At 40.0% G+C, this 72089-nt stretch overlaps 1 protein-coding gene across 1 annotated transcript; it reads right to left on the bottom strand.

Annotated features, from left to right (window-relative positions):
- Positions 1–30138: 30138 nt before the first annotated feature.
- Positions 30139–68059, bottom strand: MACC1 (MET transcriptional regulator MACC1). Its single transcript, XM_052800451.1, has 5 exons — positions 67939–68059; positions 43550–43664; positions 39155–41193; positions 36639–36827; positions 30139–31029 (listed from the first exon to the last, which is right to left on the bottom strand). Exons 1-5 carry the CDS (start codon positions 67939–67941, stop codon positions 30814–30816), a joined length of 2562 nt encoding a protein of 853 aa, XP_052656411.1. The 5' UTR covers positions 67942–68059; the 3' UTR covers positions 30139–30813.
- Positions 68060–72089: the final 4030 nt, after the last annotated feature.

Here is a 72089-nt window from a genome sequence, read left to right as displayed (position 1 = left end):
TGAGTCCTCAGAAAGCCTAGCTTACAGCAGAGGTAGTGGCACAGGAAGGGAAGGGGAAGTTTGTAGCCTATGGTTTATAGTGCTCTAGCTTGGCATGAATAAGGTAGGTGTCTTGCACAGAAATGCTTCAAAAGTCTTCTGGTTACAGTGACTGTGGAATTACTGGTTTTAAGCACATAGTTTCAATCCCCCCATTTTTAAATAATCTAACTATGCTGTTGCAAAAACAATAACTCTGGAGGGCTGTTTGGTGTAGGGGGTCCTAAGCCAGCAATAGCTTTCAGGTTGCTTCCCCACCTCCCACTGAGGCAGTGGCTGATCCCCCCCACTGCCCACAACCCGCTGCTGCCCAGGGCCACCCCGGGATGGGCTACACCAGCACCACATCACCCAACCTGGAGCTCCCCTTGGAAGGGCACATTTCCAAGTGAATTAGTGTTCTAGGACAGGTTTTTAATGAGTGGCATTTCTTTGTAACTGATGCTGGCTGACACTGCGTGGTCTGTAGAAGCTCTGCTTATGGTAGAGGCTGTTGTACAGGAATGAGGTGCCAGTGTCAAGTCCTGTGGTATTTACCCTGTCATGGGTTTCTGTTAGCCCAGGCTGATATGAGCTAGTGATATATTTGCTTATTTTTGACCTCTCACAAACAATACAAGAAGTCCTTTTTCTGCAGGACTTCCAGGTCCTTTCTTCTACCTCCAGGCTGCTTTTCTCCATGGGTTAGTGCTGGAGCATGCCCGTTGTTCATTTAACAGTGAGACGGTGCCTGAGGAATGGGACGACCACTTCTGCATCCCTTGACTCTGGAGCTTTTCCCTTAGTCTGCTATGCTAAGATATTAACATAGCATGCAGTCTGTCTGACTATCTTTGAATAATGTTTGCAAGCAACATGTGTAGGAACAGCTCTTGTGCAGTGAAGCAGGTTTGGATCAGGAAAGTCACAATATGAATACACAGCTTGTTTTCCAGAACTTACCTCCTTCTTGTAGTGAAAGCCCTTTGCAGAACAGCCAGGCTTGCACTTAGCCGCTAGAAAAAAATTTGTACCATTGCATGCTTGGGTTTTCACTTTTTTTAAAAAAGAAGGTTTATGTTTACCCTGACAGAAGCTGGCTAACGGTGTGGGTTGCAAGCCCTGTGGCCCCACAGCAGCTGGGCTGGGAGGCCAGTGGGATGGCAAAGCAAGGGCTCCCTGCCCCAGCTCCGTGGGTGCCTGGGCCCCAGCTCATGCCCAGGCACCTGGGAGTCTCACACTAATCCTTCAGAGTCAGGGCGTGGGATTAAATTTATTTCTGTAACTCTGCATTCAAACCTGCAGCTACTGAAGTTAATCACTATAAATTTCATAAAGGTTCACAGAAATTTTCTAGGTGAAGTATTGACATTCATGGAGGCATTGCATTAAAAAGCAAAGAATTGACTATTTAGACTTCCTTGATTGGTAATACTTAACCAAAACACTGTTTGGAGAGTGAGATAATTAAAGCAAGTCAGATCTTACAGAATACAGTGACAGTATGTGAAAGGTTAACATCAGGTAGTGAGACTGTTTCAGAAACATCTCAGCCAGAAGTGACAATTTTATAGCCTCCTAGAACATTTACCTTTACTTTGTTCAGCAGCACTTCAGAGCCTTCATATATCAATTGGCCCAGAAAGAAAATGTGAACATTATTGTTTTGTCTAAACAAAAAAAGTCTGTTCCAATAAATTTTGTGGCCAAAATTAATGACACTAAAATAACATGTCAAAATCAATGCATGCTTAATATCATTGTGATGTTCACTTGTTTTCCTTTGGGTCTATACCATGGCAAACATTTATAGGATGTGGAGTCCTTGTGAAGTTCCACGGTTCTGGAGCCTATAGATAAACTCAGTAATATAAAAATACATGTGATTAATGACAGGTAGTTGAGATAATACTTCAGAAGTATTGGTAAACGTCAAATTCTTATATGCCCCTATCCCATCTTGTTTTCTATGGAAAATGTCGGTATATGTGGCTGAAGTCCCGGTGTGGTATATATGGGTCCACTTATGTCATTGCACATATCTTTGAAACTTTTCACTGACCAAGTCATTTTTCTGGAGGTAACTGTGGTTTATGAGGAAGCTATGCCAATTCCAACCAACAGATATTAAGTTCAACAGAGTGCAAGCACTTTCTTTTGCATTACAGCTAAAATCTCATAACCACCTCTAGCCAAAAGAAATATGAGCTTTTAAGAACTTTGAGGTGAAACTCATAATAATAACTTTTTTATATAGCATTTTTCATTTCAGGATTGCACAAAGCACTTTGATTCATGGAATTGCTTTTAAGCCAAGAGAAATCATGATTTTGGTCTCCTGCAAAGCACAGACCTGGAGTGCTTCTACAGTACCTTGTAACTTGTGGCCACTGTAGTAACTTTGGGAGACCCCCATCAGGCAGGTTGTATCAGGCTTATTTTGCAAATAGGGAAATTATTATAATCAGTTAACTGGCTGACTCTCAGAACACACAGCAAGAAATACAATGCTCAAAATAAATTGAGATTAATCTAGGAATTAATTGTTTTACCAGCTGCAAAATGCCTAGATATTTTCAGCCATGCATTTGACGGAGGAAAAACAAGCTTCTGAGTACAGTCCCTTCTTTAAGTCTCAAGGACTTCTATGAACAGAATTAAGTATCTTTAATTGAAACTCTAAGAGCAGTGATAGACACTGGCTGTTAATCATTTTGGGGTTTCGTTACAGTATTTGGAGTCACTATGTAGCATTGAGGAGGAGGAGAAAGTTTAGTTTCTTTTCCTCACATGCCATTAACAAGCTGGTGGTGATGAAAACAAGTCATAAGGAGTGCTTTGTGGAGATTTTATTACTTTTCATTGCCATGATAAAATAATGAAATAGTAATAAAAGAGAGGCAAATGAAAGAGCAGCAAAAGAAAATGGAGATTCAACATTGTTTATGTTCCATGCTAAAAAAGGGCAACTCACTTTTGTGTTCGTGATGCACTAATGAGCAGAGTTGTGTGGATAAATATGTAGTAACTCACACAGAATGGCAGGTACAAAGCAGCTGTCCCTTTAAAACTATTTCTAATGGAAATGATAAAATTATAAAGTTTCTTTTCATCTACAATGGTGACTTTTTGAGATGCAGTGCAAGATATGCTGTTCAACATTAGGATCAATGAAACACATTTAACAGATCCAGCTTATGGCTAAACTAAACAGTTACTGTATGGTTCACTATCTATAGAAAAAATCATATTATCAACTCAAGTTGCATTTAAGGTTTTAGCCTTGGGTTTAGAGGTTATTGCTAATAGCTATATAAAATACATAATAACCCCAACTCTGCCAAGTTCTTATTGTAAGGCTTCATTTACAAATTTCCTTACAGTCTTTCTAAAAGAGTTGCATGGATGGGTTTTTCGGTGAGATTTTTTCATCTACTTTTCTTTGGTAAAGCTTATTTTTGCTGTTGCTACTTTATCAAATCACAGGATTCAAAATACCTGAATCCAGAGAAAAGTTTAGGGTTTGTAGAGAACATCATTCCCTATAGAAAAGTTTCCACTGTTTTGGGAGAACTGTTGTTTTATTTATTTGTTTGTGTTTGGTTTTTTTCTTTAAATCAGTACCAAAATGATCCATTTAATTATGCAAGATAATAATTTCTTTCTCTAGGAGTACAATATAGCCTTGTATTTAGACTTCTGAGAATTGTTTTTATTCTTTGAGTCAGGTCCTGGGTACTGACAGAAAGACTCTACTGTGTTAAAGGCTGTCTTTCATTGTAGCACTAAGCAGATGAAAGGAGTGTTCATACAGGGTCACCTTGTTTATCTGGTTTCTCATCATTCCTGAAGAGACAGACTTTTCCAACTTTGCTGAAAAAGCCAAGGAAGCAAAATGAGGAAATAAAATTACCTGTTTCTTCACTTTGCATACTTACAGACACTTGAGATCAGTCTGCTGTCTTTTATCATGGCAATATATATTGCTGCATACTCCACCACAGGAGTTTGTTAGGATTTTTCCACCTGAGTGGTAGAAATAATTAATAACTGTCTTTTCATATTACTGACATTCCTTTCAAGATGATTATATGCTATTGTTCAAGCTAAAGTACCGCATCATAGATTTTTTAAGTACAAAGATGTTCCTGATTTCCCACAGATTCAATTATGTTAGCATATCTGGGAAAATTGTAGTTTATTCTGATTTGTTTTTCAGAGTTTAGATGTTCAAATTTTGCTTAGTTAGCACTGTATTGATTTTAGCTGCTAAGTGACCTATGATTATGGGCTTACATTCTAACATTTGAATGTACATGGAAAAGGGGAAATTACTTTCTTTGTATCAATTTTCTTTTTTGCTGTAATGTCTAGGAAGCCATGAAAATTTGAGATAAGCTGTGTTGGTGTGATTTCAGGGGCGAAATGTTGGCTTCAAAGCGTTCAGCTTATTTCTGAGCATGAGATGCAACATAGTAACGTGACTTCGAACTAGTGAAGTCTTTCATCTAGAGTCTGCATTCATGGCTAGTACTCTCAAAAACCAAGCTACATGCTAAAAGCGATGAAGGCTTTAGTTTCAGCACTGCAGAAACACTACACTGGAAGCAATTTAGTCCAGGTAACATAGTAAATTGTACATCGAGCACCTCAAAGGAAGAAAATAATTTGAAGTACACCTTTGTGGTTTACTGTGATTATGAAATGACAAATTTAATAAACTACAGCATGGGCAGAGAACAACTTCTATATGTAGTTGAAGAGCTATCATTAATGTGTTGCAGGATCCGTTATAATCATATATTGCTTTATGCAGTGTCTTTGGTAATCTAGCTGGAAAGAATATCTACCATAGCCAGCAAACCTGAAGAACACAGATGAATTTGGCATTTTGCACAAAAACGCAGGAGAATTGTTGCTATTATGTAGTATGCCAGAGGCCATCAATTGCTCTGCAGCATACTGCAAATGCTGCAGTTAGGGTTTTCATTAAAAACTCTTGTCCAGCCTCTTCAGTATCATGCAGCAGTGAGCTGGTCCATCATCCAGATCTGAATTTTGCACTGCCAAGTTGTTCGTGTTCCCATCCTTGCTTTTTCTCCTGCTACTGATAAAATGCTGTTCCTGCCTTATAGAATTGCATGATGGTTCTAAAAAATGTACTGATCAGCAACAGGATGAACCCAAAACCTTCCTAAGGTTTCTCTCCCACTTCTGAAATACTGGATTATGAGATCTAGCCCAGAGTACCAAGGACTTTGGTTGTAAGGAAACTCAGGTTACACATGGGTCATGAAGGCATGGAACAGCCAATATAACTCAGATTTCCTGGTCTGAATTATGACACCTCTGGCTTTGAACTCAAGGTTTCTTGCTTCTCACCTGAATGTCCAAACTACAAGACAAATAGTATCTTTCTGTCATAGTTCAGTTGTTTTGACCAAAAAAAGTTTTCTGCAACTTAAGAAACCTTTCCTAAGGAAAGTTGCACTGAGATGGTACATGAAGTCTTAATATTAAGTAACATAATAACTGCAGCTTGTTCTTCTGTTTCATTGTCTCTGCATGGGAAGACTTGAATGCTATAGACATTCAAAAACATTGTCAAAACAATAGGTTTTGACAGATTTTTTTTTTTCTGTATTTATTTTAGGGGGATTGGGGGAGTGTGGTTGGGGTTTTGGGGGGTTTTTTAGGTTCAGGTTTTATTTTATTTTATTTTTGGTCTTATTATGCATAGGCACTCTGGAAAAGGTAGAACTATCCCATAAATCTGTGTCTCTTGCACAGATAGACTCTTCCATTGACAACGATGGAAGATGTCCATTATGTTGGAGAAACAAGCTGTTTACTGTAGTCCTCAGACCTCAGCTTTGGTCTGTCCTCCAGAGCGCCATGGTAGTCTGTTCAGACCAGTATGAAGAATAAGCATAATGTGTCTTCAGGAACTTGGGCTCCTGGGGAATGCAACTTTCGGTACTCATTTCATGTCTACGTGGGACTGCCAAGAACTAACTTATGCATGTATAATTGAGACTAGCTCACCATCTTCCAGTGACAAGAAGCCAACTAATTAATCAGAAATGGTAGGAAGCTACATATATGATAAATCTTACATGAGAGCAAAATGTCAAAGAATGCAATTGAGCTTTTAAAGTGTAAAATGCTTGTCTGTCCATGCCAGTTCTAGTCACAACCCACCCCATAACTGTACCATGACGTGATAGCACTGTTAAAGGAGATTCACTGCATAAAGATTATCTGTTCTATAATAAGATGAAGAAAGATAGGTAATAAAATGATCAAAGAAGAGCCTAAATATGAAAATTAGGCACAGATTAGGAAACTTGCTTAAAATGTGCAAACTTCACTTAATTATCATCTGCATTACTGAAGAACTAGACTTCCTTGTATCTTATCATTGCTGTTCTTTGTGTTGCTGTAGCATCTAGGAAATACAGGCAATCAAATACTGCACTAGATATTTCATGTTTATAACAGAAGGTTATTCTTGTTTCAGAGGAGCTAGCAATGTAGTATTTAGACATCTGAGAGACAGCAGATGTATGGGTATAGAGAGGGTAGTCCAAGGGAACAGTTAGATGTAACCTTTCACTCTTCAAAAATACCAGCCAATGTGCTAGCAAAAAGACCATATTATGAAACCTGATTCCTTTTTCTTAATATTTGATCTGGAAAACCAGAAGAACAAACTGCTATAAAGTTCTTTTGAAATGATGTTACAGAAATAATTTTTCCACTCCCCTGTCTAAACTACTGCTTCTCTTTTCAGTTAGCTGGGAAAGTGCTTTGGATCTCAGCCTTTTCCGAACGACTCAGTTGCGTGCTCATGTGATGAATACAGATGGGATAGTTTTGGAAAACAAAAATTTAGTTCTTGGATTAGAGGCAAGTGTCTGTTCAGCCCAGAGTGTCTTTGCTCATTTTAGAATCTAAAAGGCCAGTCACTACATTTTACAGATTCATATGTCAAGAAACAGGGTTGTTGGAAAAACAGAATTAGAAGAGATCTGAAGAGGTCATCTGCCCCATTCATCTGCTCCAGGGTGGGACCAGCCAGGTTTGTGACATTTTAAAAAAGGAGATTGCACAGTCTCCTCAGCAGTGGGTTCATGCTTATTGGTAGGTTGCTCCTGATAACAAACTCGCACATTTTCTCCTGCAAGTCAAGTTCACCCAGGTGTTCTGACTGCTCCTGCCATGGTAATATATTCCAACACACTGTATTACAATATAACTGAGCAATTATCAGTAGGAGATGCATCAACTTTTGAATTATGTTCCCTTTTAACACAGTTGAATATTTTGCTGGTAGGAACACTGATGCAAGTAGAAAGTGAGGAGACTGACAGTATCCTTTAAATTAACTTATTTTTTTAACTGAGGTGCAACTGAAAAATAGATCAGGGGAAAAAGAAAATGTAGTACTTAATGGTTTCTGCTGCTACTGTGATGCTTAGGATAATTGCAGTACTCTAATTGCATGCTTTTTAAGCAATCAAGCAGAAGTAAAGTCTTCCAAAATAAGTGTTATTGGCAATAGTCGTTTCTTCCCTAAAAACAGTACCTTCAATATCTACTTATCCAATTAGAATCATATCAAATCAAACTAGACAGAATCCTTTTTTCATATTTTTTGACAACTGCTCTACAAAATTTTGTGTAGAGTAAAGGCTGAAAAGCTTAATGGAACATACTAGTTTGACAACTAGTGGCTTTTATCAGGCAAAATGGCTTTTATATAATGCCTAGATATTTTATTTGTGATTCTTTTTCTGAACCCAATATAAATGCATCTGCAAGAATCGGTTATTTACATGTTCATTTTAGTGTTACGAATTAATTTTGTATTAAATAAAATGTTTAGAAACATGACAATTTAAGGTTGATATACAGTACTATATAAATACTTCACCATCGCAGTGAATACTACAGATGTGATGGTAAAGGCGCAATTTAGCAAAGCATTTTACGGATGAGCATGAAATGTTTGATTTCAGTGGAAGTTAAGATGAATTTCACTCTGAATCTTCTTAACACACTTGTAATTTGGTTAATACCCATTTTGCAGTGAGGAAAATAAAACCTGCCATTTAGCCTAACTCACAGAGTTTGTCAAGAGCAAAGGTAAATAGTTTGTCTCTCCTGCATCTTTCTACCATTACTATGGTACTTCTCTAGAATAAAAGAAAAAGTTGCCAAAGGGGAAAAAAATCCGCTACATCCTAACTATCAAACGCTAGGTATTCAGTCTGTATGCCTAGTAACTGTTGAAATAATGAAACAGTGCCCTTCTCTTTCCAGTACTGTAAGAGCAGAATAGGGAAATGGAGGCTCTCCCTGGCTTAGGCTGACAGGGAAATGGGAGAAACAACTTCAGTGCACTCTTCTGCGCCAGGCTTCCTATTTGGCCTCAGCTAAATCAGTTTTCCAGCTGTAAAATAAGAATAAATCTAACTCCCCATTCCTTGAAGTGTTGTGAAAAGGTGTACTATTGTATCAGATGCTCAAGAACAAGGATACTAGTGATCTAAAAGTTTTCAAAAAGATGGTCAGTATGATGCCTTCTAGAAACTTAATACTGGGTGATAATTTAACCTATCTGAAAACATTCTTAAAACTCTTTATTGGTTAGATGTTTAAGAGAAGGAATATGTTAAAACTTCAAAGAACAGTAGTTAGATTTTCATTGTATCTTAAGCCACTGAAGAACAGTAAATGACTTCATGTCACCAATGTAATGTTATCAGAGTGGCCCAAACCATCGATCCTGATCAAGCTTTTTAACAGATTACAGACTTAAATTGCGCACTTTTAAAAGAACATTTTCTGAAACACAATCCTTTAAATTTGTCTCAAATTGGTGATTCAAAACCAGCTAGTTCAAGTCATTAGTCCATCTTGAAAATCTCGGTCTTCAGTTTAGAATGGATCACCGTATTTTGATGAATCCATTGCATTCAAAGAGCTCTATATAAACTCTCCTTCAGAAGTGTGGGATGTGGTAGTTAATGTGAGCAATTTCTACAGCATAAGTCATGGGGGTAGGTTTCAGCTTAGAAATTCTGGTACAGTTAAAGATCTGAAAAATGAGTACAGAACAGAAGGGCTGGCTCAGTGTTAACCTTGTGCAGTTAAATCAATACTGTAATACAGACCCTCGAGCTGAGACAGCATCACCCTTCCTGATCACCCCCACTTACTGCATGCTGCAGTGCATTGTATAAACGCTTACCATTACAGGAAAGGATTTAAAAATAGAAACGAGGTGCAGTGGTTACCTTGGGGTTGGCTTTTGGAAAGGGAGTATGTTACAGACATTAGAGAAAAATCTTATCCTTTCCTTCTAAATGCATTGGGTGAAAGAGAGATCTTGCATTAGCTATGCAAGCTGTATTCTGACACTGCACTGGTAAACCTCTCATTTTTGCAATCTCCTGGCAAGTTTAAAAGCCCCAGAGTAAGACCAGACCCGCATACTTGATGCAGAATGCAATAGACTGCCTTCTGGCTCTGGGATCCCAGAATTTTTCCAGCGAAGTTGTACAAATCATTCTGTGGTTGGTTTATTGTGGTTCAGTGACTGATCAAATAGAATCATCAGGTAAACTCAAAATACTTTTTTCCTAGCTAAAACTAATCACTTAAAAAAAAAAAAAAAAACAGACAAAACCTGCATTTCATTTTCACTTATTTTTCACTTTTGAAAGTCATGTTTCTCTAATGAATGTCTAAATTAGCCAATCTGTTTCTGTTTAGAAAATGTCAAAAAATATTCCACTACTTCAGGAGGTTTTTTCTTAACCAGCATTGGTTTTTTTCCTAAATTTGTCCTAACTTTTTCCTAGTTTTGTCCTAAAATTTTGAATAATTGGGAGAGGGGAAGATTTCTCTGTAAAAGGGTTTTTATTAAATCATCCATCTTAAAGCTGTGCCTAGCTCTATTCAATGGTCTATTTAAAATGCATGTGTGTTCTTACTCCAGTCTTTAGCATTATAATCAGCTTAACATCACTGTTAAGCAAAAAAATCACTGTCAAAACTGATTCCATTATTGGTAGTCTTGCCGAGCAGCTCAAAGACTGAATGGACTGTGGGGCTAATTTGGCATCTGGAATGGGCTCACTTCTTATCTGTAAAGCTTGGCTCATCAGAAGGAGACTGGGGAGGATGAAGGGTGCTAAAGAAGAGCTTTTTCTTTTGTCACATGAGCCTACTGTGTTATTTTCCATTTCATTTCATTAAAACATAGAAATGTATTGCATGATGATTTTAATTGTCACAATGAAACTATAACAAGATGATCCGTGATTTTAAATATTTGAATCAAAATTCTGAGAACTATGGAAATCATTATACTGATTTCCAATTTACTCAGAATTATTTTTCTAAAGGTAACTAAAACTTAATATAATGTAAACAAATATTTTAAAATATTATTAAGGAAATAGTATTGGTCTAATAAAACAATATCAATAAAAATTAAGACAACATATTTTAAATCACTGTAACCATAGAAGAAAGCAAAAATAATTAACTTCAGTAGATCTTGCAATTTTTTTTAAATGTTATTGTCACTTCTGAGAATTCCTCCCATGGGCACCTTTAATATGGGTTTAGGATTCTAAAATTAAGTTTCTATTTTTGCTCAGATGTATCATTCTCTCATCTGTCTTTAATCTTATTAAAGAAAATTTTCCTGTTATTATAAGGATTAGTTTATTAAAACTCTTCATCTCTCTGCTTATACATTCCCTTCTGCTGCTTGAACTGATACACCCCAGTAATTCAACGTTGAATTCAAATCTATCTTTCTACATAGCTGCCAAAGTGGCTGCTTTTATTAGATACAAATCTCTCATTTGCAGTTATATTCTGATTTATCAGACAGCATTCTTGTGTCTCAAAACTTTTTTTTAAATTCTTGTGGTGATTAATAGTCTCCACTTGAGAAGTTATTTTCAATGTCTTCTAGGCAAGTGTCACCCATGTTGCTTCACCAATTCTAAAAATGTGTCTGAAAGTTCACCAAAATTATTTAACACTTATGTGGCTTTTTCATTATCTTTTCTCAGCATGCAGCACAAACATAAGATATTTAAGAGGACATCAGAATTGTCAAGTCTTGTCTATACTAACACTTGTCTATCACAAGAGTTTCATAATTGTAAGACAAACCTCAGAAAAAGATGAGATTATCTGGAAAAAAACAGGTTGTAAAATACATTTTAAATACTTTATATTTACCCTCTGGCTTCTGAGCTTTTACATATGCACTTCAGATATATTTTGTACCCTTTCCTTTGCAACCACTTGAACAGAAATTCCTAAAAGAAAATGTAAACTGAGATTTCTTAATCATAAACTTTTAGAAACTGGAGGCTTAAAGAAGATAAGAATGTAAGAGTTGATAATTGTGCCTTAGGGTCTCCCAAGTTAATATGGAAAGCAACTGTTTCTGCCAAGATCTGACTATAAGCCTTTAGATTGGAGACTTGAGAAGTAACTGATTTAGATGGTTATGATGCTTATTAATTAACACACCACTAAGAAACTATTAATTCCTTAATTGTCTCAAAAAAACCATCTATGTTAACTAGGAGTATTAAGTCACAATTGCACTGCTGTGGAGAACCGTTGCAAGTCACGCACAAGCACTTTTCTTTTCCCTTCCCCGTTTAGTATTAGGGTGCAAGTCTGCTCCTCCTTACTCCACCCTGTCATGCTAAATCTTTGGGGCATATGCTGGATGGGGAGCCCAGTGGGTTGTCTGGGGGGTTCTCCTCAGCATCGCATGGGACTTGGGTGTGCAGGTCATCTTCACCACCACCAGTCATCTGCTCTCCCACTGTCAGAAGATACCACCCCTCTCTACTCAAGTCTACAACTTATTCCTTTTTATTGTTGTCTTTCACCACCCTACCTACCCTCCTGCTCCAATGTTTTCCTCATTGGTCCCAGTTCTGCTGCATGCGCACCTAAATACAATGTTTCCAACACCTTTACTTAGGCAAACTCAGCCTGTTCTGGTATTACTGATGCAATTACTCAGGTACAAGTGGCCTTGCATCCCCAAACTACCTCTCAATTATGCTGTTCATGCTGGTTAGACTTAATTGACCTGTTCTGCTCTCCAGACATTGTAATTCTACTTTCGCCTTGACTCCCACATATAACTCTAATGAAGCACGTGCAGTGCCTTACCTTAAGCACTTACAGTTTGTATACTAGAGCAACTGAATATGTTTTTGTGCTCACACAGTATCTTTGCCATTGAATAGTTTGCATGGTCCTCCTGGTTCCCTTGGATGCCTTAGCTGATTGTGTGACCTACTGTTCCAGCGGTATCTTTGGCTCACAGTAATATTATTACATTATTCAACACACAGTGCAATGAGTCTCATTAGTCATCTGTTTGTTTTCCTGCAGCACAAAAAGCAGATTTGAGAGTGAGGGTACTCAGATGGTAGTACTGTCAGAAACTTAGTCGGTGCTATTCTCCAGCAGATGACATGAAGATGGTGTTACCTGTGTGCAATGTCTTGTTTGAGTGTCTGCCCTTTGCCAACTGTTAGCCAAAAAAGAATGATGCTGCTAAAAGTCGGTGTGGGACAAAAAAAAGTCATGTTTTCACCTGGTGCTGGTTTTTGCTGGGGTAGAGTTAATTTTCTTCACAGTAGCTGGTATGGGGCTATGTTTTGGATTTGTGCTGGAAACAGTGTTGATAACACAGGGATGTTTTAGTTACTGCTGAGCAGTGCTTACACAGAGCCAAGGCCTTTTCTGCTTCTCACCCCACCCCACCAGCGAGGAGGCTGGGGGGGCACAAGAATTTGGGAGGGGATACAGCCGGGACAGCTGACCCCAAGTGACCACAGGGATATCCCAGACCATATGAGGTCACACTCAGCATATAAAGCTGGGGGAAAAAGAAGGAAGAGGAGGGAACACGTTCGGAGTGATGGCGTTTGTCTCCCCAGGTAATCATTATACATGATGGAGCCCTGCTTTCCTGGAGATGGCTGAACACCTGCCTGCCGATGGGAAGTGGTGAATGAATTCCTTGTTTTGCTTTGCTTGTGTGGGGGGCTTTACCTATTAAACTGTCTTATCTCAACCCATGAGTTTTCTCAGTTTTACTCTTCTGATTCTCTCCCCCATCCCCCAGGGCGGGGGAAGTGAGCGAGTGGCTGTGTGGTGCTTAGTTGCCGGCTGGGGTTAAACCACAACAGCACCATACAGTTGTGAAAATAAAGATTAATGACTGTGGTTGCTTGCTGGCACGTGGCCACTGTAATCCCTGCCACACATGCACGTGGTGTCAGGCAAATCACATAGAGTACAGGGGGGTCACCTGTGTCCCTCTCCTCCTGCCTCTTCTTGGGACGTAACTCTCACTCTCCCAGTGTCTCTGTTCAGAGATGGCACCAAAGCTAATGGAGAAGGCAGCAAATTCATCACATTGGTTAGTGTGTTCAAGAGCTGCTGTTGGTCTGAACTTACTCGCAGTGTAAAACAAAGCAAGACCTTCTGGCTTTATGTTTCTATAGTAGCCTGGGGGTGAGGATGCTCCAAAGCCATGGCTCCCTTGTTGACAATTATTAAAAAATCTTTGGGGTTTCTTAAAGAAGAAAAGAAAAAAAATCCTATGAGATTTGCTCCTTGCTTATTGAGAGTCAACATAGATTCTTTGAAATCAGAAGGGTTGATCCATAGTTTATAGCAGCATTATAACTACCTTAAATTCTGGCTTTTGCTAAGCACTTGGGCCCCCTGTGTCTTATACACTGGGAATGTCTCTTTTTCATTTGCTTTTGTTATAGGAAGTACTTCTCCATACTTTAAGAAGCAGATTGTTGTTGCAGAAACATATAAAATGTTTTTCTGGTGGTGGTTCCAATGAGTCTAATCCAAACTATAAGCTCTTTTTCAATACCTGTTTGGGGGTAATTTATTCAGTAACATTCAACTTATATATGCACACATACACATATATGTACATTGAATATGAGGCATTGATTAGTCCTCTAAATATCACGTGTCATCCAGACTTCTCTATCACAACAAATGCTGCAAGCTATATTGAAATAGATACATAGAAAGCTTTCAAAGTATTTTCCTTTGAAGTACTGTCTTATTTGAAATTATAGATTTTTCTTATCAAAAGCAAAACATTCTGGAGTGAATTTAATCATGTAGAGTTGTATATAAGAAATAAAGTGTTCAATATATCTAATTCATTGCAGAAGCTGCATTTATTACTTTCTAATTTATTTCCTCTGAAATAAGAAGCTGATGAGGAGAGCAGCACAAAGTGGACACACTGAGCAGCGGGACTTAGCTTTTTGTCTTTGATGGTGCCAGAAGTGTATGCTTTCATTTCAACATGAATAGACAAAAGATATTCTCCACTGTCTCCTTTTTGAGAGGTCCCATAAAACATCTGTGGCTCAGTGCACTTAGGAGGTTATGATTGTAGTTTGAATGTATTTTATGCCACAAAAAGAAGGCAAGGCTCCTTGCACTTGGGGAGCTGACCACACAGTAATAAGCTAGGCTTTGCTTTCAGATGCAGCAAAATATCATGGCTAGTACCAAATTTGTGTTATTACTTAACATCCTAATGCTGACTGTTCAGTTCAGTGAGTCTGACAAAGTGCCATACGACTACAAATCATATGTAGCTTGTAACCTGTACTTGCAGCTCATCAGCCAGATAAAAACTCCATGACAACACAATGCAAAGATCTTAAAAGAATAAGCAAGTTACTGAATGAACCATCATTGAAAAACATGATATTCAAGTCCATCAGTTCTGAAATGCATTTCAGTCACCTCTGCTGCTCTCATTTAATCTCTCCAGAGCCTACCAGCCATATTTTAAAACCATTGTACACGTATTCAGGCACTTTTAGTCATTCTGCTAAGACTAAGTTTGGTTCAAGTTTTGTGATGTTTCTCAGATCTGCTACAGCATTCTTCAAATAAGAAAGTGCAGAAAGAGACTTACCTTTCTATCTATGTTTAATGACTACAAGTTAGATTTAAAAGCTATCTATCTGACTAAAATGGCAAAAATGAATAAAGGAATGATTAACCCTTTATTTTAGTTACACTGTAGCTGCAATGACTCTTAGCTGGTAATATTGTATTGACACCTTTCACATTATTTCATTTGATGTGACATGTTTCATTCACTAGAGTAATGAAAAATAGCCAGCTGTATATTATTGTTGATAAAGATGCTTGTAGTTATCTTATTGAACTAGACTAACAGAGAATACATGACAGAAAATTTTCCATCATCCCTTAATTACCTTGAACTTCAGTTTCTTTACTTTCTTCCCATAAGTAATGTGTAAAAGTTGATCTTAAAGAGTGTAGTGGTCATAACTAAAACTCTATGTATTTCTTACAAATAATGCACATTCAACCAGGTCAGCAATTTTTTTCAAATCCTGTTTGTACCAAAGTATCCTTTACACTTAATCATGTAAATAAAAAGGTATTTAACACTTTGGTTTGTGTAATAAATGCATGAATATAAATGAAATAGAATATAATGAAAATCCTTGTTAAAATTAAGAAAAATTGTAAAAGTTATTAAAAAAATGTTAAAATGGAGTAAATGGATCTTTATGTGAAGAAATACATGGGCAAACAGTAACATGACAAGGAGATGAATATTCAACCTAAGCAGTCTAAAATAAAAAGCTTAAGAGAGTTAACACCAGTATTCTAAAGATCTGTGGCTATTTTCAAGTGTTAGATAATTTTTTACTTCCCCCCCCTCTAAACAAGTTCACAATGATTTAGTCAGGATGACCACCTTCTTGCATGAAAGAAAGAAAGACAGAAAAGAAAAAGAAACTTGTCCATAAGAAAATATATGGCCCATGGTTCCTTTTGGAAAATGTCAATATCATCCTGAACTGAGTAGCTGTTACTGGAATTCTGAATCATTTTAACTGAATCTGGATGTCCTGCCATGATTTTGCTTCCTGCTGTGGTATTCATGTTCTTAATTATGCATTTCTCATCATGTGTTTTGAAGGTGGATCTGAGGATCTTCATCCTACAGGAGAGGTTTCCTGCCCTACTTTACTTATAGGGCAAAGCAGAATTCTTTTTAGAAACAGAGGAATGATGGAGACATATTTAACATGGCAAAACTAAAGGGCTGAGGTTGGGCTGAGCTGCTATTGAGAACTTATCAGGAGGCAGCTGGAAGGTTTAACCACCACAAGTGATGCAGATGTAGTTTTAGGTGTCTTAAAACTTGCATGGTAGTCTCTGAGCATAAAATACTAATATTATGAGCCTGTAGCATTTTATATCTGTGTTGCTCAATTACACTAGTAAATGGTAGGTCAGCACTCTAAGAGGTGGAATCTGGCTCAGTCATTTGACTTAGGTTACTTGTGGTTTTCATTAAAAGAAGGAAGAAGATACTTGCCCAAGAGAGTCAAATTCATTGCAGATATGAACAGTGAAAACTCTAGTGAGGTCATTTGGCTTAGCTACAACATAAAATAACATAGCCTTCAGTGCTTAGAAAATTTCTGATCTGTGTCGAAACAATTTTACATCCCTATTTAGCATAAAGAACATACAAACAATATGTTCTCTCTTGCTTTCCATTTTAATTAGGCTGGAAAGTCTTACTGGGACCATATGGCGTGTGCACAGTTAGGCATCCCTCAGCTGACTTGAGAATGAACAACTGTTACTGTTATGGTGTAAAACTAAACTATCATTCAAAGTCCATAAAGAGGTAGGTGATACCCCTTCCTAAACCAGGATGTTAAAATTATGCTAAACTGACCATCTCTGAAAATTGTTCTATATTTCTAAGGGTTTTTTCTCTCTGCAAAGGCACCTGTTTGAAGAGAGAAAGAAGCATGTCTTCCTTTTATTCAGTGCCTGGCAAATGCCATCACAAAGACTGAATTAAACGTCTAAAGATGGTGAATAGCCAAAGTATAATCCAGCTGTGTGCAAAAGGCTCAGTCTGAGGCCCAGGTGTCAAGAGTGCAACAAGTGGTGCCAGTATTTTCTGCTCACACTCTGTACTGGACTTTGTTTTATCCTTCATGAGAACTGTACTCTATACACTTCAGGCAGTTGAGTAAACACCAATATTTTTTCATTACCATTTTAAACGTACTTTCGGATAATTTTACAATATAAAAGAGGAGTGAAAAGGATCCCAGCACTTTAAGTTTATGATCAGTGAATATTTTGGAAAGAAAAGAGCTCATGGTTGAACAAATAGAGTGTTACTGAAAAATAATTACTGTGCTTTGCCCTCAGGGGCATTGCTTTTAAATCTTATCCAGTTTACCCTGCTCTTGGCATTCTGCTGCTGACATCAAATGGACAGTTTGCAGTTAGTTACCTAGGCTGTGTCATAGATTTATGTGTCCCAGAAGAATTGAACCATATAAAAGCAGCTTAGCAAAAACAGCAAGCCATTTATAATGTGTCTCCAAATACCTGCTGGCTTTTGCAATAAAATTCCAATGGCAATCGCCACAGCATCCAGAGTGATGCAGAGCCTGCTTCTGGTTTGGATGGCGAAGGGGGTGGCTAGCTCTTTTTTGTCACTGATATAAAATTGAAGTACACTTGCAACAAGACTGTAAAAATTATTTTAAAATCGGGGGGGGGTATATAATTTGTATCTATTTATTACCACTTTAAAAACTTTGGATCCAAGCCTCATTCAGTGTGTGTTGAAATCAGTGATGCTGGGCTGATATACACAGATGCTGTGCATCTGACCTATAATTACTAGTCACATAAGTTTGATAAGCAAACTTTTATATCTGTTTTATAGGCAGAAAGTTTAAGAAGTGGAAAATTTTGAAGGTAGCCTCTGGTATTGAATGAATCACCCACAGATTTATGGTGCTGTCCTAGGAGGACTGTAGCTCCTTCCTTAACCTTTCCAATTCAGCGTGCTCATTTTGTGTCCTGCGATGCTGAGATGCCTGGTGCAGCATCGCTTCTCCTGTGTTGTCTGGGCAGCTGCTGCTTCAAACCCTGCAACAGTGGTCGGGTGCTCAGCTATAGACAGCCAAGCCAAGGTTTTCCAGTTGAGTGCTCATGATTACATGCCACAATACCTGTACTAGCATGTCTTGTGCCATCCTTAAAAGAAAGAGACTTTCTTAGTCCCTTTTCTTTTTCTCTTTTCCCTTGTCATTTTCTCCAAGAAAATGATGCCATGCTTATTTTAATTCAGAATGGCCAGACATCTCCTAGCCAAGAAACAGATTCAAGGTGGGATTTCACGAGAGCTGAGCTGTGCTGTGACACTGAAGGCAGCCAGTTCAACTTACTGCATCAGTAGAAAACTAATTTAGGAAAACAAGAGATTGGTTTTCTTTCAGGTTAGTAAATTTCAGATATTTGTCAGACAATTGCAAAGGAGAGAGAAGGGCCATACACCTGTAAGCACGGACCTTTTAAGGAGCAATGACTCATTTAGCTGGTCAGCTAGAGATCTCCTCCTTGAGTTTTAAAGAATAAAGTTATATCTATCCAAATCCCTTGAAAGGCATTGAAGAGGAGACTGGCTATAAAAGTCAACATGCCCCACTGACACAGGTGTGCTTTCTGATGAGTTCTCTCTAATGATCCACTCCCTAACAGTAGGAAGTTGGGGGATACATCACCTTGGTAGGATATGACAGCAGACCAGTTTTATAAGGGGTATAGAAAGAGAGACATTTCTGATTTATTAAGTCTGTTAAGCACACTGTTGTTGGGTTTTTATTTTCAAATTTGCAGCTGTCTTGTATAAATAAGTGCAACTGTGTTGCCTACTTTGGAGTTACATGAACATGTGCTTTCATTTGAATTTTACCTTGACTTGCCCTGAATGAAGTGCAACTTCATGGTAAGTAAATAGCAGGAGGGCATTCCTTATGTAAGTGTGGCAAATCTCTGTGCTGGAGCACCTTGGGTCCCTCCAGAGCATCTGTAAAGTGAGAGAGCTATTCCAGCTGCATGGGCCAGTTAGAGAGCTGGTACCACAGTCGTCTGAAAGAAGTTTCTTCCAACAGAAGGTGGTGACCATGAAAACAACTCAACTTGTAGCAAGACAGTGAGATGCATGTTTGGACTCCAGGTCTCCTCCAGAAGTAGCTCACAGCACTTAGTGAAGCAGACAGTTCTGGTAAGAGCTTGCATTTGTTGTTCCTGATAATTTATACTGACAGTTATGTGAGCTCTGACAAGTGAGTATTGGGAGCAGACAAACTGATAGTGCTCAAAACAAGGTGGTTGGGTCAGTCTGAATCCTCAGCTTAGGAAAATATTGACCGTCGTGAGTTCAACATCACAGGAGGAGCCAACGTAAGAAATGGCTGGGACAATGACTGGGGCTAGAACGCATGAGTTTCTGTTCCTTACTTCATGCTAATCACCTTGACTTGTCCTGTGCAGTGGATCATGAATATTCATGTGTGTACAGTCCTTGTTTGAGGGAGAACTAGGTCCCTGGTACTCAAACTGCTGTTGCAAAATCAGATGGCTAATGGTATTAAAATAACAGCCATGATCAAAGGGACTATGACAATTGTAAACTAGTGGACGTCTACGACATTTCTGCATAGATGAAAAGCATCTCTGTGCCCTTTACAGTTGAATTCTGTAGTTGCTTCAAGGAGATCTTGAAAAGTGCTTTTTGTTCTGACTTTATGCAATGCCTAGCATAACAGTACTGATGCTGCCTGTTTCTGGATCAGTTACTACAAATAGCACAGTAATAAATCCCTTTAAATATATTGGTCTAAATTATCTCCTGACCTTCAGCTGCCTCCTATCAGCATCAGACTACAAATCTCCACAATACAGCTTTTTCACTGTTTACAACAATATCCAAGATGTGCAAAGAGGCAGAAGGAGGTGCAGATGTAATATAAGAGTAATGAAATAAAAAGACAGGGTTATAGTATTATGTGTTGCCTTTAAAGTAATCTTAATGAGTCTTGATGTTAATGTGACAGTGAAAGGGGAAACGGTAAACCAGTCTGAAAACAAACAAACAAAAAGCCCCAAAAAACCAAAACCAAAACCCCAATGATTGGAATAGATAAAAAGGGGACAATTTTGAAGAGTGAGATTTTGGATGCCATCACTTTAACATCTGTAGGTACTTTGTAGGTACCACTTTTTAACTTTCTTATGATTGTCTCCTTCATTAATTAAGCTAATTACAAATAGAAGCACAGGCAAAAGTATGCAAGTTAGACTTTGATTACTGTATTGTGCTCAGAAATGATTGATTTTCTTAAGGGTCGTACTAACCACAGAGGAATATTTTTGAGAATTGTATATGAACCGAACAAGGCTAGAAAAAGCCTTTATTATTGCATTCATGCATGGAAACTCTGAGGCATCTTCCACTAAATGAAACACAGAAAAAAAGAAATAACTCCAGAATGATGAAGAGTCACTCTGTTTCTTATTAGTCTTTTACTTGAGACAATGGCTGACATTAGCGTTTATTTCCTTTTAAGTCAAGTTGTTTTGCAAAGTTTTGGTGGGCCATAACTAATAACAACATACAGGAACTCTATAACTAACCTCAGCAATTATTTCTCTGCCTGTTGTTCTGTACTATGCTGGCTTCCTCTTAGCATTTGTGGAAGCACTTTTGTGCTCATTATAATCTTTGTCATGTGCTGCCAGTATTCCAAGAAGTACCTCCCACAAAAATGTTCCTGTGTACTGTATACCAAATGCTGCATCCTTCTGGTGCACAGAAAAGGAGGGGGGATGGGAGGAGAGGAAATTTGGAATTTTAAGTTCCTTTTTTAAAAAAGGGAAAAAAAATTGATGATTTGTGGTATAGGCCATGTAGTATAGGTAAGTATAGGGAAATAGTATGGCTTTGCGGGGGGGGCAGATTTTGTCAGCATTTGCAAGACTACAGTCCTAAAAGTGTAACACTTGGTGACATAAAACCAGCAGAATACAGGCAAATGTGACTATATAACTAAGATATTTTAAGAGGTACAGTGAAAACTATTATTATTGCACATAATGAAGGGCCAGAGCATCCTTAGCTTATACCCATCTTTTAATGAGTCCCTTCTGCCTTAATGAGAAAAATAGAGAGCTAGCAGCACTATTCTAAGTTAATGGGTATCCCTGAGGACAAAAATAATTGGACTTGAGGGAAAAAATGTATGCAAAGCCAGTACCTTATTTGGAGGCTTGTAGGTGGGCCCAGGTTCAAGATTTCTCATTTAGATTAACTAGCCTGGGATGCTACTTTCCTATACTCATTGATACCCATTTTGAACAAAACAGTCTTCTAGAGAGAGCTCATCTGAAATTATACAGTTACAAGAAAACTGTTCACTTTGGGAATGATCCAATTATATAATGCAATATGAAATAATATGTCAATTAATAAAAAGTGGTCAAAATTCTCATTGCTGCCCATTCTGGAGATGCACCTGACATTACCTAGAAAAGACTCTTGGATTATTTAAACGTTGTCTTTTCTCAAGACAAACTTGCTGATTGGCTGTTACACAGTCGCAGGTGTTACTTGCAGTTGGGTATTACAGAGAGAGACAGAGTGACTCCTCTATCAATGTCTTTGCTAAAGACATTTCCCAGTTTTTATTTTTATTGGCCCTACGTACATTGCCAAGGCCGAAATAAAAGAATTACAGCAGTCGGGATTTCTACAAAAACATCCTGTCTCAGAGGTCCACTGGTAAGTGAATAAAAACATCTCTTACATAGCTAATCTTATAGCTCATCACACTTTATGGCCTACAGTTGCAATCCAGGCTAGCTCCTCTCTCCTAAAGGTCCGTCCCACACCTGCACATGGTGTGAGGGTATCACCGGCCCCTCACGCAGGTGCACCGCCACTTAGGTGGGGTGTACTTTCTCCATGTCCAGTGAGGTGCGTAGATCCCCCCACGTGCAGAGGATGCGCACAGTTTGGTTAGGTGATGTCTGGTTACACGACAGAAAAAGTGCTCACTGTAGCCTGCAAATGCTTCCTGTGAAGAACCCGTGAACCTCGCTGCAGCCAAAGGACACCAGTATTTCTTAACATACTGCTTCATGATAAGCCAGATAACTATAAAGGCAGCAACACCTGATGGATAAGGCCTGAACTAGAATTTGGAAAAACCCTAGACATCATTTGAATGACCTTGAAAAAAAGTTTTTCTAGCTTTGCTTTGCTTCTTGTGCTTTTTCTCACTTTCCATTATTGGAGATCACTGCACAATAGATCTTCAGCATCAAACAAGCCATTGATGTAGTAGAAATAGATAACAATAATAATCATCCAAGTAATAATAACCTCTCTTTTTCCTCCCTCTGCTCTTTTACCTTCCCCTCCTCTCCAGACATACTTTAGAGTAGACAAAAATAAACTGTGAAGAGGGCTTGAAATGTGTTGATTGGCTGTTAATATCTTGTAGTGGTTTTAATTACTGTGTCTTCCACGTCCTGTATTTTGTTATATTTTCCTTCTCTGGTGAAGTAACGTGACACGAATCTCAGTAGGAGTGCAAGAGTCCCACATAAGCTCCATCAAAATTGTTCCTAGACTCTAACACACCAACTTTCTGTGCCAGCAGTGCTTACCTTTATGGAATCCAATCTCCAAAGTAAAATCCTGCTTGTAAAAAGTCTTTCAAAAGGACAAAAGCCATGTGAGGTTAAAGGCACTGTTTAAAACAGGAGACTGGCCTTAACTACTGTGCTGCTGCTAAATTTCTTGGCTTAATTCATTACAAAAAGTATAAAAAAGCAAGAAACCAGAAGCCTATGAGAAGGTGTCTTTTGTCTAGGATCAAAAATCCTGCTTCATCTTTGGCTTCTGTCTTCAGACAGCACTATCACGTTTCTGTGTTTTCTTTTTGTTTTTGTCTGGATATATTCTTCTCTCCTGCCTTCAAAGTTATGTGTGGGCAGATTTTTTTGGCTGGGGCAGTCTGTGTCCAGGTTGTTTTCAACCTCATCGGGGCTGGATCCTGGAATCTATTCCTGAGCAAAGAGCCAAATGAAAGGCTGGGCTCAGCCACTGTGGCACTGATGGGAGAGCACCGCACACGGCTGACCAGGGGACTAGCAGTAGGTAACTGCAGTGTTTGTAAAAACCCAGCAAGGACCCACAGGGCTCTGAGGTGGTGGGCATGGGGCAGTCGAGAGCTGGAGAGAAGCTCATGGAGGTACTTTGCAGGTGGTAGAAAGCCTGGGGAGCTGAGGATGTTGGAGGTGAGGGTCCAGCTTAGGAAGCTTTGGGGGAAGGAGAAAGTGCAGAGGGTTGGGGGGTCAGAGGTCTCAGAAAATGCCAGGACCCAGAGCAGTGTGTGAGGGAGGGTGGCTGAGATGTGAGGTGGGGTGGGCGTCCACACTGAATGGCTGCCAGCCAGGTGAAGGAGAGGACACCTCTGGGGAGAGGTGCGAGAGGTTTTGAAGGGATGATCAAGATTGGGAAGGCAGGCAGCATGGGTTGCAAAAGGGTCTGTGCAACCGAGGTGCCGATGTGAACTCTTCTAACCAGCACCTGTGGTGGGAGATATGCACAAGATGGCTCCCGCAGGAGTCTGCACAGCTCGCTCTCATTGTTCCCATCTCAGCTGCACCATCACTATTGCTTTATGGAGCAATATAGGCCTTTTATAGGCAAATAAAAATGAGGAAAAGGCAAGGTCCATTTAGTTTTTCTACAGTAGTTTGATACCCTGACATGCAGGGTATATGGACTGCCACTGAAGTCATCTTGCTGGCTGGAGACCTCCAGGTAAAAAGACTTGTTTGTATGTATGAAAATGGAACTTCTGACCTAAAATCTTTAACGAAGCTTGCAGGCGTATGGAGCCAATTCAGATTTTCTTTTCTGTAAGATAATCCCCTGGCACTAATGACTAAGGTCTGTAATTTATTCGGCAAAATGTCCCAACTCCTTCTTGCTTTGTGACGTCTTCTTGCTGGGGCTTCAGGGCTTTGGGATTTTTTTTAGTCTTTTTTTAGATTTGATAATCCTATTTAACCCTCCTGCAAATGAGACCCCAGGGAGAGCTTTTCGGTTACACACAATTAGTTTTATAAGCAGCATTATTAAACCATCCATTAGATTTTTTTTTTTTAAAACTCCTTTATTAATAGCAATAGAGGCTTTTGTATGAATAATAGAGGGTGACAGTATATGAAATGGTTTCAGACTCTAATAATAACATTTCCTACTTGTGAGAAGAATTAAGAAATAAGCTTTCTTGTCTGAGATTTTGTTTAAAATCTACTACTCCTTCCCCCCACCCCCTGCCATGTTTTTCCATCAGATGCATGAAATAGGGCTATGCTGGATCCTGAGAAAAAAGCAAGGTCATGGGGCAGGGCCAGCCCTGAGGAGTCTGGCTCGGTTGCCATCTCCCTGCCTAGAGTTTAGGATTGTGCTCCCTCATCAGCGATCGACCCCCCATTGCCAGAGGCAGCGAGTCGGAGGATCATGGCTCAGTCCAACCAGCTGCTCTTGGCACTTGAGGCTGCAGACCAGGAGAGGGACCATGGTTGTTGCCGAATAAATTGACGAGCTGTCGCCTCGGCTGGGGCAGAAGGGAGGCGGGGTGCTAGAAAGGAGCCTACTGGGATGTGTGAGGACTGTACGAGTGTCGTGTTTATAAGAGCGCTGGGAAAGTCAGGGAGAGAGCAGGCGCCTGCCCGCTCCAGCCCTGCAATCTCCAGGGGAGAGAGTATGAGAAACAGAGCGATCGCTGGATAGTATTTCTCCCTGCTGCAGTTTCAGTATCCGACTCTGTATTATAGGAAGCTGGTGGCTTGTACACAAACCACCACATCCACAAGGCACTTTTTCCCATAAATTTGACTAATTGCCTTTTTGCACCTATTTATGCTTTTGTCTTCGGCAATAGCCTGTAACAACTCATTCCTCAATTCCTCGCTGTGTGGAAAGGTACTTACACTTATTTTTAAACCCATTGCCTGATAACTTCATTGTTATGAGACATACTGAGCAGTCATTGCTTATTCACTTCCTCCCTGTCACTCCTGATTCCCTTTGTTCTCAGGGTATTGTATTTGACAAGGCTGTATTTTAGATCTTGTTCTGCATTTATCGCAAATGTAATGTTTAAAGGTCTGAAGTTGTGGAGTGGAGCTGAATGCACTTTGTCTTTGTCTGCTCTCTTGGGACTATTGCGCTGCCATCCCTATTCCTGGCAGGCCAGTTCATTTACATTTTAAAACCTGGAATTTAGAATGGGTATGTAAATTGACCTTCCAGTCAGTATAGTAACTCCTGCCACTTAGTTTTAAATTAAAATCCTAATCATAATTTTAGGATTTAAGATATAACTAGTATTCCTGGCCAATTTGTACTGGAAGGATCGTAAGTAACAATTTGATTTGAGAAAACTGAAATAAATGTTCAATTAAAACACATCAGCAGTATTATTTCTTTCTAGTGAAAGTTCAGAAGCTTGTGTTAGTTTTGACTGACCTTTTCAAACAAAGGTTCAACTTTTAAACTTACTTTCATGATTCTCCACCAAAAAAAAAGAGAAAATTTGAGAGCATATTCTTGTGAGGAGGCCTGGCTTCCCCAGCAAGCTCCACAGACAGCCATCTTCTCAAGAGTGATTTCATTCTGTTTCTGGAAGCAATATAAGCAAATTACTTTTGCTTATGAACATGCTAAAAGGAGTGTACATTCATCTTTTTAACATGCAGCATTTTTAAATGAAGAAAAATGTGCATAAAGGCATTGCTCCTTTCCCTGGTATTAACAGAACCACGATCTTTCACCCCGTGGCCATCTTCCTCTTTTCTTCTTTGTCTTACAAAAACAAAATAAAATCCATGCAAGATTCCAGTGGACAATATTGCTTTTCTTTGTTTATTTTGTTTAAAAATATATACTGTAAGTTAAAAAAAAATAGATAATATATATATACACACACTGGCAACAAATAGAAAATGGCACTTTCTGTAGTAAGAATAATGACAGGTTATTTGAATAACTATATCCCATACTGTCTGTAGACATTTATTGGCAGCAGAACTATCAAGAACAATGGTTATCACCCATGCTGGACTAACATCTTATTTACATACCTACCATTGTTCTAGGACCTCTCCAGAGAATTTAATAGACTGTGCAGAATACCGTTTGCTACATTCTCTTCCCAGCGGGGGGAAACCAAATTCAACTCCCTTACTCTCCTTTTATTGTCCTTTCATGGGCAATTTTCATAGCTGTGACACAAACAGAACAAAACAGCAAAGCTTTATATTCCTATTTGGTTCAGCTGTCCATAGCTGAACGAGCTATTAGCTGATGAAAAAGCAGGATCACTGGGTTTAGCTGGGAACATGGTATTGCCATCTGCAGTTGTAAACAATAGTCTTTATTATTTAGTAGGTCATTGTTGGCTGAATCACTTACTGAGCCTAGAAGTACTTTAGGAATAAGTCTTTAAAATCAACGCAACACAACAAAATAGAGTTGCTTCTTTGGAGCTGCTTAGCGTTTGCTTTTCACACAGCTCAGGTTTACAGGAAGAATTTGTGAAAATCAGTCATTTTCACACAAAAAGATTTAAAAGACACCTGCCCACTTCTCCCCATTTTCCTGGCCTCAGTAGGAAAAAGGATGGCTGATGCCTCCTTCCCTTTTCTTCTCTGGACAATTCCATGAAGAACACCCCTCAACCTGCAGCTTGCTCTTGGCATCCAACCTGGAGACTGGCTTGGGGAGTAGCCCTTTACTTATATTTTAAAAGAAACTTCCTTTTCCCTCCCTAAATCTCTGCTTTCCAAAAAAAGCAAATAAAAACTAAGGAACTGAATCCTTCCCCAAACCCAGCTAGAGGACTGGAACTTATGTGGGAGAATAATTTGCCTTTTCTCTCTTGTCTTGAGTGTTACTAATTCAGAAATACATCACCACACTGTGCCATTAAATGGCACGGAGCTGAGATGCCTCTGCACTGTAACACCAGGAATGGCTTCCAACTTCATTGAAAAAACCAGCATTTCTAGCATGAGTTACAGCTAGATTTCCCTCGCTACTGCCCACTGTGGAAGGTGCCTGCCCCATTCAGGTGCAGCCCCACACAAGGGAACCATTTTTCCAACTTTCATGGGTAGGTGGTATCGTAAATCAATTCATGCGCTCACAAGTTTTTCATTTGCTCGTTTGTTTAAGAAATGTACCTATTCAGAGGTTAGAAGGATGGTGAATGTTTGGGGGGGGGGGGGGGGTTCTGCCTACGCATACAAAGGGAAATGGAACTGGCTGACACAGCTCTTTTCCCCAGGCTGCACAAAGAAATTTGGAAACCTGGAAACAGAGGGTCATTTAAGGCAAGGACCAGGGGCTGGTATTTTTCTTTGTCTCAACCCGAGGAGTGAGGAGTTGTTAATCTCATCCCACTTCACAGAAACCCAAGAAGGTATGTGTGCAGGCTCATGGGAAAGCTGTTCTCTCTTGACAGTGTGGGAGGAAAGGAGAAAAGGTCAAGAACAGAGTGTGTTTACCAAAGCCATGTGCTCCTTCCTAGCTGTGCGTTGCCGCTGAGTGCAGCTGCTTCCACTCCCAGCTGGCATTTTGTGGTTTTGAATACTAGAGCACTAAATAAAATATGGGGATTTAATACCTTTTTTTTTTAATATATCCAGTGTGGGCTGCTAAAGTAAACAGAATATTGCACGAGTGCACATTTCATTCATATGAGCAGAAGCTTAAAGCAAAAACGGGGAGTGCAATTAGCAACCAAAGCCCACAGTCAAAGACCCTAGTGTACGGCACAACTACAGAGAGACATAAATTCCCTTTTAAAGAAATATGCTTGGAGGACCAGTTGCATAATTCTGCAAGCTAAGGAGAATACTGACTCACTAAGTCAATATTTGCTAAATCTACTGGGCCAAATTCAACTCTCGTTCAAGACAGAAACAATTTTGCTATTGTTTCACTGCAATGAAAGGGCCTGGCCACGAGAATAACAGGCAGCAGCCTCTGCTCCCTGAGCACTTCTCTTCCTGAATTCCTGATCACTGACCACCTTCTCAGGATGGATTGTCCTTCAGCCTTGAAGGTTTTGCGCAGCTTGTCCTTCATATTTGGTAGCATCGCACAACTAGGAATGGGTGCTTCTGGTAGCTTTTTCCCCCTTTCGACAAGTAGCGATAACAGGAAAATACAGGACTGAACTAAGAAATTCAATAGGGCATGTAGTAAACACACATTTACTAAAGGTAAGAAATTAAGATGTGCAAAAAAAGGATGGAAGCAGAGACCTGTCTTCAGAAACAGGAGTAAGATGAGTTGCTTAGCTGTTGCAGCCAGGTTAACAAAAGAGGAAAAAAAAAAGAAAGAAATTAAAAAATAAGGGGGGGGGGGGGGGTGGAAAGGTGGCTTAACAGGGCTTTAAGTAAGGGAGCATGGCCTGCTGGGATGCATGAAGATCAGCTGGTGAGAGAACATGGTGAAGCTGAAAGATTTGCTCAGTGATCTCTTCTGGTATTTCAGCTCTTAGGGAGCAAAAAAAGTATTTCCCTGCAGTTTTAAGCAGGGAGACGGTGTGTGACCTGTTGCACCACTGCAAAATACTGTTCAGGTTTCACAGTCTCTGCTATGAGCAGGCTCTAAGGTGGAAGCAGCAGCAGTCTGGGAAACCTACAAAAAAATTTCCCTGGGAGTATGCAGGGGTACATTGTAAGTATTATTGTAAAGAATTTATTTTCATTTAATGTCTATTTTTAGTATTTATAATTTTAATATCTGAATTTATCATTTTACCTTTAAGGAAGCCTGTTTTAAAAGGAACCAGTACACACCTTTTCCTTACCAGCAGCGCAAAAGAGAAAGACAACAGATACTGTCTCCTCTTTTGGGGGCTTCACTACCTACAAGAAGGAAGGAACAACTGGTCTCTGCACTGAAGTACAGAAAACAAGAGAATGTTATTTTATATTTTCTCTGCAGCTGTTTTTAAAACTGCACGGGGCAAGATATAAAATAGGTGCTAGCACCTGAAACAACAGGGAGCTCTGATAATCTGACTCCTTTTTCTCCACTAATTCCTGTTTGCAGTAATTTCCATTGCAAATCAGGAGTAAGTCCACAGAAGCCAGATAACTCGCATCAATGCTTGTTCAGTCATGCCCTGATGCTAAAGGGTCTTTTGGTGAGTGAGCTTTCCTACTACTAGAGCAAGTGCTCTTTCCTCACTCTCCTTCCTGAGCTATGCATGTTTTGGGAAAGCTTAATGAAAGTAGAAAAGAAAGCAGGTTAGAGGAAAGGAGAGGGGAAGAAGAAAAATGTTTAAATGTGCTGTTTTGTTTTAGAATCACAAAACATCCTTTCTTAGGAGACATCAACTAAGACAACAGTGGAAGCACAGGTTCTGGACTGAAATGCTACTACTTTGTGGTACTCCTGAAAGAATTTGGCTTTGCCTTGTCAACTGCAAGTGATGGCAGAACCCCAATTTCCTTTTCAACTTGTTGTCATGAGTATTTGCTGCTGTTTCTGAATGAATGTTGATCAAAGGTGCTCAAAATGGGTTTAAACTTTTACATCTACCACTTAACTAAAAATATTTTTAACATCTTATGTTAAAAAAATTAAATAAAGTTGGTTAGCCTGTAGCTATTATTCAGCCTATATCTTCTGTATTTATAATAAGGTACTCAGTAATTGAAAGATTTTTATTGATAACATCTAAGCAGGGTTCTTTTTAGAACATGTGACTAATGATAATTAATTGCTCCATAAATAAATTAATCTGAAAAGCACCCCACTGTTAACTTTTTTTGAGAAAATAATAGCCATCACCCATACTCTTCATACAGTAAGGTAGAAGAAAATGATCAACAGAAGCGGGTTTGAACTGTCTACAGCCCTTGTACCTACAAAACCACTCTTCCTATTTATCTATTTAATAACAACAGAGTAGGAATAAGCAAATGATCAGAGGGATGGACAGTGTACACCAAGAAGGCTTCCTGAGTTTCCACTCAGCAGAACCTAGACAAATTTGCTGGAATTAAAAAAAAAAAAAAAAAAAAAAAAAAAAAGCAAGAGAGAAACACAAACCCTGTTGAGTTACATCAGTAAACCAATCAAAACCAATCACCTTTGACCATTAAATTGCCTGCCTCTCTTCCAGTCTTCAAAAAAGACAACAGAAGCTGTTTTGGAAGGACTGAGCAGCACACACCTATTTTTCCAGGTGCAAATAACTGTTGAATTCCTGTTTTGTGAGAAGGTGAGATTAATTTTGTCCCAGTTGAGGATGAAAGAATCCTAAAGCTTTTTTCTAGGCCAACCTGCACCCATTGACTTAGAGTTGAGGGGTTTGGGCACCCATCAAAATACTGTATTAAATATTTAGATTTTAATACCTCACTTAAAACAACGTAAGCCTAGGCCCAACAGGCTGAACTCATCCACGCATAGTTCTGTTTTTAAAACTGATCCCCACCTAGAAGTCAGTGCAATCAGAAATAGCTCCTTTTAGAAACTACCCTATAGAATTCAAGTCATTTTTGTTGACCTCCCTAGTTTAATCCCCCACTCTTTTCTTACTTACTCAGTAGCCATTAGCAAGCTCTGGGGATCTGTAGTTGAGAACCGTGGGGCTAGACCCATCAACTCAGGTAAAACAAACTGCATTCCATCCTGCTCTGCAAGCATCACTGAAACACAAATATCAGCAGTACAGTTTCCCAAGAGATTTTCCAAAAACATATCTTGGTAGTCTATTCTTCTTCCTCCATTTTGGAGAAAGCACTTGCCCTTAAGACCTCCATGCAGTTCACAAGAATCAATGCTCCAGTTAACTCTCGCCAATGTTTTGTTACTGGGTTTTTCATTTTATCCAAGGCTGATTGCAGGTCTTGTAAGACATCCCTGTAACTGTCTCCATAATGGGCAGCCCACGTGTAGAGAAAGTCATATGCAGGTTTCCACATCATCTGAAAATAAAGGGGAAAAAAAAAGTTTTAATTGCAGAAATTGAATTATTGAGAAAAAAAAATAGCTAAATATTTCCAATGGTAGAAAAGTCATCAAAAAGAAAAAAGAAAATTAGTGTTTGATCCCTAGCCATGCTGAAATGCTTTATCATAAAAGGCATGTTGTTATAAAAACTCCAGTAACCTTATGTCCTTCATTTCTATGAAACTTAAATTCTTAGCGAGGTAAATAATGGAAAGATAAATTCTTCATTCAGATGATTATCACCAGGTTGAAATATATCCTTGTCTGAAAGTATAACTCAAAGAACAGGGGTGGAAGGAAAACACTTTTCCCCTTGGTCATTTTTTAAATGCATAGCAGCAGTTTCCCTATTTGGAGTTTGGCTGTGGTTTTGATGGTTAATGCCTCCCTGTCTCATTAATCAACATCTTACCGTCCCTCTACTTAGCCTGCAACTTTTAAACATGCTTCTTATCTTTACAAAAATGTTTTCTGGTAACAGCAGCAGGAAGACAATCTACCTATAAAACCTCTGTTTAAAACAAAGAAAGAAAAAAAAAGCCCAAACACCCCAAAAGCAGGAGAGTCAAAAGCTTTTATAATTACATTTTTAAAATCAGGACATGAAATTTAAAAAATGTCCTGCAAGAAACAAAGGAAATGATGAAAAGATAGGTTACCAGTGCTCCTTATTTCAAACTACAATATGTTTATTTTATGCCAAACAAATATGGAGCAGATCCTTAACAGGTGTAATGTGTCATTGGTCTAGTGACACTAATTAAGCTATGACAGCATGATTCAGATATGAGCTGGACTTATATGATTTAAAGTGCTGATGTCCAGAGTAAGTTTGCTCAGTTTACAAACAAAAAGATTGTTTTCCCAGATGCTGCTTTTCCAAATTTAACTTGGGCTATCCATTTTCTAGTTTCCCACTCCTCATTGGCAATAAAGGTTTTGCAAACAGCAATTGAGTTAGGAATTGCAGGGGTGATACACAAAGCTATAAAGAAATCTATCACTTTCCTAAAAGGTTCTGGCATTTGCTGTTTTAACAGAAACACACTTATACATAGTAATAAAAGCGTATGGACTGATGTGTGCACATGTATACACATATCCACAGAAGTGATCAGGAAGCCCAGATTTTTTTTTAACATCTTTTTCTCTTTTAATGGAAAAGCAGTTTTCATGGTTCTGAAGGATAATCCAAGAGGAAATTCGTTATTTCCTCAATGTAATCCTATTAATTTAGAAATAATACACATTATGAACCTCTGCTTCCTTGATTTAAGATTTATTTACTTGATCCCTCGAGGAACTGAGTAGCAGAATTTCTTTGCTCATAGTTCTGAGTTTTCTCTACATTTGGGCTAAGAACTCTCAATTTACCCTAAGACTGAGTCTATTGTAGTTTCTGTAAACATCACCCTCAACTTCTGCTGCCTTTCTCACCCATCCCCAAATGGAAAAACCCATCAAACTCATATCCCCAGTAGGGTGTCTCACAGTGTGATTAGTCTGGCTTCTGCCTTCAGTTTAAGCCATAAAAAAGTGCCTACGCTTTCAGTGAAATTTCTCATTTTAGGTCTACAGGAGGGAAGGGCATCATCATTTACCCAAAATGAATGGTGTCTACTCCTCTCTTTAAGCAAGTCTATCTTAAGTCATAACCACAAGTTTATAAAAGGAGGAAAGAAAAGTAACTCGGTGGTAGGTGGGAAGAAGGAGAGTGATGAATTCTTTCCTTTTATTAGACAGTCTATGTTGAAAAAGAAGTTTTTAATGTACTACTGCAAATACTAGGTATTACAACGTATTTTAGTGAACTAAAGCAGCTCACCACTGTTGTATTTATTCTGAGACCACAAAGTTTCTGTATTCCCAATTTAGCTTGATAACCAAAGTAGCCACCAAGAGAAGCTGGATTTCCTGATATTCTGCCGCTGGCTATGCCTTTTCTCTGGCTCCTGCTTCCTTTCCTTATATTCCTGTTAGACCAGGATATTTGGAGAATTGGGGTACAGCCTTCTGTCTTCACTAGAATGTGACAAGACAGTGAGTATGAAAAGATGCTATGCTTTGACTGATGCTGAAGGTCAGTCTGACACTGTGCAATCAGAGAATTGGCTGAAATATGTCTAAAATACAAACCCTGGTTTTCTCTACTCTGTTACAACTGATTTTTCTTTCTTCTGGGACAAAAGAAAAATAAAAAAAAGGGGGGGGATCAAAAGCTTTATAAACTGGTCATTGCTGATGCATGATTAACTTAGCAATAATCTACATGCTCACTACACTGAACTAACACTGCAAACCAGGCTTCTAAGGCAGGTCCTTCTCCATATCCACATACTCTAAGGGAATGGGTGAACTGAATTGCATTTGACATGCCTGAATTATATTAAAGCAGATTTTCAGGCAAAATATTAAATCACTGCAGCATCCCAGGCAAGTCTCATCTCAGGTACATTCATGAGTTTTCCCTCTGCTCTCACTGCCTCTGCTGAGTAGGTAATAATGATACCTACATCCTCTGTAAAGTGATTTGGAATTTACTGATGAAAAGCACTTCAAAATCTAGGCACCAATTGTATGTACCTCAAGTTGCCTCTGTGATCATCTGGGAGAAGATTTGTCCCACTAAGAAAAATATTAAGTTTAAAAGCAGAAACATTTTTCAACCAATCAATCCTCTTGATGGTAGAACAGTCCTTGATGGGTAATGAATTGGTTAATGTTTTCAGATAATCCTCAATAATTACTCAAAACTTATTACTCCCCCATTTTTGCTTGGTTTCATGTTTTCACACCAACAAATACTATCAATGAGAAAGTTTTTCCATTAGAAAACTCCAGGCTGGGATAAGATACTTTTAATCAGGGTTCTTTTATACCTGCTTAGTAAATGTGATGATCAGCAATCATTCTGGATTTAGTCAGACTAATGCTAACCTTGTAACAATGCTGGGGGCATCTCCATACAGGTATGAAGTTAGACTGCATTAGCTGCCTTCATTTTGCATCCATGATGAACAACATACATACACAAAACTATAAACAGAGTATTGCTTTCTGCACGTAGAGTGTCAGTGCACGAGAGCATTGAGAAGTTCAGAGATCTGAAGAAAGCACTGAAATTCAGTAGAAAGTACTGAAATTCAAGGTTAGATTCACAGGACAGTGAGGATGCTGAGTGTTCACATGAGATACCAGTGCTAGAAACCTGGTGTGCTTTGAACTCACACCTGCGTAGACAAGCACTATTACAAAGCTCACATGAACCCAATAAATTCCCCATGGGCCCAGCTTAAGCCTTGAGAAATGACATAAAAATAAAGCAAAATTCTGATCCTTGATAGCTTGTTGAATGTTCTCTTAAAAAATAGAACACACTCTATTATTGGCTTTTTTATGATGAATTTCACTGTACTATCTTCCGGCAGCAGACACTGTCACTGAAAGACAGAATTTTGTAGGTGGTTTGTCATAAAAATAATGTAAAAAAACCTCTTGAAAATAAAAGAATAGGGTGTATGAGGCAAAAGATGGGCTTCATGGAAATAGACACCCATTTAAAACAAAGTAAATTTTTTTAATATATATTTTTATATATATATAAATAAATAGGTATGGTGCTGGAAAAAGAGTTTTAAGATTGTTTTAGTTCTGCTGTCTGTTAGCAAAGGAGAAAACATTTCCAAATCCCATGGAGAACAGTAGAGTTGCACATTGTTCAGGTCTATAATTCCTTCTGTAGAAAGCTGGGGTTTTGTCAGACAGTGACAGAAAGCTTAGTAAGTGAAACAAAAGCCTAGGAAGTTAGACAAGGCACGGCATAACAGAAAAAAAAAAAATTAATGGAAATGACAAGCATTCACATTCTATTTGATTTTAGTATTTTAGAATAAGCTAGTGCAAAACCAGAGACAATAACAGGGTGATTTTTTTCACTAAAAGAGAACAGTAGACTAGGGATTGGCAGCGCTGAGAGTTTTATGAGAAAAAAAATTAAGGAGGAAGGTGCATCCAGGCACAAGTAATGTACCCAGAACAACTAAAAAAAAAAAAATAAAATACACAAAATAGCTGAAAGAGAAAAGCAAGATCAGAGGAGGAGGCAGTGTCTGCAAACAGCAATGATAGAGATATTTTTGTAGAAAAGTGCAGAACCTTGTAAGTAGATGTGTGGAATTTTGGTCAAATATTGATTGGGGAGGGAGGGCAGAGCATTCAAAGGGAATGAGGTGGTGGTTCACGATTAGAGCAGCAATCTCTTGATAGCTATCACCAGGCAGATAAAACTGAGATGAAAGACTCTCTGGATTCAGCCTATGGAAAGGAGGATATGTTTCACAGGGAAGAGGAAGAATCAGCTACAGGGAAAGAAAAAGGAAGAAAAAAATCGCTTGAGTAGTTGTGAACCTGTGAATGGGAAATAGTGATTCCTTTGGTACTGAGAGGTGAGAGAGAAGGAATTCAGGCTGGATCATGTGCATTACCTGCAATAATCAGGGGATGATAGTACAGGCAGAGGGAGAGTCGAGCCTGAACGTAAACTCTCAAGGCAGAAAGATCAGCTTGAGCATCATTTAGCAATGCTTATAAAAGAGGATGTTCAGGGTAAAATCCAGTCTGGGACCTAGAAGTCATTGGAACATAACTCTGTGGGAAACAGTGGATCTACTGCATGCTTCAGTGTTGAAGTAAAAGTAGAGGAACGTGGGAAGCAACTTGGCTGCCCAGGCAAAGGTGTGCCAGGAGCACAGGCTGGCCCTCAGCTCAGAGGCACGGATGAGGGCCCACCCTAAGTTTTGTGACATATCTGACATTGCACGGATGCCGTGGGTACCTCTGGGCACCTCAAATGGCACTTGAGATATAATTAGGCACCTAAATTGCTCTTTAGATGTGTATGCACTAAAATACATCTGAGAGGTCAACTTGACTTTTATTTAGAACTTGTAGTTCTATATAAGCAGAGAAGAATAAATAGCATGACCTACCTGACAAACTATGAAATTAAAACATGATTTGCCATGTTCATATAATAGGACAGAAGTGGAATTGGTGTTAGAGCTTCCAAACTCTTGTCACGCTACTTAGGCTAAATGATGGCAAATATTATACAAGTGCAGAAGAGAAAAGTGTTAATGGTGGAGGTAAGCTTCCTTTCAGTGGGAAGAGAAAAAGCTGTACTGAGGGTGATTTGAAGTGGCTCCTGCAAGAACTGGATGGTCTTCCTCACTGTGTCTGAAATGACAGCAGAGGAGTGAGTAAGATTAACAAGTGGGCAGGACAATAAGAAGGGATGGAAAGTGGCCCTTGAGGTGGGAGTAAAGAGCTGAAGCTCAAGATGGAGAACAGGAACTCCACAGCAAATTAATTTGGCACAGTAACACTGAAAAAACGGTTTCAAAGGAATATCTAGATACTGCAAGCAAAAGTTGGTGAGAACTCCTCGCATTGAAGGGCTTGCAAATTAAATAAGAAGGCCGAAATGCAAGAGGAAAGAAGTGCACAAAGCAAGGAAGGAAAAAGGTCCCTGGCTGTGTTTGTGCAGAGAAGCAAGTGTGCACACACCATTACACCAGAGCCTTACCTCCAGAGCTACTGCTCCATTTTTGCCTTGGTGGGGTACTTCGTAAGCCTCAATTTGCTGCTTTGTGAGTCGGGCTAGCCTCTCCGCAAGCTCCCGCCAGTATTTGCCAAGCTTGACAGCTGAAGTCAAAATGATGGTGTCCTGGGTAAGACGTGCCACTAATCCCTGGCAATCTATTTTCAAAAGTGCCTGCAACAATCATTTTCATTAGTGTACCTTCACCAATAACTACAAACAGAACATTATAATTCATTTTTATAGCACTATTCTGCATTTCTAAGCAGACAGGAAGGCTTTTTTTTTTTTATTTTGTGTTCTTACAAATATGTAAATTTTTTTTCTACAAAAAAGTGTCGCCAGCAGTTTCATAGGAAAACTGCCCACAAGCTTAAGAAAAAATTAAGCTGGCATTCAGCTGCTACAGCATTCCAGTGTCAAATGGATCCTGCCAAGTTTACAGATCCTAAAGGAAAAATATGCTTCTCCAACAAAAATATTTGGGACATCAAATTTAGCTTCTTCAAGTGTGACATGAAACTTCAAAATGAAGTTAGAGTACTATTATACTAAGGTGTGGTCCTTTGTCTACTGCTTTTCTGGAAAATAACTGATTACGTTGGCCAGCACGTTTTGATTTACTCCTCCCACAGATCTAACAATTTGCTGAGCATTAAGCAGAAATGCAAGCATAAAACTCTTCCCTCCCCCATGCCGAATGAGCTTTTAGTAACAAATTAAAATGGTTCCAGGAGTGAAACACTGAAATGCAGATATGTTGCATTCTACTTTCTTTATTTGTTTGGGTAAGAGCTAATGAGAAAAATAGGTGGTGTTTTTTTCTTCTCCTCAAATTAATAGCAAAATGTTCCACTGAAAATGTTGACTTTTTCAGTGAAAGATCAAGAACAAAATCCAGAAGTTTTCCTTGGGTTTTAGATACTGATTTTTAATAAAATATCAAGCATTTCTGCAGAAATCAGACATTTGTGTGATTTAATTGTAAAACACTTTTCCATGAAAATCCTCATTGCAAACAGTAGAACTTTTGGTAGGCACAGTAGTGAGAAGCAGACAAAAGTGTACAGTACCAAATCCCCTTATACTTTGGCAAAGTGGAGCAAAGTTGTTCAGTTTGACTTTGCTCTGATAATCAAGAACCCTATTAAACATAATAATAGGAAATTAATTAAAAGAAATAAGTAGCACATTCTACCCAAAAGCAACATGGATGATATCTAGCTTTAAGTCTAGCTTTACAAAGACAGGGACCTGCATTGGCATTTCATAGCTCAAAATCATATACATCTCAAAAAATGGGACATCTTGTTAATCTAATTGTGCCCCACCTTTTGCCTGTTCTGTAATGAACACTGTTTCACTGTATTCAATTAAAAGCTTGGATCATTTTCACCTTTAACTCCCCCCTCCCCTTTTTGGACAGAGATGTGGCAGACTAAACTGTACTTCATACTTGCTCAGGTTTATTCCACACAGTTTAATGCAGTCTTGAGAGTTGTAAGTGGCCACTGCTACGAAAGTTTTCTGAATCCTGCTGAAATTGCTGTCAGCACTTCAAAGGGGATAGACCAGTTATGAGAAGTAAACCCTGTTAAGGTTTGCAATTTGGGATAGTCAAAAGGCTTTAGATGAAAGGCTATGATGTGAATTTTTAAACACCCATTTTTATAATACCTTATTTTCATATGAGAAATTTAATTCTCTTCTGTAGTCTACTTCTGGTAGACTTTTCAGTCAGAGACAAGGACAGAACGGAGTAATCATTAATTCCAAATTAATCTGCACACAGATCCATAAGTAAATTAAGATGGTTAACAGTGCAACCCATTACCTGGAAGCATTTAGAATTAACCTACTTTTGATTCACATGTAATGGTATTGAATCACATAAAAGTTGTCCAGTGGCTTACAAATGAGGCACAAGAAAATATGTACCGAAATACTTGTAATATCGTCTTTAGGTCACTACAACATTGACTATGAAGTTGTCATGTGTGGATTAAAAATCTTGTCTTTAACATGTGGGTCAGGATTTCCTTGCTTTAAAAATATGAAGCAAACTTAGACATGCCTCTTAGGGTACACAGGATATATAAATCACGGAGTTTTCACACTATAAGGTTACTAATACTTCACAATGGGAATGTGAATTGCTCAGGGAAGCAATTTACCATGATAACTTCCATGACAAAAGACAAAACTATTTCAATCATGGCCATTTAAAAACAAAAAAAGTCATCTCAGTCAACCTACTAAATAAGCGAGGCTCCTGGAGCATTTGCAGAACACTGTTTAGAATTAATTCATCAAAGTATTATTCTTCATGAGTGTCTGGATGTACTTTCCATCTATAGATGTCTACAAATTTTAGTAATATGTTCAGATTTGTAAAGATTCCCACAAGAGTGCAGGACCATGTTTTCTTGTTCACACATTGCTATTGAGTAGTTTCTTGGCAATGCATTCCCAATAACCAAGTTAGTTCATGCAATACTTACAACAATGAGCTCATAAAGAAATAGTCTTTTTTTTTTGTTAGCATGGCAGTCTTCCTTCATCCTCTTCACAACATGCGCAACTCTCTCTGATTCTTTATCAGCATGTGCCTCATTAAAGTAATCCAAAGACATATGCGAATATCCTAGCACCTCAGCCAAAGCTCTCCAGTCATAAACACTCTCTGATACTGTAGACAGAACTACTGAGTAGATATAAGTCAGTTTTTTGAATGGCAATGCAATTTGTTCAACAATATTCCTGGTTGTTATCTCACTATCAGCAGTGTCCATAGCTTGTTCTTTGGAAATCACTTTTATGTTTTTGCAATGTACAAGACCAATCTTTCTTCTGAGAACTCCTACATACCATTCTTTTATTTTAGTTTGTCCAATGGCTTTTACTTTATCTTCACCAAGAAGTGCTATTGTGTCCCCTTTGAAATACTCTAGCAAATAGTCAATCTTATTTTGACGTAACACACTTTTCAAAGCCACTCCGTAAGTATTAATGCTCAAAATCTTATCTTGAAACTTTGGATATTTAACTGTTGGTATTAAAAGCAAAGGTGCAGACTTGATTTCTTTACGGTTTTGTAAGCGGTTTGGCCTACTGGTAATTCCACTTAATTTTGGAGCTGGATCAGGAGTTGTAACGTGGAACTGCGTTACTTGGCTACTTTTTGAGACTTTAATCTGAACGAGGAAAACAAAGAAATGCATCTCCCTACATCCAAGCATGGAAAACAGGAATTGTTGGCGGACCATTTCACCAGTTTTCAGCTCCTCCTCTTTAATATTTTTGCTTTGGTCTTCCATCTTCACTTCAAAATCTGGATCACAGGATACCAAAGAAATGTTTAGATCTTGTGGCTTTTCAAGCAGAAATGTATGTTTTCCCCACAGCTGAAACACAACGGGAGGCATATTTTTACTCCCCTTTTTTATATCACAAATTGTGAGTTTTCCTGGAATGTAGTTATGACCAAAGACTGTAAAAACTGCTGTAAAAGATGGGTGAATATATTTGGGACCATAAATTCCAACTGAGACTGTTCTATGAACATAGTCCCAGACGTTAGTTGCTGGAGGCTGGATTTTGTTCGCTTGTATGGCAATCACTGCATACATCACGTGAGCTAGGTCAGTTAGCTTCACTTGTATGGTATCTTGATAAGTGTAGCAATTTTCTAGCTTCTTAAAAGGCCCTTCTTTATTGAGACTATAAAAACACACAATATCACTCATAACTTGGCTGAGTGGATCGTTCCTCACTTTAGCTGCAACTTTCACCTCTAGGAAAATGGCTTCCCTTGTGTTGAGGTTGCTCAGTGTAAGTTCTATCAGAGGACTTACAGTGCTAGACAGCTCATTGTTAAATGATGATGGAGGGTTAAGGATAGCCTTTAAACCAACTTCTTGGAATTCCCCAGGTAATACGTGACCCACAGGGACATGAATGTTGATATCCGAGTCAGGTAGCTGTACTGAACCCCCTTCATGATTCAGTTTACAAACTACATGAATGTCTGTAGCTTGTGTTTGTGCCCATCCAGGACTATGGCTCATAGCTTCTAAATCTAGGCAAGATCGGGTGAGTTGTCGGTGACTCAACCAAGCCATCTTGTAGGCTTCACGGTCATTTTGAAGCCATGTCATATCTGAAGCTATAGTTTTTTGAGGTGTTGTCTTGCGAGGATTCAATCTTCGGTTATCAACAATGTCCAGGAAGTCAGAGACACTCTTGGATCGTCCAGATCTTCTTGCTGAAGTCTTTCTTAGAAGACAATCAATGTCTAGCTCATCACCCGAGGAAGCCAAAGAATCCCTGTTGCTAGAGACTTTGGAGAACATATGGGGGTTTTCTTTTAAGATTGAAAGGTATCTATTATTTTCATTTCTAATTGAAGCAGCTATGTCATGTATGAAAGGGTTGGAGGCTGACAGTTCATTCCAGAAAGGGTTAGTCTTGGAAACAGCATGGGCATGTTTGAATACATCAGACCAGTTAATATCCAAATCCAGTTTACTTTCATTGACATCTGTTTAAAAGAGAAAACAGAAGCATTTCCTAAAGCACAGAGATTTGAGAAATTCCCATTCGTTCCCAACTGATAGTCTATTAAGTTAACGGGTGTCTAAATTTATCCTCCTAAAATACATATAGGTCAAGTTGTTAAGGAACACATTTATATATTTCTCCTTCAGGATTTTAAAAAGTGTAAATATTGATTTCTAAGTAGCATTAAGAATCTTTTTTAATAGAAAGAGTGCTAACACATTAGCGCTGAAGGTTGTAAAGCATCTTCTGCAAGGTGCTGATCATTATCAACTCCTACGACTATTAATTGGCATAGAGCATGCTAAGGTCCCATAAGTTTTAAACCCTTAAATTCCAGCAATCTTTGGCCTCTTACAAAATGCCATAGATTATTTTCTTTTGTGTCTACCTCTCTGCAAAGATTAACCAACTACTTTTTCATTTTTCAAACACTGTAGACAGTACAGATAAATGTATTATTCAAGATTCCTTTTCATGCTAATGCACATGCCTTTAATTGATAACAGCACTCTTACAATTTATCTCAGTGTGAGTGGAATTTGTTCTACTAGCTTTCCGTTAAAACATTTTTTTGGTACAGTTTATGAGTTCTTGTACAATTTGAAATTTGGACAGAAATGTTTTTGCAGCTACTGATTTTTCTGAGATTGCACTTAAATAGACAAATAGGGTTGTATACATGATATTTAAATATGCTTGCTAATAAGAACACTCATTATTAACAGTAATGTCTATTTGCTCTGAAGACAAGATGTGCTTATATTTTATATTAATAACTGTTCACAGAAGCTGGTTTGTAGGTTGATTATGACTTGCACTTCCTGCAACAAACAGAGTGCCTACAACCTTTTGTGCTAAGGGTTTCTATCACTTCAGTTTGCCATTATTTTTCTATATACAGAGGTTATACCATCCCTTCTTTCTACATACTTGTAAAGGATTTTAATTTTAGAGGGAAAATTCAGCATTTCTTTTCTTTCAGCATATCTATATCCTTCATTATTACACTTTCCATAGTACCTTCCATCTCCAAGGTTACTAATTATTGCTCAGTTGCAAGAATGACAGTGCATTCAGCCACAAAAAGAAAAAAATAAAATTGAAATGTCAGTACTTTTCTTTTTGTTTCCTTTGTCATGAATTGCAACAAAAAAGCCAGAACTGTGATTTTTTCCACAGTTCCAAAAAAATCCCAATTTGGAATAACCAAAGTGGAATTTACCTGCTTCCCAGGGGCCCATCTGGAAGGCTTTAGCATTGTATTGACTAGAGCCTTCCAGGCAAGCTGCTGGGGGGAGCCAGCCCAGGGGCAGCCTCCTGTCCCTCCAGCACCCAGCCTTGGCCAGGGCCACCAGATGGGGCTGGGCTGCTCAAGCACCAGCTGAAAAGGCATTTTGTTTCTGCCCACAGGCCAAAAGCTTTCCCCACGCTGTGATGTTATTGCAGTCAGATCATTATTATCTATTAAAAAAATAAATTAATTAGTCCCCAAAGAAATGTTAGGGGGTTTGTCTGTTTGTTTCCTGGCCCTAAAGGGCATGTTCCTACAGGAAAAGTCTAAGCAGAAAACTCTGGCAGAGCCTGAGTCATTAGGCTGGACTCTTTCTCATGCCAAGGTACCAGCACCGATTACTGGAGTGCAGGAGGTTAGTGAGGAAATAATTCCTGGCCAGTGCCAGGCCCACCGTTGCTCACATCTGCTACTGGACAAAATGCTAAGAGAATGCGTACCTTGTGGAGGGGAATGTTTTCTTAACTTTCAGATTAAAATAACAATGAGATAAAAGCAACTTTGGTTTTGACTCAGGTTAACAGTTGAAGTCCAACCCATGGTTTTCTACTGGCAAAACCTCAAGTTTTTAAACTGGGCTAACTCCAAAATTAGCTTGCCTTCCTGGTTCTTAAAACCCTAAATTAATCTAGTTTGGCTAGTAACTCCCTTTTCTCATCCTTGTCTCAACCCCCAATAAACATACCCTAAATAGCATTTTTTCATGTAAGGTTAAAGGTTCTAGCTCTTCCTCCCAACCTGCCTGACCCGTGTTTGCTATGGGGGACAGAGGACTTCTCTTACATGCCAGCAAATTTCTCCTAGGGGACCTTGTGACAACGCCTTGTGTTCTGACACCAGGGACATCTATGATGGCCTGAGTAGTGCAAAATACAAGCAATAAAAACAAACAAACAAACAAACAAACCCAAACCAAAACAAAACAACCAACCTGGTGTGCAGGAGTTTACAGAGTAGTTATAGCTCTTGACACTATTGAGAGTTTTGCAGAAATACAGACTGTAGTTGGAGAGCCTTAATATAGAAAATAGCGGAAGAGACATACTGTAGCTAGCTGCAGGTGTCCGGTCATCCACGTCAATCAAAGTCCCCTCTGACCTGCTCCGTGGAATCTCTCCACTGGTTAGGGAAGCTGTTCCACTACTGGAGGTGTTTTCCTCCTAGGAAACAGTTAAATATATAAAACATCAGCAAGTATGCAATTTGAAAAAGGGGAAACTGTTGAAGAATAATTGAGCTTTGCTCTTGTGATGTGACACAAATGAAGAAAAAAAAGTGAAGTTATAGTTTATGAGTAAATTTATGGAGTCTGTCCAAGAGCATCACAACCCTGAGTGAGTCTTACGAACTAATTTGCAGCAAAACTACCAGATGCTACAGCTGCAGTACAATACCATGCCCCAGTCCATAGTGAAGTCCAATAACTCACATAATTAAGTGTCTTGCAATTGTAACCGAGCTAATTGTACAATAACTTCCATCCAGAAAGTCTTGAATAAAAAACTTTTTTTAAAAAAATAAACATCCTAATTCCTGTTCTCAGGTAAGTTTGACTAGAAAAGTTGAAGGGGAAGAGCTAGATCTGTTCCTTCCTTTGCCAATTAATACAAAATAATTCCAACCTTTTCTGGTTTATTATTCTTCCTATGCTCTTCCCTGAGTGAACATCAGGTCAGATTTTCCTTTTAATCTGTACAAGAATGACTTAAAGTACTCTTCCTTAGGGCCCACACCAGCACAGCAACAGCCTAAGAGAGGACATTCAGGTCTTTCTTCTTCCTTGTTCTGGCTACAAGAAGTTCTGTTTGGTTTTGACACAGTTTGCACATGGACTGGGCCACACAAGAGCTGTAAACCAGATGCGGCGTTTGAAAGAGAGAGAGTCAACAGCAAACCTATTGCAAAGGCAGGGCAGGAGGGGCATCCCTCTGAAGCAGGCAACAGGAGGATGAACCTCTCAAGGTATCATCACCTAATGCTGTTTTCAGCTGCCCAGAAAGAGGAGCTGCAGGTCTTCAGAGGGGCATTGGGTATCCTACATGCTGAGGTTACTGTGTCCCAGAAACAGAAGCTGGAGGAAATAAAATATTCTAAATCTTTTTTGTGCAGGAGAGATCACTAAACTAGTGCTATAAACCAAGAGATCATTTAGTGACTTTCCCAGAATCCTCTCACTGATCCTATACATAGTGGGGTATAAAGGCTGATGGGCAATAGATACATTAAGACATATGGTTAAAAAGAAAAGAAAACAAGCAAGCAAACAAACAAAAACAAGGGGAAAAAAAAAAAAAAAAAGAGAAAAGCTAAAAGAGCCAGAAGTTTTTCTGGGTCCATCCACAGGATACAATATTCAGCTTTGTTCAGGAGCCTGAAATATTGCAGTCTGCTACTTCTTACGGCCTAAGCAGATCTCATTTTATCATGTTTAAAATGGAAAAAAAAAAGATGCATTGGGCCTGGTTTTACTGCGGCTGTAAGAAAAAGGAATTTTCAGTTACAGTTCTAGTAGGTGAGTTATGGGAAAAAGGAAGCATACCTTATATCAAAGCATTACTGAACAGAAACTGGAAGTCAGCTGTCTGTTTCCATTGCACAATGCCATGGTTTAAGACATCTTTTTTTTTCCACTGTGAACGTAAATTGGTACTTTTTGTTCTTCCCACAAGAGCCACCTTCAGCTAATGGCAATCTGTTCAGCTGCTGATTTGCACTTAGGCAGGATGCAAGGCTGAGGTCAGGCTAAGCCTGACAGTCACCCAGCTGCACGGCTGTCACAGGACTGTACGGACTTTCAGGTTCCTCTCTTACCAGAAATCTCAGGTGTTGGCCTTAGAAGTCCTGATTTCAGATGGTAGTGAAAGCTAGCCTCCAAGACCAATACTTTGTGGCTTCTGCTATTAATGCCCCACCAGAATCAAACTGGAAACTAAAATACGTCCTTAATCCCAACATTGTAGTTCCAAGACCTGTCTTCCCACACCTGTATAAAAACATCACCATTCCTCCCATCTCTCATAAAAGACAGTATCTTTGATAATGTGTACCAATTCCTTCAAAGGAAACAAGTTTTGCTTTCCTGCTGCATCTCAAAATGTTGAAAAAATGAATGCACTCTATAAACATGCAAAATTTTTATCTTGGGCTTCTACTTCAGGGATCGGGGAGGTTTAATCACCAGTGTAATGTGTCCATAGTCTAAAATTCCAATAAGTGTACAAAAAGAAAGTCTACTTTTTACAATTCCAGTGTATTTGTTGCCAGCACTAATCTCTGATGACTTATTAATCAATTGACATATTAATCTAAGAATGGTTCTTTAAATAGTTAATCACCTCACAATTATTTTGGTAGCTGTATGAAGTGGGAGACACTAAGTAAGGATGAGGAAAGAGCACAAGAGTGCAAGTAGATGCACAGGGACTAAAATAGGAAACCCTGGGAGAAGGGAGAGAGAGAGAGAGGAAGAAAGAAAAACAATCTCTTTACACAGTGGGAGTATATTGACAGAGACATGACAACAAGATTGCATAGAAGTTTTATAAACGCTAAGAATTTCTGCAAATAGAATAAGCCATTTCCTAAAAGTTCCCTCTGGGAGCTCCTTAAAACCTTCACCACTAGCCTGGCACAAAGACAGAAAAGGCAGATACTGAAAAGGAAAGCCACTTTCAAAAATAAGTCGTGCCGCCCTCCCCCAAAAGCATTCCTTGGTATAAGAGCATGATGAGGGAGACCTTGTGATTTAGGCATGTCTTCAGGTCAGCCAAGAAGAGGATGAGAGAAGGGGGGACATATAAACATTCCTGGGCAAAAGATGACCACGTTTGGTCAGCATGTCAAGAGATGTGGGAAATGCTGGGAACAAGCTGTACACATGCCATCGGGTACCGGGCAATGTGCCTCCTGAACAGAGTTACATGATATGACACCAGGTTTGTCTCCCATCTCTCGTGTGTTCCAGCTTTAGTGCTGGGAATGCATAAATCCCCAGTGTCTTTGTGAGAGATGAGGAAAATAAGAAAACCCAATGCTCCCCCTTTTCCATGGGTACATTCTGTGGTATAATAGCAACCCAAATGAAACTTTTGGTAGGACAACCCTATTAATTAGAAACTTACCTGGACAAATCCAGAAGAACGATCATCCACAAGAGAAGGGAGATCAATGGGTGTGGGTTATAAAGCCATGCTGATCAGTGGCAAAGGGGAAAGGTATGAAACCCTTTTGCTCCAAAAAGAGGGAGTTATGTATAGGAAGAATCAGAAGCCAAGCTTTTCATTTGCTGTAGCTACTGAGTAAGAAAGATGTAAACTGACAAGTGCTTAATGGTGCAAAGAATTATTTGACTGATGGTATGTCAGCTCACAGTGTGAAGTGAGCAGAGAAAGAAGTAGTGAAGAGGTTGGAAAGAGATCAGCTATGGAGGTGACCAGCGAGTGAACCTGAATGACTGCTGAGAGATGTGACATTTTTCTGTATGAGGGGAAGAAACGGTTTGCCAGGTGCATTCTGCTGTTCAAGCCTCGAGTGCATTGCTGACCCATAAGAGCAGGGGACTCAGGACCCAGGGTGCTGCTGGCATACACATTGTAGAACTGTTACAGAGGAAGAAAAACACATTAGAGGAAGAAGAAAGTCTCAGGTAGAAAGTTCAGTTTCACAGAAGTCAGGACACAGATTTGCTGCAAATGGCATTTTTGCTGCATGTGATACCTCCAGAGATCTCTTCCAGGTCTTTTAAAATTCAAGGCACTTTTTTTTTTTTTTTCTTTCCAGTCTCTCTACCAAAGAAAACATGTCCTGCTGTGCTTAAAATAGGGCTAAGGAAGAAAATAGAAAAAGTCCAAAAACAAATACTTCCCCACTGCCTTTGCCCTCAAAAATGAGAGAGAACACATTCCTTTGTGTTTTAAAGTATCAACATCCCAGAGCAAAACACTAGCAATTTGCCTTTCCTTCAACCTTAACCTTTCTTCAAAAGCAGATTGTGTTAAGAGCAGAGCTCTCCTGTGTCAATGTTTCCCCATGGACTCCTACATGCACCTGACACAGATAGTGCTACTTCAGCCATACCATTATTCACAGCGACTCATGGCCTTTGTATCCAGAGGATGAAACTTATGCATTTGCGAAGACAGGACAAGCAACACAAGCAGGTGATGGAGATGTGCCTCATCCCTCAGGCTCACTTTTAGCTGTCATGGGGAAAAATGACTTACTAGTTATATAGGTTAGGTTGTTAGACTTACTTTACAACTTTATTTCTGAAAAAGGAGCAAGGTATATTCACCAAAATGTTAAATACTGTGTTCCTGATCTGACCAAATACTAAGTATACAGAATTATTTAAATTCTATTAAACAGAGAGAAGAAAAGAAATTCCAAAGAGAAAGCAATACACAGAAGAGAGATGGTTTCAGAAGGCATCACACATCACCACCAAATCTAAACCACTGCCTGTTCTTAGCAGATTAACATGGTTCTAACTAAACATTAGTTACAGTAATAGGTCATATTTTAACAGTCCCTTGGTACTTGTGGCCTGGAACAGCTTTACGGAGCTCAGAGTTTGGTGAGAGGCAATTGGACCCGAGTTTAACAACCTTTGATTACAGGGCTGAACTGTGGTACTGTAGCTAATTGGTAGTACAGGATAGCAAATGAAACCTTCAGTTGAAGCAATAAAGTCTTTGACTTATTCTCTTAGCCTGGTGCAAGTTAGGCAGTCACGAAAATACAGCTGTATCTAATTTTGAACAGAGACAGAAATGGCTTTTAATGTTCAACCTTGAGAGATCTCAACCCTTACCTTACTAATACTTGGCAGCAACCTTAATGCCTGAGTATGACCCTATTACTTGTCATTTTGCCTATAATGATAGAAAAGCATTTTCAATTGATACAGCTACTAGTTTACTCTGTTGTTAAATAGTTGCCAAGTTTGGTAACTACTTTTTCAATGTTCTGAAAATTTATCACTCTGTGGGAACTGCAGAGCCGTTCACACTCCTTCCTGAACCCAGGGTTTAAGCTTTCTGCAGACCCCACATATGTCTACACTGCTGCTTGTAACTGACGGAATCACTGCTCATAATACTTCATCTGAGCTAGCATTAAAGGGTAGAGCTAGTAGTCTCAGCACAACAAAAACGGGACTTCAAGTGGGTCATCCTCTCAGTCGATTTCCACAAGTTCACAAGTGGGTTTTTACAGCCTCTGCTCAGCTCTGCACGACCCAGAACTGACTGCTTTACAGCCTGGTTGGGGAACACTATGCAAGCAAAAATGACTATACCATAAACACTCCCTCTACAAGGCAAGTATCCTTCCTTCCATTCCACACATCTACGCTTCTAAAATTGCTTGTTGTAAGCATAAGGGCTAGAGCATTTATTTTCAATTATAAACTTTACATTTGGGAATATTGCTTTCCAGAAGTGTCAAGAATGTGTAGTTAAGTTTTGATGCTGTCTTTTGGGTTTCAGCTACCACTCTGAAATACTCCATGGTTTCACTTTGGCCTCAGGAAAAAAAGAAATATGTTGCCTTCTACTTACATTACTAAGCAACTTTTTAAAGAACAGGAAATGGAAAGGAAAGATGTCACTAACAAATGAGTTAAAGGATCCAACTTTGTACTATTAAATTGCAGTATTTCTTCTTTTTGCTGAACAAAGAAAACTTTCCAAGTTTATTAGCTTAATTCTTCTATCAACTCACTTCCTTGCCACCTCTCAAAAGCCTCTAAAAACAATAACAGTTAAGATTCTCACTTATTGTATGTAACCATACATACTTAGGAAGCACAAGCTAGTTTCTTGACTTTTGGAGGTCTTATGAAAACACTTCTGGCTCCTTCACAGAGATTACAATACTACAAGTTATTACTGACTGCGATGCCAACAGAGTTTTTCCTTCAAAACGGGTGTTGAAAGCACTCTGGAAGGAACACCTTTTATTTAGCAGTTTCATTAAACAGTAAAAGTTTCCATTTCTAGGTGCTGCAAGTGTTTCAATGCCACCATAGAATCATAGAATCATAGAATCATTTCGGTTGGAAAAGACCTTCAAGATCATCAAGTCCAACCATCAACCATGCCCCCTAAACCATGTTATGGAGTACCCCGTCCACTCGCTTTTTGAATACCTCCAGGGATGGTGAATCAACCACTTCCCTGGGCAGCCCATTCCAATGTTTGACAACCCTCTCAGTAAAAAAATTTTTCCTAATATCTAACCTAAATCTCCCTTGCCTCAACTTGAGGCCATTTCCTCTTGTCCTATCTCCAGACACCTGACAGAAGAGACCAACACCCACCTCACTACAATCCCCTTTCAGGTAGTTGTAGAGAGCGATAAGGTCTCCCCTCAGCCTCCTCTTTTCTAGACTGAACAACCCCAGATCCCTCAGCCGCTCCTCATAAGTCTTGTGCTCAAGACCCCTCACCAACTTGGTTGCCCTTCTCTGGACATGCTCCAGCAGCTCAATGTCTTTCCTGTAGTGAGGGGCCCAAAACTGAACACAGGACTCGAGGTGCGGCCTCACCAGTGCCGAGTACAGGGGAACAACCACCTCCCTGTTCCTGCTGGCCACACTGTTCCTGATACAGGCCAGGATGCGATTGGCCTTCTTGGCCACCTGGGCACACTGCTGGCTCATATTCAGCCGGCTGTCAACCAGCACCCCCAGGTCTCTCTCTGCTGGGCAGCTTTCCAGCCACTCTTCTCCAAGCCTGTAGCGCTGCATGGGGTTGCCGTGACCGAAGTGCAGGACCCGGCACTTGGCCTTGTTAAACTTCATACAATTGGCCTCAGCCCATCGATCCAGCCTGTCCAGATCTCTCTGTAAAGCCTCCCTACCCTCAAGCAGATCGACCCTGCCTCCCAACTTGGTGTCATCTGCAAACTTGCTGAGGGTGCACTCAATCCCCTCATCCAAGTCATCAATAAAGATATTAAACAGAACAGGGCCCAACACCGAGCCCTGGGGAACACCACTCATGACCCGCCGCCAACTGGATTTCACCCCATTCACCACTACCCTCTGGGCTCGGCCATCCAGCCAGTTTTTCACCCAGTGAATAGTGCACTTATCCAGGCCACAAGACGCCAGCTTCTCAAGGAGTATGCCATGAGAGACAGTGTCAAAGGCCTTGCTGAAGTCTAGGAAAATAACATCCACAGCCTTTCCCTCATCCACTAGGTGGGTCACCTGGTCATAGAAGGAGATCAGGTTGGTCAAGCAGGACCTGCCTTTCGTAAACCCATGCTGACTGGGCCTGATCCCCCTCTTATCCTGGAGCTGCCGTGTGAGTGCTCTCAAGACAAACAGTTCCATAATCTTTCCCAGTACCGAGGTCAGGCTGACAGGCCTGTAGTTCCCCGGATCCTCCCTCCGACCCTTCTTATAAATGGGAGTCACATTGGCAAGCCTCCAGTCCTCTGGGGCCTCCCCTGTTGACCAGGAACGCTGATAGATGATAGAGAGTGGCTTGGCAAGGACCTCAGCCAGTTCCCTCAGTACTCTTGGATGGATCCCATCAGGTCCCATAGATTTGTGAGTGTCCAGATGGCGTAGCAGGTCCCTAACTAATTCCTCCTGGATTAAGGGTGGTATGTTATGCTCTTCATCCTTACCTTCCAGCTCATGGGGTGGAGTACCCTGAGGATGACTGAACTCACTATTAAAGACTGAGGCAAAGAAGGCATTAAGTACCTCAGCCTTTTCCTCATCACTGGTTGCTACATTCCCTTCTGTATCCATTAAGGGATAGATATTCTCCTTGGGATTCTTTTTACTGTTAACATATTTGTAAAAACATTTTTTGTTGTCCCTTACGATAGTGGCCAGATTCAGTTCTAGCTGAGCTTTCGCCTTTCTAATTTTCTCTCTGTATGATCTAACAAGATCCCTGTACTCCTCCCAAGTTGCCCACCCTTTCCTCCAGAGATGATAAACTCTCCTTTTTTTCTTAAGTCCTAGCAAAAGCTCCCCATTCAGCCTGGCCAGTCGTTTTCCTCGGCGGTTTGACTTGCAGCACATGGGAATAGCCTGGTCCTGAGCCATTAAGATTTCCTTTTTAAAGAATGTCCATCCCTCCTGGACCTCTTTGCCCTTCAGGACCGTCTCCCAAGGGAGTCTCTCAACCAGTGCCTTGAAAAGGCCAAAGTTAGCCCTCCGGAAGTCCATAGCGGTGGTTTTGCTGGCCACCTTCTTTGCCTCACCAAGAATTGAAAATTCTACCATTTCATGGTCACTAAGCCCAAGATGGCCTCCAACCATCACACCTCCCACCAGTCCTTCCCTGTTCGTAAACAACAGGTCTAGCAAGGCTCCTCCCCTGGTTGGCTCACCCACCAGCTGTGTCAAGAAGTTATCTTCCACACACTCCAGGAACCTCCTAGATTGTTTACTCACTGCTGTGTTGTATTTCCAGCAGATGTCTGGAAAGTTAAAGTCCCCCACAAGGACAAGGGCACACGATTCTGAGACTACTGCCAGCCGCTTGTAGAACGATTCATCTGTCTCTTCAACCTGGTCAGGCGGTCTATAACAGACTCCCAGCACAATATCTGTCTTATTGGCTTTCCCTCTTATCCTCACCCATAAGCACTCCACCTTGTCATCAGAATCGTGTAGCTCTGAACAGTCAAAACATTCCCTAACATAAAGAGCCACCCCACCACCTCTTCTACCTTGCCTGTCCCTTCTGAAGAGCTTGTAGCCATCCATTGCAGCACTCCAGTCATGGGAGTCATCCCACCATGTTTCCGTGATGGCGACTAAGTCATATCTATCCTGCTGCACAATGGCTTCCAGCTCCTCCTCTTTATTGCCCATGCTGCGTGCGTTGGCATAGATGCATTTGAGCTGGGTCATCGAATCCACCCCTAACATCGGCACGCTGCCCCCAGGCTCATCTCTGGTGCACCTAGTTTTATCCCTTGCCCCCTTCAAACCTAGTTTAAAGCCCTTTCTATGAGACCTGCCATCTCATGAGCAAGGATTCTCTTACCCCTTTGAGACAGCTGGACACCATCTGTCGCTAGCAAGCCCGGTGCTGTGTAAGTCTCCCCATGATCAAAAAACCCAAAATTCCACCTATGGCACCAGCCTCTGAGCCACGTATTGACCAGGTGTGTTTTCCTGTTCCTTTCAGTGTATTTCCCTGCCACTGAAGGGACTGAGGAAAACACTACCTGTGCTCCCGATCTTTCTACTAATCGTCCCAGTGCCCTGAAATCCCTTTTGATTGCCTTTGGATTCCTCTCTGCAATCTCATCACTGCCAACCTGCACAACTAGCAATGGGTAATAATCAGAGGTCCGAACCAGACCAGGGAGTTTCCTGGTAATGTCTTTTACCCGGGCCCCAGGGAGGCAGCAGACTTCCCGGTGGGATGGGTCAGGTCTGCATATCGGGCCCTCTGTCCCCCTTAAGAGGGAGTCGCCTACAACAATTACCCTCCTTTTTCTTTTTTCAGAGGATGTGAGAATGCGTGGGGATGCCCGACTGGGCTTAGGCACCTCCCTAGATAGGGCTTCATCTACACCCTGATCTTCACTGGCCTGGTCCTCAAGTTCCAGAGCCCCATGCCTGTTGAGTAGGGGCAACTGGGAAGGTGAGGGAGACCGGGAGCGGATTTGCCTGCCTCCCCAAGCAGGGACCTGTATCCATTCCCCTCCATCTCTTAGGTCCCCTCCTGCCTGGTGGCAGGAGGGCAGGGGAATGTCCACTTCGTGCGGAACCTCCATCTGCTGCCCCTGCCTCAGGGATGGTAGGGTGTGGGCCCACCAATCTATCTCCCTCTCACACTCCCTGATACTCCTCAGCCTTTCCACTTCCTCCTTCAGCTCTACCACCAGGCTGAGCAAATCACTCACCTGGTCACACACATTGCAGAGCAAAGGCAAAGCCTCTCTGTACCATGTTCTGCATGTAAACTAGGGCCCTGCTGCCCATCCTTGGTGGTACTTTTGATGTTGACAGTTGAGGCTGTTGTTTCATCCTAGCAAACATTTTTTAACAACCTGGAGAAGTGGGAGTGACTGAGAATCTCAAAATCTCTGCTAGCTGTTTATATTCTTGTGAACTACAGCTGTGATCACAGGTTTGTAAGTACAGGATACCTCCAAAGTACTCAACATATTATTTTGTTACCCTGATTTCTTCTTCTCTTTCTATTAAATTAGACTTTTACTCACATCCAAGGTGCAAGCAGAAGTTATGCTGGGTCTTTAACTGAGCAGCTTACCTGCTAGTGGTGAGTGGAGATAAACCCTTAGACACCTGCACACTAGCTTGGCTTAGCAAGCACTCCCAACTCTGCATAGTATTTATTATACTCTTCCCCAGGAAAGAGTATATCTCTGGGGTTATGTCTCTGCCTGTTATGTCTCTCTCATGTCTCTGCCTGTTAATGCCAAAAGTCAGCTTTGCAGAGGGACAGATATAAGCTGAGGTCTTGAGAGCAGGAAGCAGTGGTGGGGGACAGAAGTAACAGTAGCATTAACAGTAGTGAATGATTTACAGTCTCAGAGCTAACTTCAAGGATAATAAAGGAAATCTCTTTTTTTTAAAAAACAGAAAAGCCTTTGTATGCCTCAGAGTCACAGGGACATTAAAAAAAAAAAAAAAGCTTCCTCTGTCACAAAAACTTGATTTTGGCAACATCTTACTGTTTAACACTCTTCTAGTTATATATAGAAAATAGCATATCTACTATCCACCCGGAAAGCAAGCAAAGGATACAGTTTTCAGACAATCAAACCCAGGTCAGGTAGTGAAGTAGTTCTTCATTAGGAACTAAATCAGGCACTTATGCTTTACATGTTTCATAGAAATAACTACTTTTATATTTATGGGCTAAGCACAGGAACAAGAAAATCCCTCTTGACTTTCAACATTTAAATCTCTCATCTGGTCCAGTGACGTGATAACAGAAATCCTACAAGAGCTACACTCCCTTCACTGCACCAGGGCAAAGCAGAATGCACCAAGGAACCCACCTGCAGAGAAGGGCCAGTGTTTTACTTGCTCATGACTCTTAAAGTTCTTAAAATTACCATTGTAATTAACATTAACAACAGATTTTAAACACCTGTATCAGCTGTATATGTTGCAAACATATAGGATGGGGTTTTTGCTATTCCATGCTAAAAATGATATAACAAAGCGATGTGACTGACACTGTGCCAGGACCCAGTCTTGAACATCCAACTGTAGGACTAAATTGCCTGTCAGTATGCTGCCTGGATACTGACACTTTATTTTGGACAGGTGTAGATTGAAGATGTATGGGCAAAACATGCAATGTGAACCTTGAAGTAAATTGAACCTGATACCCAGACACATGCGAGGTGCCTTTACTCTTCTGGTGTTCTGTTTTCAGCAAACTGAGGTGAGCACCTGGAGAAAGATACCAGGGGACCCTGCAGTGTGCTGTGCTTTTGATGAGACAGGGGACTAGAAAGGTCTCTTTCCATGAGCATGACAGACTTTTGCTCCAGGGGAAAGGAAAAACAAGTCAGAAAGCCTGCAGTCAGGTGAACCTTTTTATATGGAACCACTTTGGTTTGGTGTTGGTTAACTTGGAGGGGACAAAAAAACCCCAACCAAACCACAAAACACACACCCCCACAAAAAAATAAGTTAACATGGCAATACACAGAGAGAGTTTGTTTTGCAATGTTTAAACTATGTCAGGCAAACTTTCAAAAACATATAAAATAGCCAAGAAGAAATCCCAGTGGTGTGGGGCATGAATGGGTGGCAGGAGAGGGGGACAGGACAGGACTCAAGTCAATCACTTGTTCCATCTCTTCTAGGGAATGTAAAGGGAGATCGATACTGAGAGGGCAGAAACAATGGAAGATGGGTGATATGTGACCAGCTCAACATGGAAAAAAATGAATAAAACAAGCAGCCACCTGCGCTGGGAAAATAACTCCATTAACTACGGTAGAAGAAAGTAAATCCATTTGGCAAGGACTCCTCTGGTTGTCATTAGAGGTTAGTTTAGAGACTTAATAACTGTAAACCTAATCATTCTTCAGTGCATCCACAAATTACATTTTGCTGTACTTGACTGACCACATAACAGACACAGGGCATATGTAACAGCATAAATAGTATGTTTGATAGATTGTGATAATATTTACAATGAAAGACTGATACCTATTTTTTGTGTATTGATCTGTTTTGACTGAAAAACTTGTTTAATAGTCCGTGGCACTTTAGGAATATAGTGAAGAGAGCATCAGATAGGGAGTCTTAATCACAGGCACACTTTCCAAGGTATACGGCAGAAAGTGCACTTTGTTGCTTTTTATGGCAATTATAGTCCCCCAAGTTTCGTCAGAACTCTTCTCCAGCGGCAAGATATCATCACATTTAAAACATTTGTGCCTGCGTTATTAATAATAGTCTGAGCTGTCCATTAAGCTACACCTGCCAATATTTTAAAGTTATTTTTGACACTGTAATTTTGAAGGGAAGAAAAGAGGGGAATTCATAAAAATCTATTTTGTTCTCTAAAAGTCAAACCCAGTACCTCTCATTATACTGCAGACTCTCCCTTTACATAACAATTACACATGCTCTTGACAAGCAAAAAACCCTCTTATTTCTATCACATGGGATTCATGTTTAAATGGATAGTTTCTCTACTTATGAAGGACATTTGAATCTCTGAATTGCACTCTTAACTACTTGTTATTAATAGTGTTGTTAACAGAATACTTTTACTGAAATAATATGACTGCCAGATCGACTCTAACATGGTAATGATCCAGCAACAAAAATGAAGTCAAAGGAAGATAAACTGCCATGCAATATCAGATCCTCTTTAATAATCCATCTCTGATCACAGAAGACTACATATTTCAGAGGAAGAAGTAAGGAGTGCTACTTACGAAAACAAGGGAGAGCTGCTTCCAGTATTGCTGGTAGTTTTATAACCGAAATAGGAGTGGTTCTATCTTTTAAAAAAAAAAAAAATACATCAGTCTACAGTATCACTGTAGATCTTCTTCTAAAGGAACGGTCAAGTTCAAGAAGATTTGAGGCAACAAGTTCCTAACAAATTGAATGCCCTTACGTGTCTAAATTTAGTTCTTAAATCTAGCTGCCTTACAGGCTTATTGATTGAGCCATCTATTCCTACCTGTTGAGAAGAGGGCATCTATACTTTTGTTCCTTACTGTTTGGTACGATAAGAAGAATGATGTGTCCAATCTCATCCATTTTTATGCAGCATTGACAAAGTCACACTTCAAAGATTTTCTCTTCTTTTCTTTTTCAGAAGTGAAAGTAAGAATTGTGAGAGAGTCGTTCCAGGTCTCCTCTTCCTCCGGTCCCGATATTCTTTGGCCATCTTCATTCTCTCCATTTCATCACAGTGTCCAACTGTCTTTCCAGCAGCAGTTCTCCTTCATGTGATGCATACCATTAGCCTGGATGCAATACCTCAGTGAAAAGCTAGTTTTCCCATCTAGGAAAAGCACACTATTACATTGCGATGTATAGTATTACCCACTGAAAGCATTTTAAGGCTGTGTATTCCCTTGTCCTGCCTCGCTGGAGGGCTCAGAGGCAGAAAACGTTCCTGAGGTTCTCACCATCCAGTTAGCTGACCTTCAAAATCCATCAATGAACTCATACAACAAATCACAGAAGTCTCCCATGCTAGCCCAGGCATTTCTATGCAGACTTTAACCTCCCATTGTCTCTGTTCACCCCCAAAAGCAACAGCGCAGCTCCAGCTTGCTCTTTCTAACAGCCTTACCCCTCAGGCTGCTACAGGCACCCTACTTCCCCGCTGGTTCCAGCTCTTCCTTCTGAGCCAACATTACTGACTTTTGAGGGCAAAATTTAATGAAGCTGCTGAGAGAGCTGCAATTGCTCAGAAGTAGCATGAGCAGGCACTATACACAGATGCGTGACTACCCATTCAAGAAATCTTCCCCACTCAGCTCTATAACATCTTTCCATGCCATTTGCTATGAAGAAAGCACTTGATGTTATTTCTTCTTTGCATTTAATGTGGCAGTGGTGAGAAGAGAAAGAATGCATAAAGCTGTTGCTTCCTTCTTTCTTATTTCTTTCCCTAACACCACACAGGTCTACTGGCTATGACACTATGTTAGAGATGTGGAGGGAATTAGCATAGGACAGAAAGTGAGGGGGTCAGTGGCTCAAGCTCTATAATAAGGAAGACTCTCCATGCAAGTCACACATCAAAGGGGGAAAAAAAACAAAACCAACCCCTAAATTATCATAAATGTCATCCTTTTATACACAAAAAACAGTCAGTTTAGTTGAAGAAAAATTTTCATCTGCCCCAACAAATCTGGCTGATACCCTCAAATAAAAGTAATGGCTGGAGTGATACAGTCACAAATTGCTCAGAACATTGGACTAAAACCAAACTTATCGAATTCCCAAACAGTGCCTCTCAGATAACCCTGCAGAAAATCTTCAGGAACATGATTCAGAAATGCTGTGGATTATATTCTATCAGTTCAAAATGTGCACCAAGTTTTTCTATTTCATTTATGCTGCATCAGCAAACTTTACTATTTTTCACTACAGCTGAAGTTATTGCCTTGCTAGCAAAAGTGGAGGGCTGCAGATCAGTAACTCTTAGGTATAATCACAGCATTTCAATATGTTATCTACAGATTCCCCCAGTCTGTTCCTCTCCCTGACCCTCCCCTTGCTTCCCCACCACCACCAAAAAAAAAGCCCCCACAAGTCCGGTCAGTTCTGCACTCCTTCAAGAATTTTTACATGCAGTAAATTCATTTTCACTGATATGGCAGTGTCTGCAAGACCTGGCCACTGTCCAGCCCTGTGAAGATCCTGGTGTCAATCCTTTGCTTTGTCTCACCCTTCACAGACACTGAGCATGCTCACCTTCCAATTTCATATAGACTGAGCAAGCTCAGTATTTCATACTATTAAGCCTCTGAAAAGGCTGCTGTTCTTTGACCTCACTGGCTTCCTACACAGAAAAACCCTGGGCATCATTTATCATCCAAAACCACCTCTGCAGCCATATGATGCTCCATTCACTAGAAAGAATAATCACCTGGTATATGAAGTGAAACTGCTATATAGGCTATTGTCAGACTACAGAAGTAAGTTACAGAAAATTGATTTGAGACCACTAGGACATTTAAACATCATGCAAAACCACATTAATTTCACAACTATTACTTTGAAAGGAAATTTTCATGCACTGCCTAGAGTTGAGTTTTTCCTGACAGCCAGTCTTGCAGAAGGGGAGGCTAATCTCTCCCGGTTGGAGGGAGCTACCAACAGTGTTCCACACATTGGCTATAGCAGATTGAAAGGAACAGACAACCATCTCAAATATCACTAAACAGCCCAGGGCACAAAGTCCCTACAGGTACCAGCACAGGCCATTTCATTTGGCATCAATGCCTCCATGAAGATGGAGTTCCTCTTGCTGGCCAGTTTCAGTCTGATCAGTAATAGCAGAGTAATGTTTGCTTCAGACAGAAAGGAACCAGGTACAAGGTTACAAGTGAAATAAGCTGAAATCCAGACCATACTTGTAACAGCTTTTTAGTACTTTGACTTTCCTAATTAGGAACCTGAAGGCACCTGCCATGCGGTAGCTCAGAGAATTCCGCCTATTCAGCAACACCTTTCAAATGCCAACCCTAAAGAAACACTTTTTCTGGTTCATCTTCATGAGCTTACTGTCCTTGCTCCATTTGTACTGAAACGTGGGAGGAAGCATTCACAGCTTTTCCAAAAGGTCACTGACTTTGATGATCAAAGCATTTCCCTACCCATCCCACCTCCTTGGCAGCAAGTCTCGAGTTTTGCACCTTTAACTAGCTCCTACCTCTCAAGTTAATAAGGGTTCCAAAAGTGTGTTGCGTCACGTGAAATAGTGCAGAATCACACATTCAAAATTCTACTGTTAGATTTTTTCTAACCAAATTTGTTATTTTATGTGTTTTCTATAGAGACCAACATACACAACACATTTACAGTGCACTTGAAAGAGTGTTTAGATCAGGCAGCTCACTCTTACCGTTACATATGCATCCTTGCTATCACCGTCAGGAGTTCCTTGATTAACGTATACAACTGTCATAATGTGTAGATATCATTTTAACATTTAACTTATAAATGTCAAATCAAACACACACCTTGATTTGTGATGGCAAGCTACTTTGCTTAAGACTTTTTTCCTTGGCTATATCAAAACGGGAGACTCCTGTTATATCTCTTTGCTACAGACACATGTAATCCTGGCTGTGCAATTTATTGGATGATATTTTCAGACTCCCTTTTATGACAATTATTCTTCTATGTTTCAGGTCATTGATGATGACAAGCAGATATTTGCAGAACATAGGATTCTCCAACAAAGAGCTATCTAGTACAAAAAGGGAAAGACAAGCATGAGGTATGAAAATCAAAACCCAAATTAAATATGTTCAGCTTCCAAAGTTTAATCCAAACTTTAATTTGGCAAGTATTTTTGGAGGTGCATGGTCCAAATGTTGTCCAGCATGAAGTTAGTTTAGGTCAGCTCCTAACAAATTGCAGTCCAGGGTTATATTTTTATAGGTTGCTTTGTCTGTAATAAGCAGAAATGTGTACAATTTTACTCAGAACTTGAATCATCATGATCTAAAAAACCTCTATAATGTAGTGTTTTTCTGTTAGTTATTGTAGAGCTATGTGTCCTGGTTTCAGCTGAGGTAGAGTTAATTTTCTTTCTAGTAGCTGGTATAGTGTTATGTTTTGGATTTAGTATGAGAAGAATGTTGATAACACACTGATGTTTTCAAATGTTGCTAAGTCAAGGATTTTTCAGCTTCTGATGCCCAGCCAGCAAGAAGGCTGGAGGGGCACAAGAAGTTGGGAGAGGACACAGCCAGCACAGCTGACCCAAACTGGCCAACAGGATATTCCATTCCATGTGACATCATGTCCAGTATATAAACGGGGGGGAGTTGGCCTGGGGGGGGGATCACTGCTCAGGAACTAACTGGGCATCGGTCAGCAAGTGGCGAGCAATTGCATTGTGCATCACTTGTTTTGTATATTCCAATTCTTTTATTATTATTCTTATTGTCATTTTATTATTGTTATTATTATCATTATTAGTTTCTTCCTTTGTGTTCTGTTAAACTGTTCCTATCACAAGCCACGAGCTTTTGTTTTTTCCCCAATTCTCTCTCCCATTCCACTGGGTGGGGAGGAGTGAGTGGCTGCGTGGTGCTTAGTTGCTGGCTGGGGTTAAACCACGATGCTATGTCACATCCACCAGAAGTGAGAATTATCAGTCAGCAGATCATCAGTAAGAACATGTAAAGATATTTGTCTAATTTGGTACAAGTTCTAACCTTCGGAACTTCAGGAGATTTCACTCAATTTCACACCAAGCAGAAATGACTGTATGCCCAGACAGTCTCGACAAACATAACTAAACTGTTTGTTCTGTTGTGAAAGTTAGTTCAGATAATTTTATTTTACCGTGTAAAATTCATCTCACATTGCTGATTTTAGCAAGATTTTACAATGGTAAGTCAATGTCTGCGGTCATCACTCAGTATGCTGAATCACTAGTGTCCACACAAGTAATTTCGTTTTAAAGTTCTTTAGAGATTAGCATTAAAAAACCCTAAGGCTTATCCCATAATCCATATGTGAACTTTTTGCCCGGAGGGAAAGAGAGTGAGCTTTCACTCCGCTTTCTCCATATTAGGAGAGAAGTGGTTTGCCACCTAGGAAATGTGTAGGTTTTTCAGCCTCTCAAGTCTACCTGTCCCAAGAGGAACAGGGCTTGAGACCCACAGATTTTGGCAACACAGGCATAGAAGCTCAAAACCTGGCAGCTCTTATAGTTGCCAGACTGTTTCAGAATCACTAAATTTGATTTATTCACAGATTTCAAAGCCAAAAGAAACAAAGCAATCATCTTTACTCTTCCTATGCAGAATCAAGGCCACAGACTTTTACCTAGCTGTTATTGTGCCAAAGTGAATATGTCTTATTGAAATGAAACCATTTAAAAAAAAAAAAAAATCCAATTTTGAGTCCCAGAGCTGATGTTTATAATCTGTTGGGACCAAAACCAGGGTTTTCTTTTACCTTTTCATTTATATCCTTGTAGAAATACCTAGAATAGCATCCCTCTGCTAAGCTCTTTACAAATACATAGCAAGCCGAGCATGGTCACAAGGAACTGATTGTTTAATGCACAACACAAGGAAGAGCAGGGATGGGGGAAAAATGGAGATAGACAAATTTACAGGTGAATAGACTAAAACACAGAGAGACCGATAGCCACATTCCAGTGTCTTCCACCCCTACCATAAGAACAGCTTAAACATGTGCTAACCCCTTAAAAATCCATCTCCAAACAACTTGTCTCAGACCACTCAGGAAATCAGTGACAGAGCACAGGACATGCAAGTGCCATGGGAAGAAAACTGCCATCAAGACCCGTGCTTTGAAGGTAACTACATAAATATTACAAGAGCCCTTCTCTGTCCCAAAGTGTTCACACCCTGAAAAGGCAATTAACTGGAGAGCAAGGCAGATATTCATTACACCTCCTGACAGCCTTTGGCATTGCTAGGTTTGGCCTCCCTTTCCAGCTATGACCAGAAATCACATATCAAGATCAGATACAAGTATACTGTAGCTACATATAACAGGTAACAGAAAATTACTGACATATATACACACACACCTCACACTGCTTCCTCTCTCCCATGTTTTAATTTATCTGGCAAAACAACTGACCAGGAGCCAAACTTAGAAATCTGAGATCATTTATTACTTTTTAAAAAAAATAAGTTAAAAAAAAATCACAGCGTTGGTGTATGCAACTTCCGTTAAGTTCAGACTTCAAGCAAATCATCCTTCTGTTTCTGCTACCATATACTACATGAGATGAGAAAAAGTCTAGGGAAATTCTTACTTTTCTGGGGAGCCCATCAGCAGTGCACACAGTACCTCCTGCCTGTGTGTTTTGCGACTAGAGTACAATCATTACTGGTAAAAATACACCAGGGAATTCCAAGGTGCGAAGGGCTCTCTTACATATTTTCCAGATTAGTAACACTTTTCTGCCCAGCCATACTAGTATCCACCTGACAGTGCAAGCCAGGCAAGTAACTGTGGGTGGGATCTGGCTGGCAGAGCACAAGTACCTGTGCTCTGGCAGACACAAAGGTAACTCTGAGCACTATTAAATGCACCTCTTGCTCTCCACTGATGAGATAAAGAAATTAAGTTATTTATGTTAGGATGATGCACGCATTAAGCATTTACAACTAGAATCACACACATACCTCAGAGTCCAAACGCTTCTGAGTGCTCCAAAAAAAAAAGCAGTCATCTCACTGGGGAAGCCATGCTAGCTTCCCATACTCTCCTCAAAACTATATGGAGTTTAGCTTGGAGGCTTTTAAGCTTCGTTCAATTAGTGTAACCTATGTCCTGTGTACCACCTAGCTGTAGGACTAGTTAACTTTGCTCCTTGTCAGTTTGTCCTATATATAAGGAAAGTGAGGGGACAGGTTTGAATTTAGCTTTCCCCTTCTCACCCCTTAAGACAGATATTATGAACAAACACTTCAATCAGAAGCTGCTTCTGCTGAGAACTCTTAGATGTTTCCTTGGAAAACCAATGAAATTTTACAAATATATTTGTGATGTTATTCACTTCACTTGATGGTTGTAGACAACTTATTGGAAGCAAGTTAACAGTCTCAGTCCAGAGCTGAAGAACTACTGTCCACACTAAAGAACAGACCAAATTTTAAATAGGAAGAAGAAAGAAAGAAAAGAAAAAAAATTAAAAATCACTGAGCAGAAGAACAAACTGGCATTACTCATGTTCATAACATTGTAATTTCACACGGAGCAACAGGTGACAATTTGTGCTGCAGGAATTAGGGCAGTACTATGAATAAATTGAGAATTCTTGTGTCTCTGCTGCATCACACCCTCCCACCTCCACAGAGATCCTGTTAAATTAAGGCTAGTGGATCAGAGGGAGTGAACTCATAAAAAGGTTATCATCACATTGTAGGCTTTTCTTCAGGGCTCAGAGTTGGTATTGCATGAGGTCATGTATGAATAAAAACAAACCACCTAAAAGTCTTGCCAGCTGCCCCTCCCCCCAGTTATTTCAGACACAGTCATTTCCTTTTAATTACGCAGCTTAGTAGATGCAGAAATACAGCTTATTCTCCATGTAAGTACATATCCAAAGTTCAGTCCCGATAGACTATAGGACAAAAATTAGGCTGTAGGATTTGCGACTGATGGGTCACAAGCTTCGAGTCTACTGGTGAAACTTTGGGGGTTTTTGCAGACATAGGCTCAGGTGGGAACTCGAACTACTCCTTGTCAAGTTGTTGCACAAATGTTTGGTGATACAGCCTCTTGCAGCCAGCAGGAAAGGAGCTGCTTGCTTTGGCATGATTGCAAGATGACTGGCACAACGGACAAGCAAGGCTGTTGGCAGTTCATGTTAGTAAGTAAAGATGCAACCTGAATTAATACCATTATATCTAACTAGAGGTCAGTGCAGACTAAAGTATGAGCCAATACATTTTTGAATCAATTTAAATACTTGTGAATTCCCATTTAATGCAGGGAAGTATTATATGCCTTCATGGAAAGAGAGACAGAGATTAAAGAATTAATTCAGAGCAAGCCTGGGATAGAACCAGAGTCAAATCTCCCAAATTTTTAAGGTATTAGACAAGAGACAAGATCATCTGGCATTGCGCTCTTGGGGATGCCATCTGACTGGGTGGCTGGCTGGCTGCTCCAGAAAGCAGCAGTCCTACATCTCCTTTGCATCAACACTGGTGCTTATCTCATCTCACAGGGAGATGGCCCAGGCACAATAAGTCAGCATTCACCTGTGCTGGCCTGTGGGAAGTAATGGCAAGGTATGAGAAATGGGACTACCCCATTCAGCAGCAGGTAGCCATTACAGCAGCTTAAATGTAGTGCAAGAACTTACCCAAAGTAAAACGGCAGCTCCCCACCTCACAGGTATGTTGTAAAGAGGAACACAAAGATTATTAAGTACACTGAGACTCCAGTGAAGGCAGACTTCCTCTAATAATTCAAAAAGATCCTTTCCCCATTGAGAAAGCTGAAGAAAATGGCAAAGTGATTCAACTATTTACATGTTGGACTTAAATAATTGTCATCCAAAGCCTTTTGTGAATATATATCCCAAGCAGAAGTCCTAGAAGACTCTCTTCTGAGCTGCCAGAATACTCACTGGGTTTCCAGAGCATTATGGCCTGCAGAGTCACCCGCACAGCAAGGGGGAGACAGCATTTGGGGATATATAATGCAGCTTTCAGCAAAATAATCAGCCAACTTCTTCCTGATTAGGCTGGCTTTCGAGGTGAAGTTCAGCTATGCAAGGAAAGGACTCCTACTGTTACAGAAATTAAGCAGTATATGCCTCCTATAAAATTCCTTGAAAAGGATGTCTGGATACATCCAAACCTACAAAGTTTTCCTCTCCACCACGAGGACACCAAACCAGAGCCCAAAACATCAGTTGCTGCAAGCTATAAAACTTTGTTTCAGTTTTCTGAAGTTTTCAGTGGTTCAAAGCCCTGATTCAACTTCACCACTGCTCCTTGATAGGGAAGCGCTCCAGTGCCTCCACTTACTGAATTATACAATGGGCACTTTGAATAAATTCTGGAGGGTGGGAAGGGAAGGGAAGGTCACTGGAGAGTGATATGACAGTGTTTGCTCACAAACCGAAATTACTGAGGTCATTAACACCAGAGCAGACTCTGAAGAACTACTGGAAAGCCTAATAGGTTAGACAGCATAAGATTAAGTTTGCTGTAGATAAGAACATGAAGAGGTGTTTTCGGAGGAGCAATTTAAAATTACTCATACACATTGATTTCTAAGCTAGTTGTAGTTTCTCAGAAAAAGTTTAAGCATGATCCTCAGTGGTTTAACAAGAATGTTTGCTCAGTGTGCAGAAATGTAAATAAGATACTGGTCTGTACTGAGAAGCAGATGAAAATATGGTAGAATATTACAGAGCTAATACATATATATGTTTTCCATGAGTATACGACCTCACCTTTACTCCAGAATTCAGTTTCTGGAAAAAACCTATCTATTCCTGAAACTACAGAGTTGAAGGAGGTGAACTGAAAAGAATTCAAGAAAGAGGGTAAGAGATGAGAGGAAAAGGCTTCCATAGAAGAAGTTAAAAAGATAAAAGGTCAAATTAGGCTAAACTTTTTGTGGTAGTAGCAGAGTATGGGAACATCAGGAAAGGGATGCTACTGAAATAGCTCCTTTTCTCCTCTCCAGTTATGTTCTATTTCCCATTGTGGGATCTGTGGGGTAACTTATGATCCTATGCAGTATTTTGTAGGAGGAGGGGTGGGAAAGCCTATGGTTCCAGATAGAGCTTTGCTTATTCTTTTACAAATTGTTTTGCAAGTACACACCATAGTCTGTCGTGCAGAATTTTGATGTACTGCAGCTGCCACTGCCATAAAGCTCAGCTCTTCAGACAGGAGGACATCCTTTAGAGACCATCAGATTAGGTTGACAAATTGGCTGTTCTGTCCAAAAAGCAAGTCTTTTACAGCAACATGATTTATATTTCTGCATTGTTTGTGCTTTTGATGTTTCTTCCACCTCTTTTGTATTCATATTTCAAGAGTGGACTACCCTGCAGGGACTCATGCCAAAGTTTACAGTAGCATAAACACATATAGTTACTCAAGGAGCTTGAGTTTCTCTGTTGTGGAAAATAGAGAGGAAAGGCATTGAAATTCAGAGATAGTGAATTTCAAAGTTTTGTCTTCCCTTGGATGCCCTTCACACAATCTCTCAGAGACAGTCTACCAAACACCAGTATTCCTGGGCCACAGGCTGAAAATCACTATGATAAAGAGTTAAAAGGCAGTTGAAGAATAAAGAAGTAGACAATTGAACCTAATTAACCATTCTCATAATAAGGGGAGAAAAAGGGGGAAGAGAGACAACACAACATTTTAAACCAAACATTTAAATGCTCAATAAACCTTCTATTGCAACATATAATTAGCCTGTTGAACACATTCCCACAGGATATTGTTGTACTATATAGTTTAGTGAATACAACTGTAGGTATTCCTTGTTTTTAATGTACCCAAGGTAAACACTATTCTGGGGCTTCTAGCATGACAATAACCAGCTAGCACTTGTGTTGTAAATCCCATTGTATATCTCCCACCCAACACAGACACTATGCAACCGGTTTCAGTGTGTAAGTTCAGCATTGGAGCATTTCATATTAACCACTGTCAAATGCATGGGTTTGGGCTAGGGAAAGTGTTGCCAGTGTGGCAATTTGTGCCTCCCAAGATTTACCCAGTATGAATAACCCTCTCCCTTCTTTCCTCCCTCTCTCACTTACTCAGGAGGATGCCTATTGCCATTTCTTAGCAAAGCCAGTCAAAAATTATTCCCAAGCTGTTAAGATTTTGAGCTGTCTCCTTAAATTAAAAAATCTATATCAAAGAAGAAGTGTTATTAGCTGAGTAGTAATAGCAGGTGGGAAGAGAACAAGAACTGCTTCTTTCTTGTTTTTCATTTAAATGTTTCTATTTTCAAACAGACCAGCCAGCTCTGCTTGTCATTTTTTAGCCATAAAGGGAGTTGGTTCAAGGTTTGTCAGCATGATAGGTCTTGCCTCCATGGAGGTCTAGCCTCCATTTAGCCAGGAGATACTACCTTTCAAGGATTCTTTTAATAGAAAGTGAATTTTTTTTAAAGTTCAGAAGTATATATGCTCTTTAAACTGTTTTTTCTGATTTCTAATAGCTGCCTTCTTAGCAGGGAGGATTGTTATGCTGTGTTCAGCATCCTGTTGCATGCTCCTGATCCCTGACTCACAAAGCCAGGGGCCAGTCCAACTGCTGTGTGCACGGAGAGGAGTATTTCAATTCATATAGTGCTTCAATAAAACCAAACCAACCAACCAAAAAAAAAAAAAAAAGCCACTCATGCACACACACACACAACTACATTATTTCACAAAAGAAAAAAAGAGAAGGCCAGCTTAATATTGGTTGATTTAAAATTGTAAGAGGTTCACCATTATTTATGCTCTCAGGAAAGGCAATCATCAGCACTTAGCAAGCACTGTGCCTTTCTCTACACATCCCAAACCACCCTAGGGTACAATATCGTGCAATTCAAAACTTACATGGGTTCTGCACCTTCTCCAGAAGCACCTCGCACTAGGTATGGCCAAAAAGAGAGTATCAGACTGCAGCATTAGTACTAGGTAAAAAACTACTCTGATATTTCAGACCTCCCAAAGTATTTTCAACAAAAACAGCAAAAGAAAATTGAAAGAAAAAAAGGAAACTCACCATTCTGGAGACCAAGAGCTCTCTCCTAGATCCAAATTACGTCGTTGCTCAAGACATCAGCACTGTTGAAGCAGCACTTATTCTTGCTCTGGCTTTGAAAAAATCCGGTGTGCTCAGGGTTCGGGTAGGTGCTGGGAGCACACCTGGTGCACCTCTCTCTTAGGGGTGCTGAGCAATGCCTGCTGGAATGTGCAGTCTAGCAGGTACCTGGCACCACTTGTTCAAACAGACAGGAGGGAGTGATGGAACTACATTACCCATAATTGCCTTCAGCTGGTTTATGATTACACCTGAAACCAGGAGAGGTGGTGTGGGAGTTTTGCCTTAGGGAGGAGAGACAGCCATGCAGAGGAGAAAGGAAGGAAGGGTGTGCTCCTTGTGTGCTGCTGGAAGAGAGTAAGGGTTTTCTACTTTCACATGCCGTGTTGCAGATATATTGAATTGCTGGGAGGGGGACAAAGGATGGCCTTCTGATACAGGTCAAGGTTAGAAATAATTAGATTTACAGGCAATGAATACAGTGACCAAAGTCCCGTGAACCTGTATGACCGGTTTGGGCATCTCTGTGCATGTGAGAGAATCAGACAACTGGGTATGAGGAAGCAAGTGAAGGAGGGGTGGCAACAGCCCAAGAAGACATCTACAGAGAAGGGAAAGCAGAGACATTTGCAGGGAGCAGGGGGGAAGAGTTCCTTTTTGGCCCCATGAGCTTGAGAAAATAGCAAGTTTTCCCAGATGTTACATTGCACGTGTTTTTCTCAGTGATTTCAGCATTTTGTAGGATAAAGTTGGTAAAGATTAGAGGGACAAAGATTATAGCCACAGAGAGATAAGATAAATGTTCTTTGTGCCAGGAACGTCACAGGGAGTTGGAGAAGAGATGATTTGCCTGTCCTGTTGTTATTTGCTACCTGCGTTTTTGTGGCACTTAGGACTCACAGCTGAAACTCCCCTTTGATGAAAATAGGCTTCACAGGCTTTCTAAGCCTGCCTCCAAAAAGCTGAAGTATAAATCAAATAGGATAAAAAAATGGAGAAAGACAGAATCCAGGTTGCTTATGGGGGAGATAGTGTCAATATTGGTGCACAATTTCCACCAAATAAGCTACCTGCCAAAATAAGTGGTTTTGTTTGACCAGGACTGGTAGCAAAGTGGGGTGAAACTCAGCAAATAGTTTCATCTGGAAAAAAATTAAGTTGAAATGGTGCCAACGTCATTTCAACTAAGTGGTCAATCCATCGCAGCACCTTTCAGTTCCTTCAGGGAACAGAACAATTCCCACCTCCCCATAATCCAGAAAACAGCCTTTCCAACCTGACCATATGGGATTTTGGGGTGGGAATCTCTTCTATTTTGTATAATAAAGTAAGGCACTGACTGTGACAAAGATGAAAGAAGAGATGCCCCATCTCCAAATGCTTTAACCAACTAGATATGTTGTTGAAGAGAGCTCTGTCCTGCTATCAGAAGCAAGAGGTTAGAATAACACAGCAGGATTATTCACTTTGTACTGAAACTACCTGTTAGAGAAAAATTAAGTAATTTCTACTCCGACTGTGTCTCTAAAGGTGTAGTTTAGAAATTCAAGATCTGGAAATAGAAAATGTGGGACAGATAAAGCCCTGTCAGACACCAGGAGGAGAAGAGAAACATTTCTGGAGAGTGGCTTACTCAGAGCTATTAAGAAAGCAAATATTTAATTTTTGTTTTATATTTCATTTTCTGGGGTTTTTGAGGTAGGTACTGTCTATCATGTGTCTCTAATAATAAAGACAATGACACCCTGAACCAGTCAAGACTCACTGTTATACTAATATAATTTAATAATAAATTAAGATCTTGGTAGCTTAAACTCTAAATTTCAACCCCTTTTCTGTCATCTCAGACTACTCCTTAAAATTTCTATTTAGATAAGACTTTACCCTTACTTTATTTCTCTGAATAGACCATTAGCTCATATCAGAAAAGTTGGTTCCCAGTAGAAGTATTTTCAGAGCCAGATGTTTTTGACAAACCATTCTTATGATTCAAAGAATAATTTAAGAAATATTAGTGGTATTTTACCTTAAACAGAAAGACTTGAAGTTTAGGCTGATGGTGTTTAACATCCATTTTTGTAGGGATGAATCAAAACTCAATCTAATGTGCTTCTCAACTGTTTCTCAGCTAGAAAATCACCATGGAGGATATTTGTACTTGTAGCTTTGTGGGACCCTGCAGGTGGGACCCTGCTGAACCACATAAAGCATCTACAGGATTTCAGTTCACCTCTGGGCCTCAGAAAAGGGCTTGAGTATTGACATAGTCTATCTGGGTTTTCTGTACAAGGGTGATCAATTATTATTTCCCACATTTTTATTGAAGTCTGCCATTTCTGTCTTGTTGCATAACAGAGTTAATCTTGAAGGCATCTAAAATAGGTCTTTAAAAGACAGCACTGCATACTCTGCTACCTCTCCAAAACCAGATCTGACCAGTCAGCTTCCGTTTCCAGACTCCACTGAAACCCATACTCTGAAACCCATACTCTGCAACAACTTTTCTTTGCACATCATTTGATGGGACGCTGTGGTTTTCTGCAGGTTGACTCATTTTCAAAGCAAAGTCTTCTAGAAAACAAATTTAGACTGTTAGGCCTTAGGAATGCTAAGTAGTATGTGGACAGTTAATAAGCAATTTCGTGTGTTTAATTAACTAACTGCACTGTTTGCGTACAGGGGAAACCCACATGGTGTACACGCAGACAAAAGCAATAGCAGATGCTCACAGGCTCATTTGGCAATATATTTTTCACATTTTTTGTTTGCTAAGCTCAATCCACTTCTCAGATATATTTCTGTCACTGAAATCAATGGAATTTGGAGAATATTTTGGGACAGAAGCAGGAGCTATGAGGTTAATTTTGAGATGTAAAGTTTGGAAGCTGGGAACACGTGTATGTAGGAATCCTTGGATGAACGCTGGACATGATGGGTCAGTCCACGTGAATGCAGCAACTAGAGTAGCGATAGCAGAAGAGCTGGTCTGCAGCAACCAGGGCTGCCAACTCCAGGGCACAAGCAACATCATAAGATACTTACCTCACTTTGGAAGTGAGTGAATGCTGCCAAGCCACATCCTTTGGCTTTTGCAGCCTTACTGGTAGTGGTGGCAGGATCCTGGAAAGCTTGGGAGCTTGACATTCTGGCTTGACATAACATAACTTGTATGGGAAGTGGCAGCCATGTCTTCACTTTTCATTTGATTACAGTATGTGCTTTCCACTTCACTGATTTTTTCCTTTTTGTTTGTTTAAGTAACTACATATTTTGCCAGCTAAACCTAGCAATTATTGCAGGGTCAAAGGGTTCACTTTGGTTTTGTCTGTAAATATATTTTATTTGCCTGCAACAGATTGAATGGCTGGGGCAGAAAATAGCAAATCTTTTTGGACCTGATCTCAGTTTTGCTGCAGTTCTCATCAGAAGAATGATAAACACCAAGGCTTCAGTGTACATTAGATATTGTTCTCGTCCCGTTTGTTTCAGTTGTTCCTAAAGCTCATGAGAAAACAAATATGAACCCCCTGCCCATCAAACCATTAAAAGAGGGGCACCATACGCCCTAGGCTACGTGACAGTTACCTGTACAATTATTTCCACTGAAAATTAGCTGTGGCCACTACACCACAATTTATGCATGCATGTGTGAGAGGAAACAAAGGTACAATGTCAGGCCATTCTGGATATAAAAAACCCACTCACACATGGTCAAATATATTCGCACACACACACACAGTTAAGAAAAACTTCCATGGCAGAGAATATTGTGGCCAAAGATGTTTATACATGGGGTAGCAGCTTGAGTATACCTCCCAATGAAATAACGCTTAATAACCAAGAGAGGTGTGGGGATGAAAATTGGGTTTCTGCCAGGTCTATGCTAGAAAATGTTTAATAGTATAGTTATGCTGGCAAAAGCAGTTTTGGCTGCTTTACTGATTCCAGAACCCTGAGTATAATGTATGCCAGCAAAAGCACTTCTGCCAGTTCTGTGTCCACATTAGGGCTGATGCCAGTATCAAACGTCACCAAATAGCACATTTCTAAGGGACACCACTTATACTAGCAAAAGTTTCTAATGCAAAGCAGGCTTTACAAACACTAGTGAG

This window comes from Harpia harpyja, chromosome 1, assembly GCF_026419915.1.
Source record: "Harpia harpyja isolate bHarHar1 chromosome 1, bHarHar1 primary haplotype, whole genome shotgun sequence".
NCBI classification, from domain to species: Eukaryota; Metazoa; Chordata; class Aves; order Accipitriformes; family Accipitridae; genus Harpia; species Harpia harpyja.
Note: the sequence above shows the minus strand (reverse complement) of the source record. Positions and strands in the feature narration are given on the sequence as shown.

What these genes read in the sequence shown, in the direction of transcription:
- MACC1 (XM_052800451.1), bottom strand. An exon ending in TTCTTTATGAGCTCATTGTT is followed by an intron (nt 36,828 to 39,154) that starts GTAAGTATTGCA and finishes TGATTGTTGCAG; the next exon opens with GCACTTTTGAAAATAGATTG. An exon ending in ATGGAGCAGTAGCTCTGGAG is followed by an intron (nt 31,030 to 36,638) that starts GTAAGGCTCTGG and finishes CTTTATTTTCAG; the next exon opens with ATGATGTGGAAACCTGCATA.